The sequence below is a fragment of the Hippopotamus amphibius genome, chromosome 13 (assembly GCF_030028045.1).
Source record: "Hippopotamus amphibius kiboko isolate mHipAmp2 chromosome 13, mHipAmp2.hap2, whole genome shotgun sequence".
NCBI lineage: Eukaryota > Metazoa > Chordata > Mammalia > Artiodactyla > Hippopotamidae > Hippopotamus > Hippopotamus amphibius.
In genome coordinates, this window is record NC_080198.1 from 94,769,634 (window position 1) to 94,841,722 (window position 72,089).

The following is a 72,089-nucleotide window of genomic DNA, read 5'->3' on the forward strand; positions in this document are numbered from 1 at the left end:
GGTTTTCTTTTACTTAATTTGATAATTATAAACAATGATATAACACCTTCAAAACATGTTTATGATATAATAATTCAAACCATTTGTATAATAAATGATGAAAGGCAAAATATAAAGTTGGTTATGCTTTAATTTCAAATGTGCAAAACTATCTATTCCCCCGCTAATGAAACTATTTACACAACATGTCAACAGTTATATATCAATCAATTCCAGCTAGATTCTGAAACCAGGTAAGCAAGAGAATTCCCTAAAAAGCTGCTAGTATTTGCAGTGGCAGAAGCAGTAATCAGAAATCCCTATCTAAGGGTATTACAAAAGTATATTTATAAGTGTGTAAACTAAATAACAAAGATGAGCTATGATTATTAATACTTAGAGTGAAAAGAACACATTATTTTAATGCATAATTTTCAGGAAGAACGGAAAAAAGAAAAAGCAAATCCTCTGGACTGATTTACTTATAAGTTTACATCTTTGCCATTCAAATTAGACTGATTACATTACAACCCTGATGATTTAACAGCATGGAATAAAATGCATTATTGCATTCATCATGTCTCTCTCTGTAAATAACACTCTAAAACATATAGACACAAATTAATCACACTTGATATTGAAGGCAATTTGTATTCAGATATGCCTGAGTACACCACAAAGAATTTATCTTTCATCCACTGACATGGATCAAACTGCAGCCCTGGTCCACAACCTTGAAGGTCCAAAAGTCATCATTCAGTTTCTCACTAGGATATGCAGAAGTCACAGAAGCATTTTACTGAACTTGTCTCAGTAAGAAATCACTTCTCACCACTTGTATCCCTGCTACCTTGGTCCAGATTATTGCCTACATTATTTTAAAAAGATTCTGCTTTCTTCTTGCTCTCAACCTTATACAGATTTGAAAATGATCTTATAGAAATATAGTCCAAAAGTCTGTGGGTGAGGCTGTGCATATAACCCCATTGACTCTTCTGCTAAATACAATCAAACACGTCAGATAAAACATTTGTTAATCACCATAAAGGCTTGGAAGAGCTGAAAAAGTAGTGCAAAAAATTCCAGGCAGAATTTTGGAGAATTGATTGAACCCACGGAGCTAATCAGACTATTATTGTAACATCAAACATACATAATGGGTGTTTACACATATCACATGCTTGAACTGAAGGTTATATGATTTACTGGAGTGATGAGGACAGAATTTCAAGCACAATGACTATTCAGCAAAGACAACCTTGGAGCCACTCTTCCCATATTAAACTGAGAACAGGCCCATCAGGTACAACTGCACAGGCTGTATGCTGCAAAACTCCAAGACGGTAGGGAGCATTCCAATACACTACAGTGTAAATCGTGCCCCCTGAAGTTGTGCAGTATACAATGTGCAGAAAACATAAGAAACAGCTTTATTGGGATTCCAAAACTCTTCACCCATAGGATAAAGATAAACCTGAAATAAACAATCCTATTGTAAATTCAGGCTACTATAGATATGGCTGCCAAGATGCTAAACAAAGGGAAAAAAGAGGCAATGAAGACAAAAATTATTGTTTCTAAGAAATTGAGTCCAAAGACTCACCTTTATGTGTATTGCATCAGTACCCCATGTGCATCACCTGAGTGGGTCCAGAAACATATCATGAACTCAGTTTGTGGTGGTCTCCAAATGGTGGTGTCCCCAGGCACCTAACAGAGTAAACACAGAGCCTCTGGAGGAGGGCAAGTTTATCCCAGCTTCATGAAAACTGCAAACATATTTTTCAAGAGCAATGCTCAGTACTTAGTCAGTGGTAGCCAGGCATATGAAGAACAAAACAACACTTAGGCAAGAGACAGTGGGCTGGAACAGAACACTCAGACTTCAGATACTAGAATTTATAGATATGCACAATAAAGAATAATGATGTGGTAGATTAATTGGATCAATGACCCAATCTTCCTCTATCTGTTTTTTTTTTTTTTTCCCCTTTGCAGTTCCTGTCATAAAAGGCAGAGTCTATTTCTTTATTCCCTGAATCTAGGTTGGTCTTGTGAACTTGCTTTGGCTAATAGAATGCATTAGAAATAACAGTATGCCAATTTCAAATCTAAACTCAAAACTCAGTGTTTATCTGCTTTCTTTCTTGTTGTCTGTGATCACCTCTAGCATAGATATTTGTGAGTCTACTCGAAAATGAGTCACATGGAGAAAACCTAACGACTATAGCCAAGGCCATCTTAGGTCATCCAAAAACTAGTCAAACTTGAAAGTGGGGGTGGGGTGGGGAGGTGACAAGAAAGAAAGCAGATAAACACTGAGTTTCAACATAAAGAAGAAATGCTTAAGATGCTTAACAGAATTTCATGCAGTTTTGGAAGCATACATTCAGATCTGAGAGACAAGAAATATGTAACTGGAATAGTATTTATTTAGCTCCCATGTCTGCGTGTTGGTGTTTTAGGCTGGTCTCAGTTTCACGGTTTTTCTGGTCAAATGTGGGCCTGCTCCCATATTTGTGGTTTTGCTAGTTTTTTTTCAAGAACTTTTATTGAGATATAACTGAACACAGCACCTGTGCACCCATGCAGCCCTCCCAAGCCCTGAGGTTGGCCCTCCCAGCCAGGACATTGGATACTCCTGGCCTTCTGCACTGGGCAGTGCCCCTGCTCTCTGTCTTAAGAAGTCCTTCCCTTTTCTGTTATCTTAGAGATGTTCTATAATTTTTCTTACATGTGTAGAGAGAGGGGTGTGTGTGTGTGTGTGAGTGTGTGTGTAATCCATATATAATTTATTTTAGCGTGTAACATGAGCTGATTATGTTATTATTCCATATGGAAAAGAACATTTATCAAAATACTATATATTAAATGTTTGTCCTTTCCCCACAGATATTTCTAGAAGATTTCAAATTACCATAAATGTTTGAGTTCCCATTTTTAGGCTCTGTATCTCTCCATGTATCTCACTTTGCAAATATCACAATAAATACAGCTTTAAATCTCTGTTTGGTAATGCAAGTCTGCTTCTCCTATATGCTCTCCTATCCTCTAGAAATATCATAGATAATTCGAACCTTGATTTTTAAGGTACATTTTAAACTCACTTGATAAATCGGGCATCAAATCATATTGAAACTTTTATTGAAACTGCTTAAATGCATTGGTTAATAGAGGGAGATGTCATATCTCGGTAAAATTGAGTATTTCAACAACATTCTGTGTCACTTCTTTCAAGAGTTAGGTTCCCACAAGTGTGTGTGTTTGGCGGGATTTAGATGCTGTGCCCATCTCTAGGGTACAGCAGGCAAAACGTGGTTGGTGTAGTCCCACATGAATCCAATTGCTGGTGGATGGACAGCACTTCTTCAAGAATTTGTTGTAGGAAAAGCAAAAAGAGTTGTTTCTAAAAATCCTTATCCATCATCCCCTCATGGGTTCTTCTCTATACTCTAAAGCTTTTATTTCATTATAGTCTCCTTGGGGTGAATTATGAGAGCAGAATTTATTAAATGTACCAATACTACTATTATCATTTATCAAATTCTTACAAGGTACAAGCACAATGTAAAACATTTCAAATGTATTTGAATTGCTCAGGCGATTCTCTCACACACACACAGACACACACACACACACACACAGACACACAAAACATTATGAAATAGGACCAATGATCAGGCACTCACACAAGAGTAGACCTCCTGGTTGTTAAAATATTGAAATGCTTCCGTTACAAATCATAAATAGCTACTTCTCGAGAGCCTTGGTTCTTTCCTGGTCAGGTATCTCAGCACTCTTCTGAGCGCCCCACAATTCAGCAAATAAGAAGCTACGCCTGCCCAGCTGGGCTTCCAATTACCCACACCAGGGCTGTAACCAGCATCTTTTCTGGGTAGTCAGAGCATCTATGGTACCAATCATTAACATTTTGACGTCATCCTTGGAAACGGGTACTTCCCCCCTCTCATGTGCCAATCTCAGCCTCTCAGTAATCAATGTCATGGTTGTACTAGCCCTTGTGGTTCTTGTTGTGACTGCACAATACCCTCAGTAATAACATCATCAGGAAACTGTGGAAAAATAAACTTTATTACTCTCAAGACCTGGAAATTCCATAGCACACCTGGGGCCACACAGCAAGGTCACAGATAGAGAGGGCATGGCTCTGTGAATTTGGGGTTCTGCCTTTCAAGGGTGGGGGGCCAGGGTTTCGTGGGCTCACACTTTATTGGCAAATTTGAAACATAAGAGTAGGAATGTAAAGCAGGGGAAGAGAAAAAAAAAAGCAACATAAATGGTCAGTTATTAAAATTAACCAAGATCTCTAAAACAAAGGAGCCTCAGTGCAGGGAGGCTGGCAGTGTGTTTATTTGAGATAGCTTGAACTTAGAAGTGGATGTCTCTTTGAAATAGATGCCTGGACCATCAAAACTTAAATCAGGCACTTGCATTGCAAAAAAAATAATAAACAAAACAACACAAATCCTGTCGAGGTTTACACTACACTCCATTTTACAAATGAGAAAATTCAAGTTCAGAAAGATAAATGGTACACTCAGGATGATTCAACTTTTAGTTGTCAGACATAGAATTCAATCCAACTCTGTAGAACAAAATTCCACAGATCATTAGATTAAAAATTGCAATCAGTTTCTACAAGCAGAGTTGGCATTCTCACTGTCCTTTGAAAAAAATAAAATGCCTCCCATCCCTCACTTCAGGCCACAAACAACATTGGGAAAGATCTTAGATCATTAGCTCTGGAGTTTTAAGCACGTATTTCTTAGACCCTCCATTTTTCAATGTGTTTAGATACAGACATAAAATGTAATACACAGTCAAATTATTTATAAATTTCAGCAGTTTTCAGATTCATGTTTACTGATGTCCTTCAACTCTATAAATCATGTTGTCCAACCTAGGGAAAACAGGATTCATCAGCTCTGTGTCAAAATTTCTTTATGTTGCCATATTTTCTTCCCAGAATGAAATATATCACCTTTAAAGTCAAAGCTGGCTACATGGAGATGAGGAAACAAACACTGCCACAGCATCTCAGAACACCACTGTAGAATAATACCAAATTTTTGTTTATCAAAAAGGTCAAAGACAAATATCATATGATATCACTTTTATTTGGAATCTCAAAAACTGGTACAAATGGACTTCTTTACGAAACAGAAATAGAGTTACAGATGTAGAAAACACACGTATGGTTACCCGGGGGAGAAAAGGGGAGGGATAAATTGGGAGATTGGGACTGACATATACACACTATTATATATAAAATAGGTAACTAATAAGGACCTACTGTATATCACAGAGAACGCTACTCAATACTCTCTAATGGCCAATATGGGAAAAGAATCTTAAAAAGAGTGGATATATGTATATGCATAACTGATTTACTTTGCTGTACAGCAGAAACTAACGCTGCATTTTAAATCAACTATACTACAATAAAAATTAATAAAAAATTACCAGTTTAAAGCAAAAAAACAATTCAACATTGAAAAGTATTTGAAATAATTATTTCTGACTATATTTTACTGCAATGAATGCTTAATAAGCTTTTCTGTAATCTAATATGCACAGAAATGTTGATAGCAGAATAGCTTATATTTGTGTCCCAATGTCTTTTACATCTATAAATCATTCTGTATCAATTTTGGTAAAGGATTATATGTGTGGCATTTGGAAGCTGCAATTAGTGATGGTTCCTATCATATATGAGGATAGTTGGTGTACAGTGAGAAGAAATAGAGACAAGTGTAGAGAGAAATTGAGATTCTCTTGTGGTAGTTTTGTTCTATGCTCAAATCTGTCCCTAAGTCCTAAGTAAGTCTTTGTTCTTGTCAGAGTTTGCCTACTTAGATTCTATAAACTAAAATTGTGACCTTTATGATGGAAGGGCACTGCGGTCAGAGAAGACTAAATGAGGATATAAGTAATAGAAGATAGGGCCAGAGAGATAAAGGGCCATCACATTTGGAGAAGCCTTGAGGTCATGGTAATCAAATAAATACAAATTTGAACACATCCCTCTTTTTGTCATCATAGAGTACACTACATGACTGGCAATTGGGAAACAGTGTTTGTGCCCTTACACATTGGTGCTTCTAATTCAGAAAGCAACTAACAAAATATATTTAAAATTTAGAGACATATGTTTATACACTTGGAAACAGTATTTGCTATTTCTGCATAAAGCCTTTACATATGTCTGATTATTTTCTTCGGTAATAATGTATCCTAAGTAGAAAATTGCAGAGATCCAAGCCACAAAGGAAAGTAGTTCAGATCAAAAGGAGCAATGCGGGAGTGAGAAGCATTTAACTGTGGACATATCTGGTTGCTAGGGCTTCCAGAATGTGGGAAGTTGAATGTGGTATATAAGACAAAGACAAGAATCAAAAACGACACCAGGACGTTTGGCCTTAAAAACCAGAAGAATGCAATTGCCCTGGGCAGAGATGAAGAGACAGCAGAGGAGCTGGTTTGGAAGGAAATACAAGTAGTTTTATACTTGTTAGTTTCAGATGTCAACACACCTATATATCTGTCCTTATCTGCACTCACCCATTTATCTTTCTGTCCTGTCATAAAAAAGAGGTGACAAACCTCCTCCTTTTCCCCTACATTTATATCCTTACCCAAATCAACTTCATAGTTTGAGGAAGAAATTAAAAGTGAATGGAATAGCACCTTGACTCTTTTCAGGTAGAAGCTCCACCCCCACACCAAGAAAGGGTTGGAATCCCTTTTTCTACCATTAAAATATAAAATAGTAAGGAGGTGGATCATAGCTTCTATGTTTGTCTCAGCCAAACCTACATCATACAGACTTGGTGTTGGACATCACGGATCACTCTGAAATTATATTCGCAAACTTCTATTCACAGCTGGAGTCAGGCTACGTATGAATAGACATTTTCAGGAAAAAAGGAAAGTGAGATCATTTGAGTACTTACTGCGTGTGCCCTGTCATTACAACTCATAGCGGTAATGTGAAATGAGAACTAGCATTCCCTTTTTATACATGAGGAAATAGAGGTGCCAAGTCATCAAGCAAACTGCCCCAAATCACACATTTGGAAAGTTATAAAATTAGGTTAAAATATGATTTCTCTAAATCTCTTAATTTCTGCTATATGTTTTGATATAATTATAGTTTCTGTTCATGAATCACTTTTTATTTCAAATTGGTAATGAGTAGGTTAATTTGATGCTATTGTATAAATTATTTAAGTAGAGAATGGTTAAGGGGGGGTGGCAATTGGTGAGCATTAAGTACTATACCCTGGGCTTCATATAAAGTATTTAATCTATTTATGCTTTCATCATGATAATTCTATTATTGCCATCACATTTTACAAACTCTGTTATAGACACAGAGATTGCCTGGAATCCTTGTTTAACAAATGGCAGAAACAAAGCTGAAATAATATAAATAAAACGAAAATTACCTGTTTTATGTAATTAAATAAAAAATAGATGACATAGGTAGATAAAGTAGCAAATAATGTAAGGAGTGGGCATTTGGTTAGGCTTGAGGAACAACAGGACGCACTAGAACTAATTTTCTCTCTCTCATTCCTATATATTGTTATACATAGGCTTTATTCTTTTAACCAAGCAGCAATTCCTTAACCTAACAACAAGTAGCTTTGCTAACAGAGAGACAAATTTTTTCCTCTAACTCGAGTTCAAAAATGTTTGGAAAGGAATTCTACTTGCTTGTCTTAGTCACATGCTCACCCCTCGGTGAATCAGCTGTTGGCAAGAGCCAGGTATGCACAGAGAGGGCCACTCCTATTCTAACCTCATGATTGGAGTGGGAAGTGGGGAGAGGAGGGGTAAAACAAGACCATTTCTTTGTAACTCTAGTAACTTGCAAAAGACTTTATAACAAATAAGTGGTGGACCTGAGATCTCAGATCTTTGTACTTTCTAAAATTGTGTCTCTTTAAACTTCAGCCTGCTGACTTTTAACAGCTTCTTGTTGGGAAAAACTATAAGGAAAAGGCCCTCAATTTTTCCATATTTCAAGTAAATTTATCTTTTCCATCCTTTTCAAAATATTTTAAATGAATAATGTGTTGAGTCTTTGTGGTTTCTTTTCACATAAACTTCCAAAACAGAAAAAAAAGAAGGAAAAGGAAAAGAAAACACAGATAACCACTTGGCAGAATATTCAAAAGATCATTATGAAGGTCTTTGATTAAAGGAATATTTAGAAACTGGATTGTACAACCACAATATCAGCACCATGTAACATATTTCATTCAGAATATTTCCTTACCGTAGATTTCCTAATACACTGAAGAACTGAACTATTTATTTGATCATTTAAGAAAGTGGACTTTACAAAAACTACCATGGTTAAAATACGTATGCCCCATATGCCCTAAAATAAACCTAATAAGGACTCTGTGATGTAAGATGTCATAATTCATAATTCATCATAAGCAAATAAATTTGGGATCTGCATGCTTGACTCAATAAGCCAATAATGTGACTGAAAAAGATGTTCAAGAGTCCTAGGAAGAGGATTTGTTTTAGTCTTTAAAGACAAACATTAATGGAAAACCTGGAGATGAGGAGGAAAAATAATCGCCTACAACTGAAGGAGGTAGGGTTTCACCACAGGGATTCACATCTGGTGTTGAGGCTATTCCTGAGAGCTTTTAATACCCTCACACCCTCCCCTCACAGTTCTGGACATGTTAGCTTTATGCTATCTGAGGACCACCTGCAGGTAACACTTTCCTGAGTATTTAGCATGAGCCTGGGCAAAGCAAAAGTCAAAGTCCCATGAACAAGCAAACATGCCCAGGATTTAGACTGGTCTGAAGCCCTGTCTGAGGCTCAGAAAAGCAACAGGATTTGATTTCCAACTCAAGGCATAAACGTATGAACTAGAGGTAAAGCTTGGAATTCCTGATTGCAAAATAATGCCATTTCACAATATCATTTTATCCTATTTTTTATGAGAAAAGATCTAACTTTGACAACATCATTCTACTATTATAATAACAGGAACTTAGAAGAACATATTTCTATCATAATTTCTCAGAGAATTAGTGGTATATTGATGTTACTTGCCCTTGAACAAGGTTGTTCTTTCCATAACTTGCTTTGTATTGTAGATCTCTCCCTATGTTCTTTCAACATAGAGTACTGTGCATGGCTTATCAGCAATAAGCCATGACCTTGTCTGTGTTCTCAGAACAATCCTGGTGCATCTTGGATTTTAGGCATCATTCTCCTGGAGGTGTCAAGAACAGAGTCTATACTGTTTTTGCCTTCGTGGACAGTGGCCATGTTTAGGAATACCAAGACAGATTATCTTGTGCCTGTGTTGCTTCTGTCCTTTAGATGCGTTCTCTATGTTTCTTTTCCCTGAGCTGGGATAGAAGAAAGATTTATTGAGATAAATAGGGAAAAGAATATAAAAGTAATGAAAATGGAACAAATTATTAGGAACAGCTGTCCAGACCTCATTTTTCATTCTCTCTGTCATCATTTTGCTTATAAAATAAAAGCGAGCATTACAACTAAACTTTTAAAAAAAGGCACTGTGAGCAAAGGAAAAGAATCAGCTTCTAAGTGGGCAAAAACTCATGGACTTTGGTGTTACCTCAACCTGTGTTTTAAATCTGTTTTGCTATTTACCAGCCATGTGATATTTAATAATTTACATGCTGTATGCCTTTGTTTTATCATCTTTAAGCTGTTGCGTTATCTTAAATGCAAAAAAGTAAGAAAGAATTAAGCAAGGTAAGGTGACTATAACAGTGAATGGCAAGTAACAAGGATACAATGTATCTTCCTCACTTCTACTTTTCATGAAAGACTCTCAAACACATCTTTTATTACATTATGGTACAGAAGATCAGTGCAATTCAGGAATGATAAAGAAGTAAACAATTGGGAGATTGGGACTGCCATATATACATTACTAATAAAAAATATCAAATCGTGCACTTTAAATATATGCAGTTTACTGTATGTCAATTATATCTCAATCAAAATTCTTAAAAAAATAACTATTGTAAAGAATTTTTAAAAAGTAAGTTAAACAAACAAACAAAAAACAAGAAGTAACCCAAACTTTTGTTTATTGTTGGTCTGGACATCTGATGGAACTTCCTTTTCAACAGTATTAAATCATTTAATGTGCTTATGAAACGTCACAAAAGTACTACCTTACCCAGCTTGGGTTGAAATAATTCATTCCTCTTCTGCAGTAGTATAAGCCACCCATTCCTGGGAGAGCAGTGGTGAGAACTGCAAATATCCCATATGCTTCTTCCCAGCCTGTTTTGGTTTTCACAAGGTCAAGTATATTCAGAAGGTATCACTGCTCTGTCAACTACTCTGATTCCTTTCTCTTATGAACCATAATGCTGCACTCCTTTTCTAAAGGGAAACGCTTATGATAAAATAAGATCTATGTTGACTCTATCTCTCAAACTAACAATGAGCTGAGCATATGTTAGTTATGCATTTGCTTGAATTCTAGCCTAAAGGAAAGAACAGGGAGCTTTCCCACACTCCATTCAGGCAAGTGAAAGTTTGTGAGAAGAGTCAAAAGCAAAGTGAATTTCTTAAGATTCTACAGGTCAAGGATCTTCTAGAAGATTTATTTTAAGAGAAAAGAGAGAAGGGAGTATAAATATGTCTGAGGAGAGAACAGTTTCTCTGTATCCTCTCCCTTTCATCTCTCATTTTCATGGTGAGCAGATAGACTGGAGCTTTGCTCATTTTGGAAAGCAGCTTCACTTCAATGCAATTAACAGGACTTAGCAAGTAGGTCCGAGTAGGGGTCCATGGGAAAGAGGACATGAGTCAGCTGTTCCAGCCAGGGTCAATACAAAGAAGATGCTAAAAAAGGTCTTACTTCTAAAGAACATAGTTCCACTGGATCTCCAAGGAAAAGACCAAAAAGAGATCTGGGCTAAAGGTGAGCTCATAATAAAGAGTTCAATATTTTTTCTTAAATTTCCCCATGCTCATGTCCTTACAAAACTAAGAAATTCATGGTACGTAGTTGATCAGGGATTTAGCTCTTGGCCATAGAAAAGAAACCATGAACCATGAACCATTAGTCCTTGTATTTCTCCTTCTACTAAAATTCTGTTCCCCATGTTATGAAGAGAGCTAAGTATGGATTTTTGAGACACTGTTTCGCTGTTTTGATCCCAATTCCTCTTAAAGCTTATAATAGAGGAACAAAAAGGCTATCAGCTATTCTTCATCAATTGGGACAGGTGTGGTGGATGAAACTTTTGTTTAACAATGGCAGATTCAATGCATGCATGATCCCTCCTAAAATCCCACTAAAATGCCAGGAAAAGGCTTCCAAAAGGGGTAAACCAAAAGGACAAAGAAGTGAGAATGGAGATGTGTTCTAAGTTCATGTTCCTTGGGAACAAAAGACTCTAAGATGGAGATTTGGGTGATAAAAAATTAGGGAGTGTCCTTGGGATCAAGACCCATGAAGAAGTAACTACTGGGCATAGGGAGAGATTGAACTGTGATTCTCATTGCAAATAAGGAATTCAGTTGATCCTGTGGGAACCTCTGGAGCTAAGAAGATCCCATAAATTGTCCCTAATGGAGGCATGGTTATAGGTTTCTGCAACCACATATTAACCAGTGATTGGATGCATGCTGCCACCAGAAAGAAACATGAACTTGGGTGAGAGCAGTCTCCTTTTCTTAGGCTGAGGACAACTACCAGAGAAGGGCTCAACTGCATGATAGGCAGCATTCCTGGGAGCTGGAATAAGAATGAGTGTCTAGGTCCCCATTATAATGATCAGCAGACAAGAGCTGTGAACAATATTGGAAAACGTGTGGATAGATAGAAGCTGACTTAGAAGACTAGAATGGGCAATGCTGAGCCTTAACTGCCTACTGACTTCAGGGCAACAGGCAAAGTGGAGGGCTAAAAATGAGGACTTGAAAATGTCTATAGATGAATAAGACCATAGTGCAAATTGGACACCTGTGAAAAGAAGAGGGGAGGGGAGTAGAGGTGGGTAAGAAGAACCTCATACCACAATGTAGATCTGACAAAGTCTCAAGGGACCCAAAGGGGAACTCCCCAGTAAAGACTGCCCATCCAAGGACTCCTTCTCTAGGGGTGCAATGGACAGTCTCTAACATTTCACCAAGCTCACTCATTGGCTGGAGCTACCCAGGGAAAATGTGCCCCTCCCCGATGTCACAGTGATCACAGTGTCACTGCAATCACAGGCAAATCCAAGTTTCTTCTTTCAGGAAGATCAGAGCTGTACAGCTCTGTGACACCACACCTCAGAAACTTGAATACAAGGGAGAAATGCTTTCACATTCTGAGTAGAAGGAGTTTCCAAACCAGAATCCTATTATTTTTTAACCTATCAATCAAGAATGAGGGTAAAATTAAGAAATTCTTAAGTCCTTGATATCTTAAAAACATAACAATTTGCTGAATATCCTAGGAAAGTAATCTGGGGAGAATATTCCCCAAACAAGGGAGTGAACCAAGATTTGGAAGTCATGTAATCCAGGAAACATGACAGTTCACATAAGACTATTCAGAAAGTAATTTCTGTTTAAAGTAGGGCTAAAGAGAAATCAATGAAAACTGGAATAAGAAGGCATATCACCTCCCCACCCCCCAAAAGAAAAATAAAATAACAAAAGATCTTATGTGTTTGTCCTTATTTAAAAGAGTTTCACACTTCCATTATCTATTTTTGGAGAGGATAATTAAGGATGAATACATAGAAACCCAAACTAAAGTAATCAAGGCAATTTGTAAGATGAGTGAATCAACAGTATCATACAAGGAAGGATATGATTCACCATACTACACAACAGTACACAGCAAGGCTCACCTCTGAACAATATGTATGTCATCATAAATTATATACAGTATATAATAACAAGAGATAATTGTCACGTAAGTACTTTTGATACATAGGGGTGGCAAAATGTAATGAGGAGTGATGGAGAAAGAGGGTTAAATTAGTATCTTTCATAACAAGAAGTTGATAGATAAGATCTCAAAGCAAAAAAAGAAACAAGCTCCGTCTAGATATATTATTTACAAATAACAAAGGGAATTGCTATACTTATTGGAAGCGATTTGGGAGGAATGGGGAGTTGAGAGTAGAGTGTTTTAAGACTTTTAGTGCTACTTGAATTTTTCAAATTAGGTACATATATTAACTTTCATAAGAAAAGAATTTAGCAGAACAACAGAAGAAGAGAAGTCATGACTACCAGGCCAGTAACTACGCCATGGGCATGGGAGGAAAGAGATGAGTTTTGTTCTGACACAACCTCACTGTGGCTTTGATAACAAAGCTACATTACACCGTATACCACTTGGCAGAACACTTGCATGCATGTCATGAAATGCACACATTTTCCCCACGTACCTCTCCTCTGTGCAGTTTCTTTATTGATCGTTCTTCAGTCTGAACAATGTCCTTCAACTCTTCTCTACCTGGCAAACTCCTACTCATTTCTCAAGATGATGCTAAAATCCATCCTTTCTGTAAAGACTTCCCTCATACTCCTCCGTCTCACAGCAGAATTAATTATTCCCTCATTTAAGCCTCCCATGGCATATATCCTTTAGCTTTATCATGGCATCCCCACCCTCTAGCACCATTAGTTACCTTTTTGTCTCTCCTGATGAACTGTGAGCTACTTCTCTTGGAGTAGGGACATGTTTTATTCATATTGTGTCCTTGCTTTCTTCTACTGAATCAGGCACACACAAAGCCAAACCTCGATTCATATCTGCTAAATTAATTACATAGAGCATCGCTGCATATCAGAGAAGGTAGGGCAGCTATCATTAGCTTCCTTTGGCAGGTGAGGAAACTGAGTCTCAGGTTGACTGAGCACCTTGCCCAAGGTCACCGAGTTAGCAGCTGTGAGGTACTTTTGGTGTTTTACAAAATTCATCTCTCATACCCACATAATACAGAAGAGGGTTGTTTATTACAAAGGTAACCATGATCTTCCCTTCAAGTCCCTTGGTACATGCATTAGGCAGAGAATCAAGGTTCAGTTAAGCAAAGGGACTGGCCCAGAGTGGCCTTCGGTCTATTCCTGGTTGTTAAGTTGCATAGTGCTCCACTGTAGAATTGGCCCCGAGGAGCCTTGGGGCTCTTCAAAGTTAGTGATTCTTAATTCCTCCTACCAGGTCCCGGGGGGCTCCCAGCCTAGAACAAACTCTGCTTACTTTGGAGGCCCCAGGCTCAGGGCTGACAAGTGGATGGTAATGTGATTCTCTGGCATTGAGTTTTCTTGGGAAGGGAAAACCGCAGGGGCATAGAGTAGAGAAATGCTAAGGAAAAAAAAAAAAAAAACACAGGTGTTAATATGAAACACATTATACATCATTACATGGCAACAAAACCTCCACTCACTATCTTGGTTTCGCATGCTCTCTAAGTGCATAAAGCTTATTTATAAAATGCAGAGCTTTAAGCAGAGCAAAATGCTTTGAAAAATAAAGTTTTCTAAGAGCAGGTGTGACTGCAGCTGCTCAAGTGCTGGCACTCAATAAATGTTAATGGAATGATTAGAGGCTTAATAAGAGTAGCAATAAAAAGATTTTTCCAAATACCCATTTAAGTCTTAAACTAGGTAAAATGTCCATGCCACATATTTCATACCAATTAATTCCAAATGGCTTTGATTTTTATCAATAGCGCTCTGTCTCTTCAACAGAAACTCAAGCAATGTATTCCCAGAACAATACTGTCCAAAGAAAACTTGCTTTTAAGGCATTTCTTCATTGTTTGCCATCCTGACAAGACTGCAAATTCTTGAGATACCATTCACGTTGTTTTCGCCCTTTCCATTAGCAGTAAAAGTGCTCAGGACCATTTTCTTCGTACATTAACCACCCAGGGGGTTCCCAGGATGGTTTAATTGGAGAATAGAGTACTAATGTAGTGAACAATATGCAGAAGGTGCCTTGTTAGGTTACTTGCAAAATAAACCTAATTTAAGAGATCTGTCCCTAGACTATTCTGCAAGGGGTGTATGTGCATGTGTGTGCGCATGTGTTTGTGTGCAGGCATTGTACGGCAATTTGTCTATAAATTATTTAAAATAATTTATGATTTAAATCTGAATAACAGTTACATCTTTTCATGAAGTGTGCAAACATCTGAATCTAATGGTCATGTGAAGACTACAGGTAGTAACGTGGAAGTCCTCAGCATACACAAAAGTATTAGCATATTATGGATGTTCTATACAAATACACTCATACTGTTAAGTAACTAAACTTTATATATATATATATATATATGTGTATTTATAGTGAAACATCAAAGTCCACCTTCAAATATCCTCTCCTATTCCTTCCAATGTTCAGTCCCCTCCCTTGATTTAAGAGCAACATGCATCTTTGTCATTTATCCTTCCAGTCCCATCCTTAAGTATTAATAGACCAAACTAACATTTTATAGTATACCATGTTTTCCTTTATTTTTCACTGCACATTTTTATACCACAAGTAAATATTCCATTTATATTTAGCCATGTTTTCCACTGACCATACCATTCCTCACATTATTCAATATTCTGCAAAAATATTATTTTAAGCATTTTGGTATATGTTATATACAATTTTGGACACTTATATTGTTATAAAATCCTTGCTCTTATGAAAATGCTGAAAAGATGTTGGAATCAATAGGTGTCTACATTTCAGATTAGGTTGTAGGCATTGCTTTGAAAAAAAATTAGGGCTCTGTATACATAGAGACAAATTGTTCTTCAAACAGAATGCAACAACTTATATGTTTATTGATAATTATGTGAGTGCCCATCTCCTTTATTTTTGTTACCTTGGAGTATTATTATTTTTAATCTTTGACCAATTGACTAATGATACACATTCCTTATGATAAAGCATTTCATTTTCACTTATTTTATTAGTGCCGAGGCTGAACATTTTGGTTAACTAAGCATTTGAATTTTTTTAATTTTCCAAATTAAAATTGCTCATGTAATTTATCCATTTTTCTCTGTGTACTTTACAGTCCCTCTGACCAGCTCCTTCCTACCACACATCCACCCCTTCCCAGGGAATCACTGCTCAGCTTTCTGTCACTCTAGATTGGTTTTAATTTTCTCTGAATCATATAAATGGAATCATACAGTATATTTTCTTTTTCAGTATGGAGTCTGCTACCCAGAATTATTTTGAGATTCCTTCATGTTATAGCATATTTCAATAAGTCATTCCTATTTATTACTGAATGTTTTTCCATTACATGGATACAAAGGAATATTGTTCTCATTCACCTCTTAATAGATGTTTTGGGTTGTTTCCAGTTTGGGGCTGTTATGGATAAAGTTGTTGTGAACACTTACATACAAGTCTCATTTGGCATGCTCAATCTTTTTTTTTTTTTTTTTAATTTTAACCATTCTGATATATGTGTAGTGGTATCCTATTGTAAGCCCAAATTTGCCTTTCCTAATGACTGGTGACACTGGGCATCTTTTCATATGCTTAATTGTCATCTATATATCTTTTTAGTGAAAAATAATGTTCAAATCTTTTGCCCATTTTTACTGGACTGTTTACAAAGTTTTGAGAATTAAGTCTTATGAATATAAGTCCTTTAACAGACATACAATTAACAAATATTTTCTTCCAATCTGTTGCTTGTCCTCTTACTCTCTCCAGGGTCTTTTGAAGAGCAGAACTTCATGTTTTTATTAAGTCTAACTTATTAATTTCCTCTCTTATGGATCATGCTTTTGATATTATAGCTAAGAAATGTTTGCCTAAATCAAGGTCACAATTGTTTTCTCCTAGAATATTTATAGCTCAAGGTTTTGCTTTTAGGCAAATGATACATTATATTTAATTTTTATACATGGTATAAAGTATGTATTGACATTCATTTTGTTGCATATGAATACACAACTATTCTAGCACTATTTGGTGAAAAGCTACCCTTTCTCCACTGAATTACTTTTTTAATTATATCAAAAATCAGTAGTCCATATATTCTATTTCTAGACTCTCTAATCTGCTCCACTGACAGTACCATGTTGACAATACCACATTATCTTGATTGCTATAATGCTATACTAATATGTGAAATAGTGTAGTTTTAAACTCCCAACTGTGATCTTTCTCAAAATTGTTTTGATCCTTCTAGGACTTTTGCATTTCCATGTATATTTTAGCATTGCCTCATCAATTCGTTGAAAAAAAAATTCTGATGGGTGCATTGAATCTGTAGGTCAATATAAAATTGGGGAAAATTGATATTTTAACAACACTGAGTCTATTGACCAATGAGCAGGGCATACCTTTGAATTTATTTAAATCTAATTTATCTTAGTAATGGTCTGCTGTCATTTTATGTTCTATAGGTACTAATTATGTCAAGTTGATCATACTCTTCGAATCTTTGATATAATTACTGATTTCCTGTCTAATTATTCCATCAATTATTGAGAAAGAGGTGTTGAAATCTTCAACTTTGTGAATTTAACTATTTCTCTTTTAATTTCATTGCTGTAAATTTCATGTGTATTGTGATTCTATTACTAGATACATAAACATTTAGGATTGTTACCTTCTCTTGCTGAACTAATCCCTTTATCCTTATGAAATGACTTTGTTTAGCTCAGCATTATTCTTTGCTCTGAAATCCCCCTCCAGCGCAAAAAAAATAATTTTTCATCTTTTACTTTTAACTTGTTTGATCCTTTATAATTAAAAAGTGTTTTCTTCTGCAGCATGTAGTTGGACTGTCTTTTTTTATCCAAACTGAGATAAATTGAGATAACTGTGTTATTTGGATTATTTATAGGTAATGTGATTATTGATCTGCTTAGTTTTCAATATATTTTGTTATTTGCTTTCTGTCTATCCCATCGTTTTTCTGTTCATTTTCTCCAGTGTTTCTACTTTATTTTTTATTAATTCAATAACTTGTATAATTCAATTTTACCTATGCTGATTTATTAACTATAACCCTTTTAAAAATTTTAGTGCTTTATTTAGTTTTGCATCTTTTACTTATTGCTGTCTACTTCAGGTGATACTATACTACTTCACAAATAGTATAAGAACATTGTAATATAATACTTTAATTCTCCCCAATGTTTGTGTCATTGCTGCTATATAGTTTACTTTTACATATGGTGTAAATCCTGTATTATAGGATTATTTAAAAGGTTATTTTTAAACTGATTTAAATAAAAATAGCACTATATTATGTATTTATCTATGGAGTTATTATTTTCTTTGCTCTCTACTCTCTTATGTACCTCCAAAGTTCCTTCTGGTGTCATTTTCTTTCCTCTTGAAGAAGTTTAAAATGTTTCTTTCAGTGGTTCTGCTGGTGATTTTTTTCAGCCATCGTTTGTCTAAAACTACCTTTAATTTATTTTTATGTTTAATGATAACTTATCTGGATATAGAATTCTAAGTTGACAAATATTTTTTTCTTTAAGGATTTAGAAGACTGCTCCACTGTCTTCTGATGTGCATTGTTTACAGCAAGAAATATTCTGTCACCTTTATCAACGTTCATCTGTAAGTTCCTTGTTTACTTTCCTTTGATGGTTTTGAGATTTGTTTATTACTGATTTTGAGCCATGTGATTATGTTGTACCTGCTGCAGTTTTATTCATATTGTGTGTCTGTGTACTTGCATGGAGCATGCGTACTTGGATTCACTGAACTCCTTGGATCTTTGAGTTTAGCGATGTCATCAAATTTACAAATTTTCTATCATTATTTTTTCAAAAATTTTTTTTCTCTTTCTTTTTCTTTTGAGACTCCAATAACGTAATTTTAGGTTGTTTTCATTTTTCTCACAGTTCAGTAATGCTCAGTTGATTCTTTTACTGTTGTGTTCACTTTTATCTCTGCATTTTATTTTAATTTCTACTGTTTTATCTTCATTTCCACTAATCTTTTCTTCTGCAATGTTTATTCTACCAATAATCTCATCTAATATATGGTTTGTCTGAAATTTTTACTTCTAGAAGTTCAATTTGGTTCTTTAATATGTCTTTTTCTACCTGTACTTATATTTTTAAATGCATAGAATGCATCTATAATAATTATTTTCATGTCCTTGTCTGTTGATAACTGATTTCCATCTATGTCACAACGGGACCAGTTTTTGATGGATTTTTTTTCTCATTATGGTTTGTATTTTCCTACTTATTTTTATGTCTGGTAATCTCTGAATAGATGCCAAATATTGTGAATTTTACCTTGTGTGATTCTATCTCTGATAAAAAACATTTGAGCATTCTTGTTGGACAAGTAGTTTCTTGGAAACAGTTGGATCCTTTCCAATTATTTTAAACTTTGTTAGATATGGTCAGAACAGTTGTTAGTCTATGGCTAATTATTACTAACTACTGAGGCAAGACCTTTTTGTGTAAAATCCTTCTTGGAGATAAGACCCAATGCCCCAAGAATCATGAGAATTTTCTGGTTTGGCTGGTGGGAATAGGCACTATTTCTGGCCTTTAAATCCTGTCTGATGTTCTTCTTTCCCCCAACCTCAGATAGTTTCTTCACCTGCATGTGCTGGTCTGCTGAATACGCAACGCTAACTATGTTCAGATGTTCAGAGATTTCTCTCTGAGCAGCTCTCTCCTCTAGGTATTACAGAAATTGAGCTCTAGCTGTCTATGTCTCTGAAGCTCTCAACTTTGTCTCCTCAATTCACAGATACTATAAGATTTCTTGGGGTCCTGCGTCCCTGCACTGTATCCGGGAAACACTCAAGGCAATGAGATTGGGACATAGTAGGACTCACTTCCCTTGTTTCCCAGCTCTCAGGATCACTGTCCCTTGTTGCCTGATATTCAGGATCCTGTAAACCATACTTGAATAGAATTTAGAAAACACACACATACATACATAAAAATCATTATGAATGTTGATAGGTCAGTATATTAGGAAGTTGTAAAAAAATGGCCCCATTTTCCTCAAGTTATTTATGATAGTCACTCACTACATAGTAATTTGGAGGTAAAAGTATACCTAGACATCATTCAACTTAATGACATTCTATCAAAATTGAGCTCAATGAATCCCAGAAGGTAATTTGTTTTGCCTTAAGTCACATCATTTATGGAACTGCTGAAAACAAACTCTGTGATTTTGTATTTGACTCTAGGGCCTCAGTGTTCTTTGCAAGGAATAAATATTCTGTAACACTTTGACTAACCTTCAGTACCTTCTAAACTGAATCCAACAGAAGGACAGGAAATTGTGTGTGTGTCAAGACATAGGTTATGGCTTTTCCCTCCTTCTGAGAGATTTTTCTCTCAAGTACTTCTTTTATTTCTATGTCCTTTCTTTTTGCTTAAGTGCAGACATTCAACAACCAGAGGTTAATTCAACAGAAAAAAAAAATACAGGACAAGTGCCAAATGTTATTTTATTATACTGCCTATTTCTGTGATTATTTCTGTTTTGACTTATTCCTTGGCAAGTTTGAATTGAAAACAAAGAGATATTCTTTCTGAATGAGGATCACCATCCTCCCAGGAGATTAAGTGAGATGAAGGTTTTTATGTATTGTATGCACGGCTTTATGACTTACAGTGATGTTTTCAGATTGGAAACTCTTTTCCCAAAATAAAGTGAGATTTCAGCACTTCACTGCAGTGAATAGATAGTATAACCTGAAGATCTGTATGCCTTTAACACTGATTTGGAAATTCTTGGTCTTAAAATGAATGGAAGAAGACTGAAAGAACGGCCTCAATGGTAAGTTTTGTCGAACATAAAAATTTGGTAAAGGTAAAAGAATAACTGAAGAAGTAAGTAATCAGTGAAATGATAATAGCACTAAGAGCAACAATAATAGCATGCCTGTATCAATGGATGTTTCACAAAACATCTATGTACACAATATTTAATTTGATTCTCATGTCAACTCTAAAATTAAATATCATTCTCACCTACATTTTGTGGACAAGGAATGTGGGTGGGGTTGAGGGAAATGTATGAAACTTCCTGTTGAATTACCACACATATCCTAGCTAAGTTACTTTCGCTACTTTTAGAAGTCTCAATTTCTTCACTGAAAAATGACAATAACATGTCATTTACAAATTTGTTTTCAGAACAGTTGATGCTACATGTATGAAAGTTCCAAGCAAGATATTTTATGCATAATATATTACCAAAACACGGTTGAAAGGTGATTTTCCTATTGTCATTGACCTAGTAAACACTATTAATCGAACATTCATGATTTAAGAAATTATGCAATTTTTATTTAGCCACATTTTCTCTTTTACAAAATAATATCATTATAATCAATTTCAACTTCCATTATATTTGCATGGTAATTTTCAGTTAGCAAATAAATAAATAACAGAAGGCAGAAAATAAAGTGAAAAGGTATACACGAGGTCTAGCAAGGAAGAAGCATTGCTCCATAAATTCCAGAAAGCAAATATCTTAGTATGGTCCACCATATAGAGGATAGATGCTCACCTTCCTTAAGACCATGAGTTAATAAAACAAACATCAACATTTGTCGAGTGCCTTTTATAACCAGATACTAATTTAAGCCTTTGGCTTGCTTTGTGCTATTTATTGTTTACTATAAATTTATGCAGTTAAATATTATTATTACTATTTGCAGATGAGATTATTGAGACTTGGTGTACTGGGTAGGTGATTTATGACTTGAACCCAAATTTGGAGGGCTGCAACAAGCGTTGAACATTATTATTGTCATGTTGAGTGCACACTAAACATTTTATGTTTTCTGTAAATATTTTATATCTGCATGGACACAAAGCCTCAGAATCATCAGAGTTATGGACCATGTTTCCCTGGTGTGCTTTGAGATCAACTTTCAGATTGAACAATAACTGAAAATAATGTATTCATTCTTCCAGTAGGGAAAATTGAACTCAATGATATGCTGAATTGTGCTCACGTCATGAATCAAAGAGCTTCCTTAGTGTATTTCTGTTAAATCTTTTTCCAGTGTCTCCCCTTCCTCTATGAGGATGAACACAAAGATTCACAGGAGTAAAAACAGAGGAGTGGTTTATACTTTTAAGATGAATCATGGAAAGCCTCACAGAAGAACTTACAGTTGAAATGGGCCTGAAAATAAGACTAATATTTTCCAAATAGAGGGCAGGAAATACCATATTCATTGCTATGTTCTAAGGCCTGGGACAATGCAGGGTTGAGTGATCAGCTGTTTGCACAAAGGATGAAATGAAAGGAGACAGTAAATATATTACATAATGTATGTGAAAGAGCTTACTGTAGACGATAACAGATTCTTGAACAGTTTTGGTAACATTTGAATCTGAATGATATAAATTACATTAAGGTATGGTATTAAATTTTGGGCATTATTTGCAATTTGAGTGTCACAATAAGTTGTGATGGAATCAAATTATTTTTTTTTACACCAGACCAAAGATTTTATCTAGGAATTTAAGTTATTATATCTACCTAGAGCCAGCATTCATAAAGGATCTCTTCTATCAAGTGGGTTTTGGTTTTTGCATCTGTTAATTTCAAGGCATTTAGCCATGTGAGTCTCTTGGGAGCAAAGATCCTGCTTTAGTTAACACAGTATACTCAGTGTCTAGCAGGTTTCTGGCATAAAGTAGGAACTCAGTATTTGTTCCATGAATAAATGAATGTATCTGAGCTTGCATCCCACAATGCATTAAAAGATTTGCTTTCAAGTCATTAATCTAGTCCTAGGAACAAAAATCAATAGAAGTTCTATGGGAAAGGTGCTATGCTAGGTATTGGAATCCACCAAAAAATACTTAACTGTTGTTCATTTTTGTTTCCTCTTTTGGAAATTTTATATTTGATTACTCTACTGATATGTCTATTTCAATTTGTCTGTTTTACTGGTTGTATATATTAAGAATATTTATATACTATACATACATCTAGTCTATTATTATATAACAGAATCTTAATATATATAACATGACATATGAGTAAATATTCTTTATATATATGTTATATGATATATTAAGAATACTCACTTTTTATTATTTTTTAATGTTTTTAATATTAAAAAATATTAACAAAATTAACACGTGTTCTTTTTCCCACCTCCAGTTTGGCCTCTGACTTTTAATTTTGTTTGTTTTTTAAAAAAAGAAATTGTCAAAAAAAAAAAAAAAAAGAAATTGTCCTTATTAATGTTTAGAAAGTAAATGTATTAACCTTTTCTTTTACAGTTTCTTTCCTTGATGTCAGTATTTTAGGAAGTCAAGTTATCAAGTCATAGATTTCATTTTAATAATATTGCAACTAATTGTATTGATAAATTTGGACAATACATAGTGATAAGAAAGTCTTCACATTCCTAAAACCTTTAAACCATCACTGGACATATTTTAGCGTATTTATGCCCCAGGTTTATACCATGTATTTTTTTTCTGCATGTTTGAAATAATATCAAGGGTCCAATTTTCTCTTTCACTTTTTTCTCTTAGCATTTTCTCATGGCATTACTACTGGCTGTGTACGACCCAAATCAGGATGCTCATCATGACTGCTGCTGGAAAGTTAGCTTGCTTTTATTTTTCCCTATTATAAATAATACTACAATCAACATCTTGGTATATAGCCTTCCATTTCCCCAAACAATGAGTTATTTCCACAGGACAGATTCAGACAAAATGGAATTCTGATTCAAAGGACATGCAGTACTTAAGAAACATAATGCATATTGCCAAATTTTTCTAGTAGTGTGTCCTCCCTCTGCAGTTGTAAATCCTCACACAGTTCCCAATGGAAGAATCTACTGCTTTTGGTGGTCATGGTTTGTCCTTTAGACCATACACACACATATGCACACACACAATCAACTCTTTCCCATGTTTTAAGTGGAAATTATAGTGATGTTTGCCACCTTCTGGTTATAGTTCAAGGTAAAGAAAAAGTAAATTGTGGCTTATGAGTTATTGATTGGAAGCAGGGTATCATTTGTCAAAGCAGTCATTGGCCTGAAATATCAGCAACTGTACAAATACATATGCCCCCATCACAAATTTTCTGTTCATGTTCTGTTATGGAAACACAAAGCCTTATTGATTGCATTCTGGAATTAAAGCTCCGCTCGACGGTTGCAAACATACCATTGCCTATAATACATTTATTTTTGAGACTTGTTTAACTGTAGCAGCTCAGAAAATCAATCTGTGGGGCCCAGTTAGACTGACCTTTAAGAAACAAAATAACCTTTTATTTTTTTTTTTCTCCTCTCTGGTCCTCATGTAATTTTAGTCCTACTCTTCTATGGCCTGATGACCTCATGGTACTTAGAAAATTCCATAAAACCAGTACTAGATAGTTTGTGGTGAAGATGACTTGATTGAGACAGAGAGAGAAAGGGGCATTTGTATAGGTCTTGACTGGCTCAGTTTCTTCTTTTTCAACAGTTTCGTTGATGCCACCTTATGGCAGTAATAGTATAATGAGTGTTTGCGTATGCTAAACTCCTCAGTTTACACAGGTCATAATCAACGGTTCAGTGCAGAGAACCTTTGTGAGCTCTCAGCTGATGCATCTTTCTGCATCTTTATTTTCTTCATTTTACTCTGCTCCCTTACTCTGGAGGTTGTGTTGATGGAGTTAAGCATGGTACCTCAGGATCTAAGGTCAAATAAAAAAGTGAAAAGACTCTCAGGTGACATAAAAATAGATGTACATACTGCTCATCAATGATGCTCATATTGCTTCAAAAGAAAAACATTCTGTATTGGTAATGTAAATGGCTTTTTCGAATTTAATGTCAGTAACAATTATCTCATTGGCTGAGTCTCCCTAGTTCAGGATGTTTAGAAGGAAGGTAGGTGAGAAAAAGGAGAGGGATCCTGAAGAAGCATGCCATGTTGGGGTTTAAGAACATCAGTATCATGGGGATAGGGAACATGATGGCTGAAAATACTGCAACACCTCTCAGAGTTTCCTATGTTCTTCTGTTTTTTCATTTGTGTGTATTTGTGTGTGTGTGTGTGTGTGTGTGTGTGTGTGTGTGTTAATAACACTTAACATGAGATCTACCTTCTTAAATTTTGACATGCACAATACCATATTGGTAATTATAGAACCACGTCATACAACAGATTTCTAGAACCTACTCATCTGTTCTTTCTTTTAATTATTTAGTCATTTATTTACCAATTTAGGCAATGCTCCGTGTATGATTTAGGCAATGCTCCGTGTATGTGCAGTAAAGCTGGGGACTGGTTGACTACATGCTCAGAGTCCAGCTGCATAAGCAGACACATGAATGGGTAAGAATAATTCACTGAGCCAAGCCTTGGGTTGAGGCATGCCCACGATGCTGCCGGATCCCTAGAGAAAAGGGACCAAGCTAACACAATTGAAAAAGGTATTCTAGCAGAAGAGTCAAAATTCATTGGGTTGGATCTTGAAAACAGCATAGATTTTTTTTTTTTTTTTTGCTGAGAAGATGAAGAAATAAGATCAGACAGAAGGAGCACCAGATTGAAAGCAGGATCTTGGAGAAGTTTGAAGGTAATCTAACTGGAGGAAAGGTCACATGGAGAGAGTGTATCAGTAGAACGAGATTATGGGAAGTCTTTTATGCCAGGTAGGAACTTTGAACTTTTTTTCTTTTCCTGTAGCAGAACAACATGTTTTGTATTTTTTCTCTTTACATCTATTCTTGCACAGCAGCCAATTTGAGTCACACGACTTAACACTTCTGCAAACCTTTAATGACTTCCATTTCACTCAAAATTAAGTCCAACTAAAAATGGGTTGTAGAACACTGCAGCCTTCCCCATTCATTCCTCTCATCTTTTCTTGGGTTACCCTCTCACTCAGAATCCAGCCACCAGGCCCTCTCTCTGATGCTCCTCTAGCCTGGACATCTGATTCCCCAAAAGCCACACCAGCTGCTCACTCCCTCCCCCTAGTCCTTTGCTGAAGCATCTCCCAGCTTTAGTGGACCCCTCTGCTTAGTGGTGACTGATATCTTTAACCAAGCAGCCCACTCCCCCTTCTCAGCTTTACTTATTGTCATAGAACTTCAGAGTACTGGACATCTTATTCATTTACAGTCCGCCCTCGGTATCAATGGGAGATTGTTTCCAGGAGCTGCTGTGGAAATCTGCAGGCACTCAAGTCCCATAGTTGACCCTCCTCAACAGTGGGTTCCACATCTGCACATTCGACCAACCTAAGACGGTAAACATTATATATCCGCAGTGTGTAACCCACGGATATGGAAGACCAACTGTCTAATTTTCTGGTTCCTCTCTTTAAAATATAAGTTCCATAAGACAGATACTCTCATCTGCTTTATTTTTTTATAAATTTATTTATTTATTTATTTTTGGATGTGGTGGGTCTTCGCTGCTACCTGCAGGCTTTCTCTAGTTGCAGAGAGCAGGGGCTACTCTGCCATGGTGCGTGGGCTTCTCACTGCGGTGGGTTCTCTTGTTGTGGAGCACAGGTTCTAGGCGCATGGGCTTCAGTAGTTGTGGCTCATGGGCCCTAGAGCACAGGCTCAGTAGTTGTGGTACATGGACTTAGTTGCTCTGTGGCATGTGGGATCTTCTCAGATCAGGGCTCAAACCCATGTCCCTTGCATTGGCAGGTGAATTCTTAACCACTGCGCCAGCAGGGAAGTCCCTCTCATTTGCGTTATTTATTCGTGTATCTCTGGCACCTAGTTATCAGTCAATAAATATCTCTGGAATGAATAAACATCATTCTTCCCTAGACACTGGTGCATAAAAATAATTTTAAGGCTTTATTAGATACTATTTTATTCATAAAAAATTTCCCCAAATGCAGCTTACTGATTAACTTTTATATAAAACATAGTATGGTGATATATTTTCTAATCATTTATAAAGAATGCAACTGGAGAACTGTAAGGTACCTGACACCTCTGCATTCCCTATCATATGGCTTAAGGTAGGCTGGTGACTCATTGTACATCAGCTTCCACATCTTTGGCATGAGGGGGTTAGATTTCCAAATCTTGAGGCTTTTCTCATCTCTTGTTTGCTGTGTACTTCCTCAGCGTTAGCTCTCGGGTAGATCAAGTTCACCCTATCTCAGAATTCCATCATTGGGTAGGAGAAAGTATGGGCCAAGAACATACTAGAGTCTTTGAGAATACTCAGTGGTGTCTTCAGGTAAATGATTGGCAATTTTGATTCATAATGCCAAAGTAATGGAAGGGTGTGGAAGAGATAAAACATTATGAAAATTGTCAAACATTTCTTCCTTTTTGTGCTTCTCACTTACTACTTTCCTATCCTGATACAGTCAAGCTGCTAATATTTGAAGAGGAAAAACTTCTATGTGGCAAGAAGATCTGGACATAAAGCTTCCTCTTAAGTTTTACTCATTCTAAGACATTGGGAAGAATTACGCCCACTTTTGGCTTCCCCATATAGCAGGCATAGTACCATATTGCCTGGGTGTGCTTCCTTTTGGAGAGATGCTTGGAGTTTGGGAAGGCTGAGCAGAACCAGATTGACACCCTAGAAAAATGAGGTATAGAGTGTATGATTCTTGCTCTAGCTGAAGGGAAAAGAAATCCCAATGCTTCCTTTTCCTTTGAACACAGTCGGAGAGAAAAGTTCCAAAGAACAAGGTAAGAAATAGAAAAAAAGGCTTTTTTCAAACTGCCCTCAAATCTAGACCTTGTGCTGAAGGAAGAAATGCTTTTCTTAATGACAACACATAGTTTAGACCTGCTCCTCATGGTGGGAAACTAATAAACATTAGCTGTTGCATGTTAGATTCTAATAAAGAGCATTATTATTCCCTGTGCTTAGATTGTGCCCCAATTAAGCATAAGGGTAGAAAGCGAGTCAAGTTTTCTGAGACTGTGGATTTAGTGTTTAAGTCATAGTTAACACAATTACACTTGCTTTCATCATCTGGACAAAGTCTTCATTCATAGGTAATAACATAATTAACACTTGTTGCCCAAGAGTAATTACGACTTCTGTGCCCAGATAATGGATATTTTATTTAGTTTAGTTTTATTTACATAGTTTAGTTCAAGTGCAAGGAATTTTTTTTTCTATAAAGAGTCAGATAGTACATGTTTTAATATTTGTAGGCAAAAAGTCTGTGTCCAATACAACCACCCAATTCTGCAGTTGTAGCCATGTAAAAAAGTGGGCATGGCTGTTTTCCAATTAAACTTTATTTATAAAAGAAGGCAGTGGCAAGATTTGGCCACAGGTTGCAATACAAGACCTCTGGTGTAGTTCATTTAGCTATAACATCTCTAAGGTATTATTCTTAGCACCAAATTATTGGTTAGAAAAATGGTGCTCAACTAGGACCAATAAGTTACCTGGGATGTGGAAGGAGTAGTGTTCTAATATTTGTCAATTTGATCCCAATGTCAAAGCCCTTTTTCCTTCATTGCATTTTTTCCTCACCTGTGACAGATAAAGGTATGCTTCCTGCCTTCAACGTACCCCTCCATTCCAGGAACCACTGCACTTAGAAAACATGTTGGTTCCATCAGTTCTTGTTCAGCCCCAAACTTCAGTGGGGAGTCTGTGTCCTCTATTTCTCAAATACAGGTGCTATTCCCCAAAGATGTTTGCTGACTCTGACTCTTCATCCTGTCTCTCTTGTTCTGCCTACACTGAAAACCTGGTATATGAGCCTTATATTAGTGTCAGACTCAATTTGTCAATGCTACCATCTTTCCTTGTGTATTTCTGAAAAACAAGTGAGTGGGTTTGAAACCAAGAGCTTACACATCAAACGCCACTCAACTTTAATGAAATCCCTTCTTCTTGAGAAGAAACAAACCATGCTGGAAAGTTGAACTCTGACAAAGTGGAGCAAAGGAAATAATAGGAAAGGCAATATTTTTTCGAGGGAATAGTGCTGAGCCAAGAAATCAAGATTCACTGATTCAGTAGTTTTCACCTAAGCTACGTGGGCTTGGATTTGTCACTCAGTGTCATTATGATGGGATATAAATGACATAATTTAAAAGAATGACCTTTTCAAGTTTCCAGACTTAACTTGTACACATTGATAGAGATATCACAGGCATCATGAACCCTGATCAGCATACATATTGAAGGGCTGATTCTTGATCCCCCTGCCTTTCTACATCATTAGTTTTATCCTAACACCTATCTTTATTGTCTTTCTCCTGGTCATCAAGATGCTTGCTCTTCAAGACCAAGAATGTTACCCCCACCTAGAGTTCTTTCTTCGTTCTGGTTTCCAATATGAGAAGGAAAAGTCTCCTCAACAGGAGATTAGGATGGTGAGAAGGATGACCTACCTTCTTGGATAATCGGTTTCTAAGCTAAAGGAAAAGAGCATTCTCCATCCTGTAAGCCCATGGGCATATTTTATAATATAGTATTCATAACATCTTATAGCCATAATCACATATAAGTAACAACTGTTTCCTCAGAGAATATCAGGGTCTCTTGCCAACTTACACATAAAACAACATTCTGAAAAACAACAAGAAACACTCACATCAGGTACTGCCTTAAATAGAAGAGCAATTTTCTAACGTTAATCCCAAAGAATTACATTAACATGCAAGCTTCACCTCACCCAATTTTAACATCCTGTTTTCTTTAAAACTAGGCAATCAGAGAACATTCTCAGGTTGGCACTAATACAAAATAAGCAAATCCATAGCTCCTTTGAGATTAATGTGTTTATTTGTACAAGTAAAGGTGTGTGGCCTAATGTCAACCTTCAGCTTGGAATGCCATGGTTTTTAAAATAAAATAGAAATTTCATTTTTAACAGCAGCAGTTAAGAAAGCAAACATTTTGCTTCCCTCACCACCAAGGATTCTTTTGTAAATTTGGGGAATGAATTTTTCCACTGTCTCTTTCCGTTTTGCTGTTTTAGTTTCCTGGAACTGCCTTGAGCCTGTTTTTCCACTGGTAGTCAGAACTACTCAGGCTTGGTGCTTCCTGAAGTATGTAAGTTTCAGCTTTGCAGGAGGCTTAGAGTGTTGGCTCAGGTAATGTGACCGCATACACAAGAGCTTGATTTTTAAGGCTGGTTAATGTGAAATGTTTTATAAAGAACATCATTAACTGCCTCTCATGAAGGAACTTTCCTTCACCATCTGGAGAAACTGTCCTCCAGAGCACTCAAGAGATTTTTTAAAATGGTTCGTGTTTCACATTCCTCTCATGTATATATCATCAGGTCCTTCAGATGTAGAGGGAAGAAGAAAGAAGCATGAGGCTATCCTAATTGAAATTTCAAATTACATAATATTGGAAGCTATACTGGGTAACAGCATGCTTTTTTCAATTACAAAGAGTTAATTTATGCTTTTTAATGAGGAAACTGACATTTGTACTGTACCTACCATGTGTTCAGTGCTTTACATTTTACATTTGTTCTTTCACAATCCCTGTAAGATACATACTGCTATCCTGTCCCTCATGATGAAAAATCAGAGAAGCTAAGTGAGTTGCCTAGAATCCCATAGTATTATAACATGGGGAATAAGAGTAAAAATTCCAGAATCAGAACACCTGGGTTCATATTTCACCTCCATCATTTGCTGATAGGACTTAAGTCTGCCTTAGAGGCAGAACATTATGAAAGACTGCATACTGAATTCAGTAGTAAAAGATACACTACCCCCTTACCAGTGAAAGATGGCTGAGCCCTGTGTGCCAGATAGTATACTAAGTAACATAAGTGCATAGTCTTAACTGGTAATTAAAATATCTCTGTAAGATTTTATTATTCTTCATATGCAAATGAGAAAATAAGCATCGATATTTAAGTGATTTATGAAACCTCTCTCACCTAGTATGTGGCACAAGACAGATTTGAACCCAATACTATCTGATTTCACAGAAGCAATTGAAACCACTGGGATCTAACTTTTAAAAATTGTATGCCCACTAGGTACATGTATGTGAGTAATATACAAATACACAAATTGCATACAGATTCATAATCATTAGTTAACTCAGTGTGATTTATGCTATGAACAGAATTCTTTGTTAGGGAATACTGATAAAAACCATATTTCAAAGATTTTTTGTTTTACTCTTTCAAAATTCTCGTGGTTAACTTTGAATATCCAATTATATCATGATTTTAAACATATATATTGTAATGAAATACAAACTTGTATTACAAGGAAGAGAAACATTCGTTCTACTAGTTTCTTTGCTGGAATTTCTAAGCTGTTTTTTCATAATAATTAGTTCACATAAACTAAACAATATAAAGTGAAAATCCATCTAAGTCGGCATAAACTACTGAATAATATGATAGTATAATGCTTCCCATAATAAGCAGGATAAAAGTGAACAAGGGAGGAGACACATTCAAACTCTACGCTTGGAAAAGTTTTTACTATTTCACTACCAAACCTTTTGTATTACATGGACATTTAACTCGGTCAGATTTAAGGAAATTTAATAAATGGAATCTCCTATGTCAGGCTGAATTACAAGGATAAGTAAGACAAAGAGATAAAAAGTCTGTTTTACTCCTTATGTTTGTTTCTCTATATGGAATATGTCTTTTTTTCCTCTGGGTGTTTAAAGATTTATTTACCACTCATTCTGACCATTATTTCTTCAAAAAGGTTTTCTTTCTTCTCTTTTTCTTATTCCATGTACACTGAATCACTTTATATTGTGCTACAGGTCACAGTGATGTACATACACACACACACACACACACACGCACACTGGAGTATATTTTAAATCACCTCAATGTGCATATAGTATTAGTGTATTAGTTTTTTCAGGGTTTGCCAGAGATCTAGATATATATACGAGGGGAGGGGAAGAGAGGGAGAGAGAGAGAGAGAGATTAAATTTAAGGAAATGGCTCAAGTAACTCCAGAGGCTAAGAAGTCCCAAGATCTGGAGTCAGCAAACTGAGACTCATAAGAACCAATGACGTAAGTTCCAAACTGAAAGCTGGCAGGCTGGGGCCCCAAGAAAAGCTGACGTTTCAGTTTGCATACAAAGCCAGAAAAAACTGATATTCCAGGTCAAGCAGTCAGGCAGAAGCAGTTGCCTCAAGGGATGATCAGCTGTTTTGTTCTACTCAGGCTTTCAATTGATTGGATGGAGGCCACTTACATTAGGGAGGATAATCTGCTTTACACAGTCTACTGATTCAAGTGCTAACTCATCCAAAAACACCCTCACAGAAGCACCTGGAAAAATGTGTGACTAAATATCTGGGCACCCATGGACCATTTAAGTGGACTAATAAAATTAACAATCTTACGTATAGTGTACAGGCTAAGCTAATTTCACTATACGTAGTGTTTATTTTCTGTTTTATATGGATAATGCTTTATTGCTCTGTCTTCAAGTTTGTTATGCTTTTTTTTTTAATGTGTGTCCAAATTGCTATTAATCCTATACAGTGTATTTTTCATTCAAGTGTTGTATTTTTCATTTCTACAGTTTCCTTTGGGTCTTTGTATATATTCCATTTTAAAATTTTAATCATGTTGTTCCAATACTCATTTAAATATCTGGGGTGTATTATAATATCTGTTTTAATGTCCTTTTCTATTAATTTTATCATCTCTGTTATTTCAAGCTCTCTTTCTACTGAAAATGTTTTCTCTAATAGGTCACATTTCTCTGCTTTTTATTATAATCTAGTGATTTTTATTTGAATAATGAAGTTTGTGAATGTTATGTTCTTTTTTTTTTTAATTTTATTTATTTATTTATTAGTTTTGGGGGGTACACCAAGTTCAATCATCTGTTTTTATACACATATCCCCGTATTCCCTCCCTCCCTTGACTCCCCCCCACCCTCCCTCAAGTCCCCCCCACCCTCCCCGTCTCAGTCCTCTAAGGCATCTTCCATGCTCGAGTTGAACTCCCTTTGTTATACAACAACTTCCCACCGGCTATCTATTTTACAGTTGGTAGTATATATATGTCTAGATTATATGTCTTAATTGCTAGATTTTACTTGACTATTTCAAGAACATTGTCTTTATCTGGCAAGTAGTTTAGTTACTTTTGTGTTTGTTTAATAATTTTGAGGATTTTTTTAAGTGAAAGGCAAGTGACTGCTCTTTATTTTATGGAAAGATTTCCAAGTTTTAAAAAATTACAAAGTTGTTTGTCTGATTCTTCTGTGTTTTTAAATCAAGATTTGATTTATTGCATTTATTTTTCTAAAGTAAGGTATAATCTGATTTACTGAAAAATGGCTTATTATTACATTGAATTGAAGATATTTTTATCATAGTCCTTGCCGAAGTTTTATAGAATAACGTAAATGAAGATTGAATTTAATACTTAGTAAACTGTCTTGTTACACAAACAGACCCTTTAATATGTCCTACTGTTCCTAGAAAATGAAAATTACTGTTATGCCTCTCCCATGCAGGGTGATTCGATGATAAAATTAATGTTGAACATAATACTAAGTCAAAATAAGTATTGGGTTTTAAAAATCATAAAGATTGTTTTTTTAAGGTTTATTTTAGAGGGGGAGTGAATTTATACCAATATTTAGTATGCAAAAACATTTTTCTTTTATAGGATAGCTCCTGTCTTATCTCTACTGATTGTCCTGTGTATTCAGCAAGATGTCTCCCATAGGGGTTGGATATAATAATATCCAACTCTGTGTGATCTCTGAGAATTACTTGGCTAACAGTTCCCCGGTAATGCTTTTTTCCTTGAGTTTTTATTATCTGCTTTGTGGGATTTCCCTCTATACATAAACAGGTTGGTATTCAGCTAAAGACTCAAGAAGGTCCCTTGTAAAAATGCATATTTCAGAGTCCCTTTCTAGACATCCCCTTTCTCTTGGGCACTCAGGTCCACACATTATAGCTGCCTTGGCCTTCCTTACTCTTATCCCTGCCTTTTCTACTCAGCAAGATTGCTGGTCCTTCTGGCATCCCCTGACTGACCATCATTCTGTAATTCCCTCTACTCAGAAAGCTGAGACAGTCATAAGGCTCACCTTGTTTGCTTTGTTTTTTCACGTATCAGTCCTTGCTGCATGTTGTCCAACATGTTAAAATAATTACTTTGTATATATTGTCCATTTCTTTTTAGTTTATATTACAGGAGGGTAATTCTGCACTATTTTGTTTAATCATGGTCAGAAGCTAAAGTTTAAAATGCATTCTATATTACTTTTCATCTCAAATTATGTCTAGCCATGTTGTACAATGTATCTTATTAGTGATGTTACAATAAGATTAAATTCTGTTAAGACATTCAAAATGTCAACAGTGTGAAAATGGTCCCAGATTTAATTTAAACTGTGTCCCATAATTTCAGGAAGTATTTAAATCCAAAAATTAAAAACTGAATAATTTTACAAGTTAAAGTCTAAATGAATTAATGCTTAAAATGAAATTCTTCTTTCTTGTGAATTAAAGTTCAAGAAAATTCAAATTTAAAATTCATCCTTCCCACTGGACTGCTACATGTAAAAGTATGAAATTAGCACACTCCTTAACACCATACACAAAAATAAACTCAAAATGGATTAAAATGTAAGGCCCGACACTATAAAACTCCTATAGGAAAACATAGGAAGAACACTCTTTGACATAAATCACAGCAAGTTCTTTTTTGATCCACCCCCTAGAGTAATGGAAATAAAAACAAAAATAAATAAGTGGGACCTAATGAAACTTCAAAGCTTCTGCACAGCAAAGGAAACTATAAGCAGGACGAAAAGACAACCCTCACAATGGGAGAAAATATTTGTAAACGCATCAACAGACAAAGGATTAATCTCCAAAATATATAAACAGTTCATCCAGCTCAATATCAAAAAAACAAGCAACCCAACCAAAAAATGGACAGAAGACCTAAATAGGCATTTCTCCAAAGAAGGCATATGGATGGCCAAGAGGCACATGAAAAGCTGCTCAACATCACTAATTATTAGAGAAATGCAAATCAAAACTACAATGAGGTATCTCCTCACATGGGTTAGAATGGGCATCATCAGAAAATCTACACACACTAAATGCTGGAGAGAGTGTGGAGAAAAGGGAACGCTTCTGCACTGTTGGTGGGAATGTAAGTTGATACAGCCACTATGGAGAACAGTATGGAGGTTCCTTGCAAAACTAAAAATAGAGTTACCATATGACCTAGCAATCCCACTCCTGGGTATATACCCAGAGAAAATAATTCAAAAAGACACATGCACTCCAATGTTCCTTGCAGCACTATCTACAATAGCCAGGAAATGGAAGCAACATAAATGTCCATCAACAGATGAATGGATAAAAAAGATGTGGTACATACATACAATGGAATACTACTCAGATATAAAAAGCAATGAAACCGGGACATTTGTAGAGACAGGATGGACCTAGAGCCTGTCATACAGAGTGAAGTGAGTCAGAAAGAGAAAAACAAATATCATATATTAACACATATATGCGGACTATAGAAAAATGGTACAAATCAACTGGTTTGCAAGGCAGAAATAGAGACACAGGTGTAGAGAACAAACACATGGACACCAAGTGGGGAAAGCGGGGAGGGTTGGGGGGGATGAACTGGGAGATTGGGATACCAAATTGTACACTCTAAATATATGCAGTTTATTGTCTGTTAACTGTATCTCAATAAAAGTTCTTTAAAAAAAAAAGAAAAATAAAATAAAATTCATCCTTCCCAATTTCTTATTTGGCTCGGTTTCAGCAAGACACTCTTGATGCTTGTTTGGGTCAAAATTCCTTTTGTAGTAGCCAGAAGCGTCTCATTCTGTCTCTGTCTCTGTCTATCTTTGTCTCTCTCTTTTTCTCCAGCTCTGTCTCTTTCCTTCTCTCTCTGTTTTAGTTCCATGGTAAATTCTGTCTCTCTCTTATCTCTCAAGGAGTCTAAATAGAATTCACATTACAAGTACTGACCATCAGAGAATGTCATACTTGTTATTACTAACTTCTTGCAAGTTTTAGAAATGTTTGATAGTGGGAACCCAGGTCACTAGGTATTATAAATAACCTTTTCTCCTATCTAGTATATCTTTATAAATAGATCTATATCCATATTTACAACTGTGTCAATATATATCTCTCTTATTTCCCATTTCTCCTATTATCCTTGAAAACAATTGCTAATGCTTGAATTCTTTCTAGTTACATAATGTTCACTTTACCCTGTTTAGCCCTTTGGCCCAATGCCTGCTTCTACTACCTCTTGCTGTGAAATTTGCCCGAGCTATTCTTTTTGCCTCACAGGGAATTATTTAATCTAGAGCTAACCTGAGACCATCTGGAAGGGATGAACCTGTGGACAAGGTTAGATTCAGATTTTGTGGGGTCTGAAGTTTATACAATTTGCAGCATCCTCTTATTAACACAAAATAACATGGAATTTCAATTAGTAAAGCAGCTATGACCTCTGATACTGTTCCTGTGTGTAATGCCTTCGGGTGGGTTAGCACAGATAGTCCTGGAATCATGGCCCGTACCTGGATGGCTAACAATACTATGACCCTTCATGAAAGAGATTGTGAGTCACATACATAATCCCACTCAGTCCAAACTACATGTCCCCATTTTTTTTCTTTTTTTTTTTTTTTTTGTTTTTGCACTCACGGGCTTAGTTGCTCCATGGCATGTGGGATCTTCCTGGAGCAGGGATCGAACCTGTGTCCTCTGCCTTGGCAGGCGGATTCTTAACCACTGCGCCACCTAGGAAGCCCTACATGTCCCCATTTTAACTTCCTTTTAGTCGGATCCCCAAAAACATCCATGGCAACTCCCATCCCAACCACCAATGGGGGAAGAGAGATGAGGGAAATCCAGAGTCAAAATAACTAATGGTCATCACTGATTATGGCTCAAATAGCCTACTTTTGTCAATTTTATAAGACATATGGCCTTAGGAGCACACTGCTAGGAAATTTCAGAGAGCTTTGGAGGGAAACTGTGCATAAGAGGGACCCCGAAGCTTATGCTTCATCAGTCTCACCATAAAGCAACTTATGCAGAAGTGTTTTTGTGGATCCAAGGTTAGCATCTGGTCCTAAAAGAAGAATACAATTTGGAGCCTCTAGTCTACAACTACCTCACTATTCCTGGGACTAAAATTTAGAAGTTGGGGCCCTACCACATTTGTCTAGTTCATGGGCAACTCCTGTGCTTAACATGGGAAAGGGAAAAAAAATGCTGTTCTCTCCTTTATGATCTAAAAAGCTAAGAAGATTCTTTCTCTTATAGATGCATTTTCATAGCTCAAGGTCAAGGCTGGCCCCATGCTGGGCTGCGGCAAGTTGTAGCCTCACCTGAGTCTGTGGCTAGGATCCACAGAGCAAGCGTACACTGTGGCCACCATGTAGGGCAGTGCCTGACTTGAGCTTCCGCAGCACCCTGCTATGTGCTAAGGCCAAAGCTTTCGCAAGTGTAAGGTCAAGGTTTAACAGCTAGCCCATGCCATCTATCATTGAACTGGCAGTCCAGAACTTTACTTAAATCTTCACCTTGCAGAAACTAATGTGCCCAATATTTGCTTGCCAGACCAGTCTCCATGATTTTGCTGAAGGGTCAGAACTTCTATGCTACTACTATATCCAATGACTGTCATGCCAAACGCCATGGTCCACATCTTTCCTGAGGTTCACTTTTGCATAAAACAAACAAAGCCTAAGCCCTATTGCATGGGGATGTCTATAGCTGGTAGTGCTTCTATAAAGCATACAGCTCACCTTTACAAAAAAATTGTCCAAAATGGTTAAGATCAATTAAGATCAAAAGCCCATGTGCTCTAAGGCCTAAACCAGGTTGTCAGGTGACAGTGGTTAAATTCCAACTAAAAAAATGGCCTTGTATCCCAGCATATGCCTACATAACTCATGGAGATTAAAATGTCATATCCACATAATAGGCTCGACACTAGGTTGCTTGAACACAACAGAACATTTCTAAGTATTGCTTTTGAACCTTAATATCTGTTGTAAAGACAAAGTTTAGTGCTAAGAATATTAATATTAGGGACATAATGCCAGGAATAGAATCCTTGCTCTGCTGTTTACTAAGTATGTAACTTTGGGAAATTTACTTCTCTTCTCTGTGCCTCAAGTTCCTCATCATTAAAACTAGGATAACACTATGACACAGTAACACTATATGATAACGTGTGAGAATGCTATGATATAGTATTGTCACAAAGATTAAATGACTTCCTGTTTATAAAGTACAAAACAAGCACTGTAGGAGTATTCATCAAGCATACTTACATACACACATGCACTTATTAATTAATTAATCAATCACATCCTGTTTCTCAAAGTCCACAGGCCTAATGCACCCAAATGAAATAAACTCGACCAAACTCCAGCTCCTTCACTGCCATCACCACCACCCTGAAGGAAGAGCCTTTTCCACCAAGCTTACTGCATGAACATCTATCCCAATCCTTCAGGCCCAAGCATCATCTCTTGGGGTTTGAAGAGGGTCAAAGACTGGCATTCTTCTTTCTTTCCTTAGTTCTGAAAAAAATTGAGAAATAAGATAAAGTAAGGCAGATGAAGCTAAAACATCAGCTTTATTACTGATAAAGCTAATGTTAATGACTATGGCTTATATCTGTGGTCCTGTAAGCTTTCTGAAACTCAGAATTAAGCAATTTACCCACTCAGCCTGACTGTGCCAAATGGAACAGGTCTCTGTACCTGTGTCATATGTATTTGTGTGTGTGTTTGTGTGTGTTTGTATTCTACACTGTAAAACTTAGACAAGAAGTAGAGTAAAATACATATCCCTGCAGGCACCATGTACAGTAGTTAGTTCATAACCTCAGGAACCTCCTGGTGTAATCTGAAACCAGCCCCTATATGTGGAGGGTTGGAAGAGACCAAAGAAAGAGGCAGACCATTCCAGATTGATAAATGGCAGTCTTAATAAAAAAGGGAACTTACTTACAAGTCTTGCCTTGGGTGGCCAATAGATTTCCAAACTTGCCCTACCAAAATCTTAAAGTTTACACACAGGCATTAAGTGGGCTCAGTCATGTATATCATCCAGATGGTTCCAACACCACATTAATCTCAAGGCTTTGTCCTGGGTTGCTTTTAGTGAGGGGAAGTCAAGCAGATCACACATTCTGAGGTCAGGGGAGAGGGTAGGGAGCTTCCCTTTGGCCAGGTCCAGCTTGGGGGTCAACTGGAGGTCACATTCTCTCAATGACTTCCTCCAACATGTGCATAATATTGGAAGAATGGAGGAAGAAATGACTTTATATGTCTCCAAATTCTTTTTCCAAACTCACCAGTCAGGAAATTCCTCACTAGTGGAGACATGAGGGGATGGGAAGAGGTCAGAAGAATTAAGCTTACAGATGGGGAATCAGCCATTGCTATTAAAACATTTGATCACAAAATACATCCAAATGCAGCGGCTAAAAGCAACAATCATTTGCTCTTATCAGTCTAAAGTTCAGATGAGTATTGGATGATATAGGCTGGGCTCAGCTGGGCAGCTCTATCTCAGCCTAGAGGTTTGCTTGCCAACTAGGGGGACTCTATGTGCATTTATTCTGGGGGCCCAGGCTGAAGGGGTAGCAGAGACAAAATTATTTTCAAAGTGATGGCAAAAGCACAAATGAGAAAGAGAGTAGAAACACACAAGGCATCTTAAGACCTAGACTCAGATCTGACACACTGTCACCTCCAGCCACATGCCATTTGACAAAGCATGTCACATGGTTAAGCCCAGAATCAAAAGGTGCGAACACATTCCACCCACAATGAGGCCACAGAACTGGAAAGAAGCAGAGAAAAGTGAAGAATTGCGGTCTGTGATTCAATCCACCTCAAGTCCCTAATCTAACTGTCAGGAATGCTAAACCAGATTCCTAGTCAATCTCTATACTAAATACTGCTTATGGCATACACACTCATCTGGAGTGTATGCTCTAAAAAAGCAAAAGAAGAAAAAGTAAACACCACATCCTTGCCTGAATTAATGATGCATAGCATTTGGTACATGCTCAAAAAATGTTTTAATGAATGAAGAATGAATGAATAATGAATAATTGTATGCCTTGAATGTTACCTACACTCACTGAGTCCCAGATTTATAACACAATTATGAATCCTTTAGCTATTAAAATGGTCATGAATAAATAATCTTTTGTTACTATTATTTCAAGGATTTGTGCATTGATTTTCATAGGTGTTTTTCAGTTTTTGTTTTTGGGGGATTTTTTTAGTTTTTATTTCTCTAGTATCTCAAATTTTGCCTTTGTTTTCAAGGTTTTTTTAATGCTAAATTTATCCAATCCATCAATTTTAAAAATACTTTCCAGCCTTCTATAACTTTAAGGCTTTCTCCTTACTCCTTAATCTTTTGTTCAGGACTCTGACGTTTAATGATGGCTTCAAAATGAGAATAAATGGCAAAAAACAGAAGGCTTTAGAGCTTTAGGGTCTGCTTTCAAATAGATGGAGATTATATCTTGATTTCCTGTTATTGCAGTTTATTTTTAAAATATAAAAAACATGAAAAATCTATTGTAACCTAAAAGGATAAGATAAATATTGTGACAACATAAACATCAACTGTAACTGAAGATTGACTTGGAAGCCCCACATTTTTAATAAATTTGCATATATGTAGTAAGACTACAAAGCAATTTTGAGCAAACCTCAGAATATATGAAAGCATATGAATGTAAATGTAAATGACATTGAAATACGTTGGAGGATCAGCGTAGTTTAGCTGGATTTCCTAAGCTTTTATTGAGCACATACTACACTCAAAACATAGGGTGAATCCTTGTGTGTATATAAAGATCAAAATGTCACACTGCAAAGGATTATGTAGAGCTCTACCAATTACTCACTGGCCTGTATCACTCAGTTCAGTTTGCTGAGCTTCAGTTACCTCATCTGTATAAGTGGAGGCTTTAGTTTTGTTTGCTTTCTTCGATTTAGAGCCAAGTCACTCACAAGCTTCTTTAATTTGCATACAATTTTTCATTTCCCCAGTTTACATTTGAGGAAACTGAGAAGATAAGTATAAAACATACCAGGTCAACATAAAAGTAAAACTCTGGAGGAAGGAAACCAAATATGCAAACAAAAGCTCTCGAGTCAGCCCAGGTTTAAATCAAGCCTCTTTCACTTATCAGAGCTGAAAAATAAGCATTTATTGTGCTTCTGTATCTTCTCAGGAAAATGGTGCAACAACATTTTTCTATCTCATGGAAATAATGTGAGGAATGAGAAGGAAACTCAAGTAAAGTGCTAAGGGTGGTGACCGGCACACATTAGGTGCTCAGTACATTTCATCAGATTAAGGATGAAATTTCCACTTGGCTTCTGAGATCCCATAGTCTGTGCTTTCTCCAGACATGACCAAGGCTTGTAGGATGATTAAATAAAATTACCCTTGGCATTTACTTTCGGTGCCTGACAAGCAGTTAGTGCTCAACAAATGTATTTATGAAATAAATAGATGCAGCTCTTACTCTGCGAACTTAGTGGAAAAGTACAAACACCTATTTACATCCATTCTTTAAATTTTAATTCCTTCAAGTCACAATGACATTCAGATTCAGCTTGTGAGTAAAACAGGAAATGCTGCCCTACTGTTTTAGTTCATCCCTATCTAATTCCAATCAGTATCTATTAACCAAATCACAACTTTTGTTCACCAGCCTTGGCTCCAACTTTAACCATTTTTGAACTGACTGAAAGAAAGATCAGGAAGTTTTCTCCGAAAACAAAATCTAATAACAAGTAGGAAATGACTGACAACAAATTGGATGGCCCAAATTGGTTTAAAGCAATAACTCTTATCAGAACTTACTTTGCACTAGGCAGTATGATAGGTGTTGGGCTATTGTAAAATTAAGGCAGACTGTTGTCTTTTTTCTTTTTCTTTTTTTTTTTTTGAGACAGACTGGGGTGGTAGGTTGGGCGAGAAAGACACATGGGAAAAAAAAGTGTGATAAAACTCAAAATGAAAAACTCGAGGTGTTCATAACTCAAGAGTTTGTCAGTACTGATGAAGACAGGCCTTCTTAATCTGATAAGAACCAGTATTTGGTAAATTCATCAAAATGTTTTATTAATGTATAAAATATTAATTTTTATTAATGATATAAATGATACACACATAACTTGTACACAAATTTTATTTTAACTTGAAGCTACTGATGTACTTAGATTCATTAGTCTTATGTCATAAACCAAACACTTTTCCCTAGATTCCAGATTCCTGCTGGAGTTATGCTTCCTGTTTCCTGTAAAAGCCACGCCCACAGTGAATCATCTATAATTTCCAGCCTAGGTTTCTTTAAAGCAGATCAGAATGTAAAGATACTTTCAAAACAATGTGTGATTAGAATCTAATTAAACTTTTAAAATATTTTTCTGTAGTTTACTGTTGTCTCATTAATACATAATTTGACATTTATATTTTAATCAACTCTCCTTTTATGAGTTATTCTAAGATATTCAGATTAATTTTCCCAAAAATGATGACTCTGAAGTGTCTGTTGTTATAGTTCTCTGTTTGTTTTCTCTTTTGTTGGTTAGCAGGTTGATTAGTTGGTTGATTGTTTAGTTCATTCATTTTCTAGAATTCTGTACGATAAACCCAAAGACCAAGACCTCATTAGCTTGACTTTTAGAAGCTCTGGGGAATCTAACAGGAAAGCTTCAGAGAACCTGACCCAAAGAATGTAAAGGTGCTCCTGGTCCAAATGATAGAATCCTGGATGCACGTCTAGCCCCTACCATATGCACAATTGCTATCAGTTTATATGCATAAGACTGGGTCAAGGAGAAGGTCACTGTTCTTCTCACATAACCTGCTTATCTATTCTTAAGCTATCATTAGCAGTTATCCGTCTCCTCGTGGGAATCTTGAAGGCCCAAATCTTGAGACTCCGCCTGTCATCTGTTGATCTATTCTTTACTGTTCTACTCTTCTCCTGATTACACTGGCCTCCTTTTATCCCTTCAGAAAACCCAGTGTGATTTGCCCACATGATGTTTTTGTATGAGTTTTAAGTCTATTTGTAGCTCTACTCATCCTCTATGCAAGTAGTATGCATATTTATATCTCATTAATTTATATAATGCTGAGTTACATCATTAAATAACTGTAAAAACAAGTAAAACTGGTGTAAAGAGGTTGGAGATAAACACAACTGCCCCTTGGTATGCATCCATTTCAAATGCTCTTGGGAGCCCAAGCTGCTTGAAGGCAACAAAGAGAAGCCAGTGGTTAAAACAAAGTTAAGGTTAATCTTCAGAGTGAGCCATGTGAAGGTTTCATGAGGTTGTATTAGCTTCCTGAGGCTGCTATAACAGATTACCCCAAACTGGGTGGCATGAAATACGGGAAATTCTCTTCCAGTACTGGAGGCTGGAAGTCTGAAATCAAGGTTTCAGTAGAGTCGATTCCCCTGGAGGACATTGAGAAGGCTCACTCCGTCCTTGCTTCTTCCAGCTTCCAGCAGCTGTGGGCAGTCCTTGGCCTCCATGGCTTGTGGCACATCATTCTAATCTCTGCTCCTAGCTGTACATCCTCCTTCTCCTCTATATGTCTCAGATCCCCCTCTGCCTTTCTCTTACAAAGACAACTTGTAGTTGGATTTAGGGCACACCTGGATAATCCAGGAAAAGCTCATCTCAAGATCTTTAATGTAATTACGTCTGCAAAGACTCTTTTTGCCAAATTGCCAAAAAGTAATATTCACAAATTCAGGGAATCAACATGGACATATTTTGGGGAGGTCCTCACTCAGCCCACTACAGAGGTCCTCTACTACAAAAAGAATCACTTGCATGAGCGAATCATTCACTCTACGCCTCTTTTTGAAACACTTCAGAGGCTTTAACCTTGTTTACTTCAGCCGATGTACATGCCACAACCTACTACCCTGATCTCCACCCACATTTTTTTTGTCACTCAACACACCAGCCACATTGGCCTTCTTCCTATCTTCAGACATCATGTTTGTCTCTGTCTCCAGGACCTCTGCTCTTGCTATTCTTTCTACCTGGAATATTCTTTCTACCTGGAATATTCTTCCAAATATTTTCACACAGCTAGTTCCTTCTCAGCATGTTGGCCTCAGCTTAAGATCATCCCTCATGAGACCTTCTGTGGTGGTTTTGTATCAGTCAGATACCAACACTGATGAACTCAAAACAGGATAATTTGAGAAAATTTTAAGGAGACTTTTTATAAACATATGAGTATAGCGGAACCCTAGTGACAGTTACCAGAAATAGTAATAGCTACCAGAAGCAGGAATGAATAACAGCTGTGTAGAGTCCTAGGAACAGTAAACTATAGACAAAGGACAAAGCCAGTCCAAGGTCACCTTTCAGGAAGGGAGCAAAAAATATTCAGATTTCACTTTCTTCATCTCTTTAGGAAGCCAAATCATCAAGAAGCCTTGGGACACCAATCAATGTAGTCTTCCTGAGTCAGTCTCCTTCCAAAGCAGAGAGGAGAGTAGAGACAGGGAGAGAATGGATGTGGAGGGGCAGACAAAATATATCAGTTGCATTCTGCTTTAGTGTTCCATCACTAGGCACTCTTGGTCATTCCACCCTGCTTCCTTTCTTTCATAACACTTATTACTACAAGAATGATTCTGTCTTGCTGTTTGTCTACCTATCCCGCATCAACATGTAAACTCCATGAGGTCAAGAATTTCTCTATATCATTCATCACTCTATGCCTATTGTTTAGAATTGTGAATGGTATACATTAAACATTTGATAAATATTTTATGGGAGTTTAAATAAATCAACCCATATATGTATTAGTCAGTATTCTCCAGAGAAGCAGAACCAATAGCATGTGCATATAGAGAGATTTATTTTAAGGAATTGGTTCACATGATTATGGAAGCTAGCAAGTCCAAAATCTGTAGTTCAAGTTCAAGGTCCTCGGCTAGCAGAATTCTCTCTTGCTGGGGGGTGGGGAAAAGGGAGGTCAGTCTTTTCTTCTGTTTAAGCTCTCAGCTGATTGGATGAGGACCACACACATTACAGAGAGCAATCAGTTTTACTCAAAGTCCGCTGATTAAAAAGTTAATCTCATTAAAAAACATTCTCACCAGAACATCCTGAATAATGTTTGACCACATATCTGAGCACTGTGCCCAGCCAAGTTGGCATATAAAATTAACCATCAGAATATCACATGACATTAACAAACAGCGAGGTTACTTTATTTTCAGATCCCTGAGGAATGCTTACATCATATCTTCTAACCCCAATTTTACAAATACTGACTGAAACTCAGATAAATAAATGGCATATCCAGTGGTAACATTTTAGTAATTTCAGAACCAGAACTGTTTGTATATTATCAGTATTAATAGGAATATTTTTGACTATTATTATGTGCTTATTACATGTATTATCTCATATATTGCTTCATTTCTTCCTAAGGTATTATAAGTATCTTTGCTTTCCAGATGCAGAAAATTAGGCTTACTGAGATTAAGTAACCTGTGTAGGACATACTGGTTATATCTCTTCTGTCTAAAAATCTATGTTCTATCTACCAGTTATGGAGTGAGTTATCTCAAGAAGTAGAGCTCCTAAATTTTTTTAAAAAATTTAAATTTAAAATGCATTGAAGTAACAATAGACCAAATTTACGGAAAGTTACTTTTTCCTCTGTTACCATATCTCTGGCTGAACTTGTTACTGAACTGAACTTGAGTCTGCTCATCAACCTGATTCCAACCAGTCTGGGGTCTCTGTGCTTGTGTTCAGCATGTGGTCACCCTTCTTCACCTGGGGAAGGAAGGGTCTTAGTTCCTGAAGAACAACTCAGATATCCATCAGATTGCTACGTACATCTCTTCAGGAAGAACTAGGACTGTTTCATTGCTGAACTATTGTCATCACTTTTCTTATTTGACTGCTTTTCCTTTGTTTCTGCATCCCCTAATTAGTAAGTGCTCAAGTCTGCTCTTTGGAACTCAGCGAAGGCCTAGGACACAAAAGACGTTCTCTATAAACAAGAAACAGGGAACACAGAGGGTCTTTAGTACCTGGGAAGGCCCTCCCTTCTTTGTTTCAATCCACCCTTTTCTTTGATACCCCTGGATTTTGAGGGCAGCAGGTGTGGGACAAGAAAGAGAGTAAAGTTTTGGAAAGAGAAATTAATCATAAACTCAGCTGAGGAACTCAGGGGGACTTGGTTTCAAACTGAATTTCTGATCAGGTGAGACATTTTCAGCTTTCCCTATGTAAGTGATTTTTATAAGAAAAAATTCTCAATACAGTGATATTTTTGAAGCACACATGGAAGAATATTGCCCTTTTACCTGCTGTTTATACCACTAAAAAGGAGACTTCTCAACTCTCACTTGAGAAGTCTGCCACTATCTGATAAACTTCTGAGTGTTCATGAACAATGATTTAGATTTATAAGCCAAACAATGCCGATTGTAATTGTTAAGCAGACATAAAGAATTAGGTATTCTAAATGCCCATCAGCAGATGAATGGATAAAGAAGATGTGGCACATAGATACAATGGACTATTACTCAGCCATAAAAAGGAATGAAATTGAATTACATGTAATGAGGTAGATAGATCTAGAGATTGTCATACAGAGTGAAGTAAGCCAGAAAAAGAAAAACAAATACCATATGCTAACTCATATATATGGAATCTAAAAAAATGGTACTGATGAACCCAGTGACAGGGCAGGAATAAAGATGCAGATGCAGAGAATGGACTTGAGGACACAGGGCTGGGGGGGTGGGGTGGTGAAGGGGATGCTGAACGAAGTGAGAGAGTAGCATAGACATATTTACACTACCAAATGTAAAATTGATAGCTAGTGGGAAGCTGCTGCATAACACGGGGAGATCAACTTGATGATGGGTGATGACTTAGAGGGCTGGGGTAGGGAGAGTGGGAAAGAGTCATGGCAGGGAGGGGCTATGGGGATATATGTATAAATACAGCTGATTCACTTTGGTGTACAGCAAAAACTGGCACAATAGCATAAAACAATTATATTCCAATAAAGAGCTTAAAAGAAAAAAAGGAATTAGGTGTTCTACAAAGGGGTAAATTAGTCACAACCCCAGCCACCCTGTTGTCACAATTAAAATGAATTTACATTATGGCATGTCTAGAGATATAGGTTTAATATTGCCAGATGCATGAAGAAAGCCAAAAACAAAAAAAAGCAGCAATCAATGAATAGTCTTTTCCTTTGACTCAGAATGCTTACAAAAAAAAAAAAAAAAAAAAAAAAAAAGGATAAATTGCTGACTGTTAGTGTTATGGTGAGGAAAACTTTATTATTATTTACTTATTGATAAATCACCTAATTGTTTCCCGATGACATTTGAGGCAAGTTATAGTGCAAAGATATTGGGGAAAGATGATTAAAATATCAGGAGCAAGGAATAAAAAGAGAAAAAGTTAAAAGAAGTGCATGAAAAGGAATTTTGTTCAGGCTCAGCACAGATTAAGAAATTTTAATGAAGAAATTTTAATGAAGAAATCTCTCCTCTATACATGTACTAGTCAGCTTGGACTGCCATATCAAAATGTCACAGGCTGGGTGGCTTAGACAACAGAAATTTAGTTCTCATAGTTCTGGAAGCTGGAAGTCCCCAATCAAGGTCTGAGAGGGTTGGTTGATGGTGAGAGGTCTCTTCCTGATTTGCAGACAGTGCCTTGTCTTCACATGGCCATTCCTCTGAGTTAGCAGAGAGAGATCTTGCTCTTCCTTTTCTGATAGGGTCACCAATTCTATAGGATTAAGACCCCACCTGTATAATCTCATTTAACCTTAATTACCTCCTCAAAGCTTTCATTCCAAATACTGTCACATTGGCAGTTATGGCTTTAACTTTTGAGGGGACACAATTCAGTATGTAGCAATACTCTCAACATTTAACTGCAAAGTATATCATTATCCCTTAGTCCTGTATTTCTTGAAAATTCAGGACTAGCCTTTTCAGGTCAGCTTTACACTCTTAGCCCTAACTTCCCAGTGCTGAGTTCTGGGACCCTCCACTGGGCATCCAGGAGTCTCTGACTTATACCTTATACCTTATCTCATTGTGTCTCCTTCTCCAATAACTTAGTCTACAATAAATTTTAAGATTCTGATGGCAGGGACTGACTTATGTGTCTTGAATTCATTCACTCAAGCAGTCATTTTGTTATCAAATATGCACTGACTTCCCCTACATGCCAGAGACTACCCTCAAATAAACTTCTCACCAAGTCTTGTATCCCTGCCCTCATGGTGCTTACATTTGGGGGAGTAGGGATGGTGTGAGTGCAAGACAGTCAAAACTATCAAAACTGACAGATAAGATAAATGCTTTTCCTCAGTGAGTTCAAAGAAATCATTAAATTAGTGACTGTGATAAAGAGTAATGGGTATTGACAATATTCATGGAAGACCTCTTTGACATGAAATTACATTTTAGCTGAAATCAAAAATGACAAAGCAACTACCCCTGCTGTTTGTTTATGTTGCAAGAGAAAGAAACAACATGTACATCTTAACATGGGCAATAATTTGGTCCATTGGAAAAAGTGACCAAGGCTCTGGGTGGCCAATTAAGTTTAGGCAAAAAATGACAGAGTAAAGGTGGAGAAGTAATCAAGGACCAGGTCACAAAAGACATGTGACACAGTTTGGTATACAACAGGAGCTTATAAACATAGAGTACATTAATATATATAAAACTGACTAAAAGAAAAAAAATCAAATTGTACACTTTAAATATATGCAGTTTGTTGTCTGTCAAAAAAAAATAAATGAACAAAAATGTCCAAAGTGAGGGGTCAATGTGGCTATAAAAAGGGTTATTTGGGGATGTAAAAAAACAATAGGCCCCTACCAAATATCCTCGAGCAGATCTCAATGTCTACACAAGGAAGGATGGAGATATAGTACGAAGCCCAACAACATCCAGGACCCATGACATAGGAGGCACTCAGCAATGTCAATCATCCTTCCTTCTTCCCTGACTTCAGCCACAGAAACTCTTCTCTGCTCATTCTTACCCTTCAGAGTTAGATGGTATATTTCTCTATCGACATACTTCTTGGTAGAAGATAAAAAGCAATTATTATTTTCCTACGAAAGCATACTATCCTTTAAAAACACAAGACTAAACTAACACTTAAACCTTATCAGAACCTCCCTGTTAATTTAAACTAGTAAGCACTGAATCCCTATTAGGTGCAAAAGATGTTGCTGCCTGCTACAGGAGTTATAAAGATGCACAAGCCACTGTCTCTATTTTCAAGAAATTGATCATACAACCCACCTCTCCCCTCCCCAGGGCCAAAATTCTACTTCCAATAAATATACAAATGCATGGGGTCCAATAAAACTTGTCAAATGGCAACTGAATGGATGGGTGTATAAGGCAATTTGGAGATATGATGAAACAACAGGCCCCTGCCAAATACCTCAGAACAGATCTCAGTATCTGACCCAAGGAAGGTTTCTACTAAATGTTAGATGAGAGAATAATATATAACCTATGCCCCCTCTCCCCATACCACAGGCCATTCATAAGCCCACGTCAGTATGATATATGTGCTCATAACTTCTGAAAATTTAATTTTTAAATTATGTCTGAGTCAATCTTTTTCAAAAATTTCATATAAGAGAAATTTAGATGGCGTCGTGGTGCTAATTATTGAATGATAGCTCTATGAGGCTAATAACAATTGATGTCATTTAATTTATCAAACAAGCAGTAAATCAAAACACACTGACCAGAAGCACAGTGTATTTGATTTCTTCACTGAGACTCAATAATTCTACTTATGTGAAAAATAATACATAAAGAAAATTGGGATTTTAGGATTTCCCTCTACAAGGTCTTTTTAATAGACAATTCTGTTCACATAGCTGTAATTCTGCCAATATCAACAGTTCCAACAGCATTTTTTTGAAGGCTGATTTTGGCACAGCTTGGTTTAGACTAAGTAAGTACTCTATTATGTTTATACATTACAAAATAGGCATGTTTCTCAGGGACATAAACCTGGGCTGCAAGATGTCATTTTGTATTTGCTGATAGAGAAATCAACACTGTAATTAATTAGATCTGGTAGTGCCATCAGCTTGTTCACCTGCCCCCACAAAACCGGTTCCAAGAATCTCTCTGCTAGTTAAATCCTGTTCTTGTTCATTATTTCCCTTCAGCTGAGCAGAGCTAGAAGTCAGAAGCCCTTAACCTTCAACCAGTTTGCATATCAATAGGCTGGCTATGCTTTGGGGGGATAGTTTAGAACTGAAAAGATCTATCCTCTTCCTTTTGAAGTCTGCAAGTGATTGCAACTCTGTATTAAATACTTTATCTTCTTCCATCCTCACAACAGAGTTAGACTGAACACAAAATCATATGCTATTTTACAGATAAGGATGAAGGTCTGAGTGGTCTGGTAACTAGCAACTGGCAGATTGGTCCAGAGGGTTTACAGGGTGGATTTTGCGAATCTTTGTTTTCACACACTTCACTCTTGGCGGCATCAATTCTTTATTTCCCCAACTGCACAGCTTCAAGCAGAGATGTGTTTTTATTCCTTCTGAGGGAGAACCTTTCTGCCATCACCTAATTATAAATCCTGCACGTGATTCCATTTCAAAAGTCTGGCAAACTGCAGTCATTTTTCAATCCAGCGGCAGACATTCTCAGAAACCTTCATGAGTGTTGAGGAAAGAAACTATTAAAATGAGAAAATGGAGAGAAAAATTAAAGTGAAAAAAGGCTCTTATATCAGCAGCCCCCAGAAAAATGCTTCAGTTATTACATAAAAGAAGCAGTCTGCTGTTGGCACAAAAGAATATGGGAGGTATACTAAGGCAATTGGTGAAAAGAAATATTAGAATTTCCAGGACAGGTGGCGACACACACCTTTAAAATATTAAGCAAAAAATTTCTATTTCACTTCTGTAAGAGGTAACATCACTGAAATAACTTTATAGCATGTATATATGTTTTAATTTTTTTAAATTTTTCAGTTTTAAAAACAGTATCCCAAAATGATTTAAATTACTTGAAAAGGGGGAAGAAAGTAATCACTTATATTTTCATCTCCCAAACATAGTTTTTTTTCATGTCCATATGTCTTTCTTGTCTTTCTATATAAACACAGAGTGTTTAATACAACACTTCAAAATGGTCATAGAATACTTGTACATCTATGCTTCAGAAAATTCAGTTAAATAATGAAATAAGTTGTTCATCTTGTCTGAGGTAGATTCACTTACTTAACAATTCACCCAGTATTTTACCCATGGTGGAAAAAAAATGAAGTCCCTTATATTGAATAGGAGGAAGCAGGGAGTGAGTACCAAGTAGCATCCTATCAGGGTGGTTGTTAGGTGATTGTCCCTGGGGGGAAGCTAGCCAGTTCTGAGTTCTTACCATGAGTTAGGAATTGAGCTAAGAAAAATATTCAAGTAGGTATACATGTATGCATAAGTTCACATACTTCTGGACAGATATGTACCATTAACCCGATTTGGTCATAGTAAACTATATTTTTGAATGATACATAATAAAGATAAAAATTTCCTTTATGGAAATATGGTCTCAAAATTAACTAGGATGAAGAATGTGATTGGAGGGAACATGAGACTCTGTCTTGGGAGGATATCTCTTCTACTAAAACAAACCCAATTCAAAAACAAAAATAAAAAAACAAACACCAGTAATAGCCTCATCAGTGATGTCCTGTCTTGTATATGATTCTTAACCTCTCTATAGCTCTATGCTTAACAGAACAAGTCCTGCATCTTAAGGCATTATCTGCCCCACACAGTGCCAAGGGCTTTCTCAAAATTTTCTGAGTCCCCTTTGACCTTCTAGAGATGGCAGTGCCTTGCCTGCTATGGGCCTGGACCAGACCTTTGTGGTTTCTCCCACTTGGGAGCTCTCTGACATACTATCCTTCCTGAGGATATGACCAGTGCACCTGAGAACACCAGCACTTGTGCATCCAGGGTTGCTTGAGGCTGGGATTCTGGTTCTAAGAGAAGGGCTGGTGAGGGTCCTTTAAGGTACCAATGCTGCATTTGTCTTATGGAATCACAAGACACTGGACCATCATAAGAGTAGTGACCTGCTGATAATCTTCTCACAATATATCTGAAAATAAATCCCAAAGAATTCAATGAAAGGAAAAAGTCACACACAAATTACCTGAAAGATTAAGTAACTTAAGATTTATCAAATGTTTGGATCTGAATACAAGTTAAGAATAAATATGATGAAATAAGCAAAATTTTCCTAAAAAAGTCAGTACAAAAAAAAAAAAAAGAAAAATGCTTTTAAAAAGCTAAATGAATAAAATTCAAAGAAAGAATAGCAAATAAGTGCAATAACTATGTTAGAGTTATTAATTCTTAACGAATAAATAGCTATGTAGATCAAATGTTAAGGGGGAAAACAGCAAATTCAGTAGTCAAATGGTAAGGATCACAGAGGCTTCGTAAAATAGGAAACATCGATGATAATAATATTGAGCACTACACATTCATTTAAGGATGCCAAGGTAAAAGTAATAGAAGTTTGTCTCTCAAATTGCATCTACTGGAAAAATGGCAATACTCAGTGCTAGCAAGTATGAAGTAGCAGGGACATTTTAATACACTGTAAGTAGGCTAAGAATCAGCAGAGTTGATAAATAGAGTTTAATGTGGGAAATATTTATGTTTTGAAAAGATTCGCACCAATATTATTTATAGAACAAAAACCTGAACGTAATCTAAATGTTGAAAAAATATGAAAATAATTAAGCAGAATACTTCCACATATTATTATTATTCAGCCTTTAAAATGGTGTTTACAGTGACCTGTCAGTCATGTGATTTTATTTTTTTATGCAATGGTAGGTGATAGACACAGAATATAGTCATGAAAAGCATACATAAAATTTAGACAGAAAAGCCTTAGAATATATTTCAAAATGAATGTTTTTACATCATGTGTTCTTAAACTTGAGTGCAGCTAGGAAACTTGTCTAAAGTGCAGATTCCTTGTCTACAGTCCTAAAATTTCTGATTCAATGAATCTGAAGAGAAGGCACAGAAAGAATTTGCATTTTTTTTGGCACCCAGATATCATTTTCTTCCAGTTTTATTGACATACAATTGACATACAACACTGTGTAAGTTTAAGGGGTACAGTGTAATGATCTGACTTACATATATTGTGAAATGATTACCAAAACAACTTTAGTTTACATTCATCGTCTCATGTAGACACACAAAAAATTTAAAAAAAAAATTCCTTATGATGAGAACTCTTAGGATCTACTCTCAACAATTTCCAAATATTTCATTCAGCAGTGCTAATTATATTTCATCATGTTGTACATTGAATCCCTAGTACTTATCTATCATATAACTGGAAGTTTGTACCTTTTGACCACATTCATGCAATTTCCCCACCTCCCATCCCCTGCCTATCATAACCACAAATCTAACTGCTTTTTCTATGAATTTTGTTTGTTTGGTTTTTAGTCTTCAAATATCCCATGACACTATACAATATATACCTTTCTCTACCTGATTCATTTCACTTAGCATAATGCCCTCGAGGTTCACCCATGTTGTTGCAAATAGCAGGATTTCCTCTTTTTTTATGGTTTAATAATATTCTACTCTCTTTATATTCACTAGAACTTCTTTATCCTTTTGTCTGTTAATGGACATTTATGTTGTTTTCATGTCTCCGCTTCTGTAAATAATGCTGCTAATGAACATAGTGGTGCAGATAGCTCTTTGATATGATGTTTATGTCTCCTTTGGGTATAATCTCTGAAGTAGAATTGTTAGATCATATGGCAGTTCTTTTTTTTTTTCTTTTTTTTTTTTTTAATTTTTTGAGGAACCACTATACTGTTTTCCATAGTGGCTATACCAATGAACAATTCCAGCAACAGTTCTTCAGAGTTTCCTTTTTTCCATATCCCCACTAGCATTTGTATCTCTTACCTTTTTGCTGATGGGCATTTTAATAAGTGTGAGGTGATGTCTTATGGTTTAAATTTGCATTTCCCTAATGATTTGCCCTGTTGAGCACTTTTTCATGTACCTTTTGGCCATTCCTATATCTTCTTTGGAAAAAAAAAGTCTATTCAGGTTCTTTGTCCATTTTTAATTTTATTACTATTATTATTATTAATTTAATTTTACTTTTTGGCTATTGAGCTGTATGAGTTCTTTATATATTTTGGATATTAACTCCTTATCAGATATAGGGTTTGCAAAGATTTTTTTTCTCATTTGGTAGGTTGTCTTTTCATTTTATTGATTGCTTCTTTTGCAGTGAAGAATCTTTCGATTTGATGCAGTCCCACTTGTTTATTTTTAATTTTGTTGCTTGTGCTTTATGTGTCATATCCAAAAAACCATTGCCAAGATCCATGCCAAATTTTTTCTATATTTTCTTCTAAGCATTCTATGGTTTCTGGTCTTATATTTAAGTATTTAATCCATTTTGTGTTAATTTTTGTGAGTGATGTAAAATAGGGCTCTGGTTTCATCTTTAATATGTGAATATCCAATTTTTCAACACCATTTACTATCTTTTCTCCATGGAATATTCTTGGCTCCCATGTTAAGTATTAGTTCTTTGTATATGCATGGGTTTATTTCTGGGCTCTCAATTCTGTTCCATTGGTTTACAGTGATTTGTCAGTCATGTGATAATGTTTTTATGCAATGTTAGGTGATAGACACAAGACTTAGTTATGAAAAAGCATGCCTAAAATGTTCCAAAATATATTTTTAACTGGATAATTTTATATCATATGTTCTTAAACTTGAGTTCAGCTAAGGAACTGGTCTCAAGCATAGATTCCTGGTCCGTAGTCCTAAAATTTCTGAATCACTAGATTTGAAGAGGGACCCAGGATCAATCTACATTTTTAAACAAGACCCCAGTTGCCTTGGATGCGGGTGATCTGCAGACTATATGTGGAGAACACGTGTTAGATTGGATTGTTGTTGGACTGATATGATGCGGAGAATTGCATCAGTCTCTCTGGTGCTAATTATATCTAAATTTTACTAAATTTTTCAGAGGCAAAATCAAGTCTTACACCAAAATAGGAATTAAAGAAGCTAACAAAAGGTGGCCCAAACAAGTTTTCTGAGTTATCACATTCCCCAAAACACCTAAAGGTGAGGAGACCTAACATTTTATACAAGTGAGATTACTTGGAGTAATATTTGGGAAAGTACCCAAAAATGAAGCCTTTCATCTCTCAACATATGATTGTGTCTTTTCAGAAGGTCACATAAGACATACAGATTATGAAAGAAGAAGGTCATATAAGGCATACAGGTTATGAACTTTGGTCTTTAGGAATTAATAGAGGAGACTTTTCCAAATGTACATTGAAGTAGAAAATTTGTGACCTGAAAACCTCTTGTTTAATGTTCATGTTTTGCAATCTAGTTTATTCTTTTATATGTGCATGAATTATGGAATAATGCATTATTTGATATCCCAGGTAAGGTAAAATAAATGTATGCATTCATCAAAGGCCCAAAGTTTCTGTACAAGTAAAATCTTTAAAAGGGTAGGGACATCCCCTCTTCTTACTGAAATAGTGGAATAGTATCCCAAGAGTCTGTCTACAGACCTGGTATGAGTTTTAAGAAAGACTTTCATTTATTCTGTCTCCCAGACACTGCTGATCAATGACATTTTGGGCTCCAGAACCTATAAAGGATTTCTACTTTCAGATGCCTGTTCAATTGAACCAAAATCTAGGGAAAGGATATTAAAGCATTATTTCTTGGCAGGTACCTAATTCCCAACAGTATTATGTAACAAATGGTACTAAAATGTTCAGTACACTTGAGGATCTAAATAATACTGATGGATGAGGCAATGGTCAAGTTTCGGTGCTCAGAGAATGTTTGAAGTTTTGGATAATTGTTTGAGGTCAAAGCAATAAGTAATCCGGAATACTGAGTATTTCAAAGAAGAAGAACCAAAACAAGTCAGTAGCATCCAAATGAGCTTTAATCTCATAGTTGGAACTGTCTACTGTCTATTCTATTTTCTATTTTCTGAACAGATGTTTTCCAATGCCTTGATTCTCTTCAGTGCATGGGTGTGGGAGACGAGAGATAGAAAGATAAGTGTACAAGTTACATATAAATGATTTAACAGAAATAATTGTACAAGGAATCAAAATAGGTTCTTTTGATTTAGATTCTGACAATATTTAATCTTTGACCATTTAATTAGGTCCTCCTGAGAAGAAATATTTTGCAGAAATACAGATGTGTTGCCTATTTAGAAATTGACATCAATTGGAATATGGGCTACTATAAATTAGATAGAGAGATCAAGTTTAATAAAAAGTTATTAATGTGAGTAGATATGTGCTTTCACTATCATGGTATTGGTTTATGTTAGAGATATACATTACAAACCATATCTAAGATCATAGGATATGATAATTCCTTAAAGGTCATTTAGGCCAATTCCTAAATTTAAAAAAAAAATAGGTAGAGGGAACAAGTTGCAGAATATAGTAGCTAAGGCTATGGCCTAAGACCATACAACTATTTGGTAGATACACTAAATTTCGAGCAGAGGGCTCCTGATCTCTAATAGAGTGATGTTTCCACAAGCCTAATATAGTGTGGTTCCAAAGTTTAACTCGTAAGTCAAATTTGTTGATCTTATAAACTTGGGTTGTTTATTTTATCTGTCTCCCCCCCCCAGCCTTTTCTTTTTTGTTCTAAGCTGCTCACTACATGTTGAATGGGTTATAAAATAAATAATTATCCCTGTATAAAACACAGGGCAACTTGAGCATGTGAGCATGTTCCGTATATGTTATGCTCAAACTCTTAATAAAAATTGTTATCCTATAAGATAGCCTCTCCCTCTCTGCTTCTGTCTTCAACCACTTACCCTTGTTGACCTTGCATTTACACCTGATTCCATTTTGCAGGGTCTAGATATTATTGTCTGACATTACCTCCCCTGCTCTAGTCTTTCCCCAGCTTCTGCAACAGGGCCATCTTACCTTCCCAAGGCCTTCTGCAAGGCACATCTGCTGGTGTCATCTCAGTGGCCACATCTCACAATGTTTGACCATGATCCATACCTGAGTTAACTTTGATATGATGGTGCTCTAGGCTGGTATAAATTCTTGTCCTCTCCTCCAATCTTACAGGAAAAAGTTTGGCTATTGCCTACAACTGGTTTGATAAGATTAATTCTGACATTAATATTAGCAAGTGTTAAGAAACCTAATTGCCTAACATGTAAGTTATGTCTTCAATCTAGCCTTTGAGAGCAATAAGGTAATAACTTGTCCCCATCTATTGAATTCGTTCCTTTACTTCTGAGTTGGATCAGAACCCAAGTAGAGAAGATGAATGGTCATTATGTGTCATCCCTCAACCAAAACAAAATATCAGGAATATTCTTAGGTATTTCATCTGTATTTCCAGAATATGATAATTTATTTTCCCATCTCCTATAGCAAAGGAAAACCTATATTACAACACTGTATCTATTCAGTTATCTCACTTTAAAAAATATTTACTAATTTAATAGGCAAAGTAATATGCACTGTGCTTGCAAATATTGTATTATTTGTCAATATTCTATCACACCTTGAATATTAAGGAGTCTTCTTATAATACAGTGAAAGTTCCAGTTATCTACATCTAGTGACAGGTCATGCTACCCATTTTATGTTTCAAACAGAGATTCCCCAAATGGTAACCTACACTATCTGGAACTCAAACATATTTTTGCATTACCTGTATTCATATTTCTTCCTTCCTAGTAGACACACTTTGTAAATAATTCATAAATCATGTTTATAATTTTCTGCCAATTAATAATACAATACCTAAAGCACAGAAATATTGCCAGTAAGTGATTTACTAGTGATGGATCATTGTAGGATAATTTGGTGTGTGTAAAATGCATATAGGAATTTCAAACACATTAAAAAAAGAATGAAATAATGCCATTTGCAGAAACATGGATGAACCTAGAGATTATCATGCTAAGTGAAGTAAGTCAGACAGAGAAAGGCAAATATCATATGATATCACTCATATGTGGAATATATTTTTTAAAATGATACAAATGAACTTATTTACCAAACAGAAACAGACTTACAGATATCAAAAACAAAGTTATGGTTCCCAAAGGGGAAATGTGTCAGGAGGAGGGGAGGGAGAAATCAGGAGCTTGGAATGAGCATACACAAACTACTACATATAACATAGATAACCAGCAAGAGCCTACTGTATAGAACAGGGAACTCTACTCAGTATTCTGTGATAACCCATACGACAAAAGAATCTGAAAAGGAATGAGTATGTATACGTGTGCACAACTGAATCACTTTGCCGTACACCTGAAACTAGCACAACATTGTAAATCAACTAAACTCCTATCAAATTTAAAAATAAATGAGTAAATACATAAATAAATCTCAAACAAAAGTGAACCCTGGGGAATGTGAGTGTAAAATCATGTCTTTGAGTATTTTCTAGTCTAACATGTAAAGAAAAATAAAAAAAATAATTTACATACACATCACATTTCAATTGCTAAATTTCATAAATATGTTTATATCTGATATTTGATAGTTACACTATGTTGAACATTTTCTTAGAAGTGAAGGCAATCCTCATAATTTGAGAATTGTACCAAAATTACCCAAATTTAGAAAGAGAGATATGAAAATAGCCACATAATAACCATAAAACAAAATTCAAGATCTCATTGTTTCCAAACTGGACTCACAAAGAAATACAACCACAGAACATTAGACACTTTTAGATTTTTAGCCCTCCATTTGAGCCTTTACCTCTCTATTTCATTAAATGAACCCATAGAGGATCAGAGGTTTACATCTCATAGGTAAAACATTACCTGCCCGTTCATAATTTCCAGCCCATAGATTTCGTGACCAATAATAAAAGGATGTATGGCTATTGGGGCAGGGTAAAGAGAGATGCATGAGACTGTCTATAATAGATTGCTTACAAAATGGCTACAACGATTCCCCTTCCTGTATCCATTCCTTATCCAAAGGAGCATGTATTTCCACTCCTCTAAAACCCAGGTTAGCTTTGTGACTTGTTCTGGCAAGAGAATGCAGTGAAAGGGTCAATGTGCATCAAGGGGACTTGAGTACATCTACTCTCTTCCCACTTTCTCTTAGATCCTTGTCACTAGCATGTGAAGACATCTATCCTAACATGCCAGAGGATGCAGTGTCTTATGGAGCAGAGATGGTTATTCTACTGAGATGCCCCAGCAAAACTGGTAGCTGATCACAGCTGCATGAGTGAGCTTAACAGACTGGAAAAGTCACCCAGCCAAACCCAGTCCAAATTACCAATTTGTAGAATTGTGAGCCCATGGTTGTTTTGTTAAGCCATAACTTTTAGGAGAGTTTGTTATGCAGCAGATGCTAACAGATACTCAGTCTTTCTAGCACTAATAAAAATATATTGCTGTCTGCTATAGATTATTGGCCACCCTGTTAACACACAAGGCTCTGTCCAGCTAAAAGCCTAAAAAGAGGAATATTGCCCTTATAAGGTGTCAGCAGGAGGTCAGATTGAAATCTTACATTGGTGCCACTCAAAATACAAAATATGCTTGTTTCTGGTCACAAGCAAAGGATAATCTGTTTCAGCCAGGTCATTCTGTGGTAGTATTAAGGAGCAGAGCCAACGATAAGAAAACATCTCTTTGCAACAAAGGGCAAAAACAACAACTTATAATCGTGGAAAAATTTCTTTGAAATTAATATCCAGAGTGCCATGATCCATCAGCCAATACCAGTATGGAAGATCAGATGAGAAGTAGTCTAATTACTCAAGCAAAGTGACCATTTAGAAAGCTTGATGAATGTTGCTATGACAATGAGGGACAAAGCAAATGGCATTTGATACTTGCTTTTTTTAAAATTGGAGTATAGTTGTTTTACAATTTTGTGTTAATTTCTACTATACATTGGAGTTCCCAGTGCTACACAGCAGGTTCTGATTAGTTATCTATTTTATACGCATTAGTGTATGTATGTCAATCCCAATCTCCCAATTCATCCCACCCCCACTTTCCCCCCTTGGTATCCATTCATTTGTCCTCTCTATCTGTGTCTCTGTTTCTGCCTTGCAAATGGGTTTATCTGTACTATTTTTCTAGATTCCACATATATGCATTAACATACGATATTTGTTTTTCTCTTTATGACTTACTTCACTCTGTACAACAGTCTCTAGGTCCACCCACGCCTCTACAAATGACCAAATTTCATTCCTTTTTACAGGTGAGTGATATTCCATTGTATATATGTACCACATCTTCTTTACCCACTAGTCTGTCGATGGACATTTAGGTTGCTTCCATCACCTGGCTATTGTAAACAACTGACACTTGCTCTGATAAGTCTTTTCTGCCAGCAGCATAGAGGAGACATGGGGTACATTGAGAACAACATGTATCAAGAAAGTCTAGCTAGGCATTTCCAATTGGGACATAAATGGACCTTGTGGAAGGGAGGTATGCAGAGTTGTCTAGAGGAACCTATCCAAGGAAGCAGCCTGGAGGGGCAAGGTGATCCAAAAATGGAAAGTATGATGGGAAGTGAGGGTTAGAGAGTTAAGAAGTGAATGGCTGAAAGGAGGCATTACCTAGACCAAGAAAATTGGAATTGAGAGAAATTATATAGGCACTTCAAATAACTACTCCCTCTCAAATAAAATAGCATAAACGAAGGGATTTAGCTACGTGCAAAGAACCCCTAGGCCAAGTTAAAATTTTTAAAGACATAAAACATTGCTCTCTTCCTTAACTCTCCTACCTTTATTTATTCCTATCCAGAAAGAACCCAAAACAGCATTTAGGAATTGGAGGAGAAAATGAATGAAAAAGAGAGAAAAAAACCCTTAGTCCTTCCCCATTTCAATTTTTCTGATTTAGGTCAGGCTTACCTAAGCTTTTTAAAATTGAGTAATATATGGTTTGATAGTATATTGAGGAGACTTTCCTTTAGTGGACTATTTTTAATTACTTGGATGTAACCCAGGAACTTATTTTTAACATTAATATCATCAACAGTTGGGGAAAAACAATTCAAGTAAGGTGTTTTGGAAAGACATTGGTGAGAAAATAAAACGGTACAAGTCTAGCTCATGCAATAAATAAATTTTACATGTACATAAGTAGAGTTTAGTTCTAATTCCCTTTATAGTATCCATATTTAGTAATTAAAATGAAATTATTTTAAAGGAGGAAATGATTTTATATAACCAAAAATATGATGACCAATTATAAGTCCAAGTGTTAGAAATGAAAAAAATAAATGCCTGATGTTTCGTCCCATAATTTCTAGCTAGTTGGTATATTATTTTTTCCCATGCACTGAAAGGTATTTTGTGGCAAACTAACATTGCTGATTTTTCCATTCCTGTGATATTTGTACACCAAGAGTGCATCCCATTTGGACCACCCTTCTTGGTTAATTTTCACGCATTTTGTTTCCAACCATTTATTCATTGTCTATCATGTGATTGGTGCTAGAGATAAAAGGCAAAAGCCACAGTCCCAACCCCCACTAAAAGTGTATAACGTGGTACAGAAAACAAACAGACAAATGCATTCAGATCATTAAGATGTACGGAAACACAATGGAGGGGGCTTTTCTCAGATAAATATTTAAAGATGAACAGAAATGTTCTAGGCAGAGAACCAGTAAAAGGGAGTCCTCCTAAAGGAACCGAAAGTGGGGTCCGGCTGCTCACCATTCAAAAGCCAATAAAGAAGCAAGGTTGATGCAAAGGAAAGTTTGCTTTATTTTGGATGCTGGCAACTTGTGAGGAGGGCGGACTCCTGTCCAAATGCCAACTCCCCGCCACGGACAACCAGTGGGCTATAGACAACGGGAGGGGGCTACATGCAGAAACAGCACAGTCAGAGATGACATCTTGAAACTGGTTATGCAGTGGTCTGTCCAGCCGCATCTTGATTGTTTTAAGTACAATTAATCTTCAGTTCCAGGGTTGGTTTGTTTCCATTTCCTTGAGTCCTATTCTTGGAATTGTGGCAGCTTATGTCACAACTACAGTCTGTTCATCATGGAGTTGACTTCTTCCACCTGGTGGGGGTTTCAGTATCTACAAGACAGCTCACAAGATATGGCTCAGAATATTATCTACAGCCCTTGAGGAGAAACTAAAGGTCCTTAACTATGCTGATAACTAAACTATTATTATTTAGTCTTGGACTGTTTTCCTTTGTTTTTGCATTTTTATCACTTCTCTGATTAAACTTGTTCTTTGGCTAAAGTTTTCTCACAGACAAAAGGTGGGTGGAGGACATGGGGAGGAAGGACCATAGGGTCCTTGCTCCATTTCACTAATAGGAAGAATGTTGGGTGTAAAGACATAAGGACATGAAACCAGCATGGTGCATTCGGGGAACACCAGGTGTCTCAACGGGCTGCAGAGAAGAGCATTTGGGTCCAAGATATAAATAATGGAAATAAAGAGATAAGGGCCAAACCTTGAACAGCCTTATTCTGAAGGCAGTGAGGAACCAAGCAGTGGCAAGATGGACTTTCATGTTTACAGCTTCCTGAATAAATGTTCAATTGAATCTCGAAGGCATTTCCTACCCAGCAGCCTCACACTCTTACACTCCATGCCCTGAGGGGTCCCTGGTTTGTGTATGTCTCCCTTCTTCCCTAAGGTATAAGGCTGCCAGACTGTCACCATTGTCTATTCCTTGGAAATATGGTTTTACATAAAAGAATTAAAGAAAGTAGCTATGAGTTTCACAATCCTCTGCCTTTTTCCATTTCCCTGCTTTTTTCTAACACTCTGGGGACACATATTTTTTTTTACAGAGCAGAAAAGATTTAGTGGAAAAGAAGAGAAAAGAGACTAATTGAAGAGGAGATGAAGGAGACAGGGAAAAATACCAACCTAAGACTAAGATAAAAGAGAGCTAGGGCTGAGAAAAGAGAAGAAAAATAAGCTAAAGAGACTTGAGAGAGTAACTGAGATTTGGCAAGAAATTAGTACAACATTTGGGGCCAGGCAGAAAGAAAAGAATAAATAAAGCAAGCAAAGGCAGGATTAATAAAGCAGCATAAATATAATAGTGATAAAAAACATTTTATTACAATACATTATTAATTTATATTGCATTATTTAATACTTGGCCAATAACACGTGTAGCACTTAGATACTGACTCTGTGGATGCTATAGCCATAACATAAATGGGAAATTGGAGAATTTATATATATATATATATATATATATTTAAATCTGCAAAAGGCAAATGAACACTGAGGTGAATAGTGTCTGCACAAGTGGTCAGTGCTGATATAGAAAACCTCTGTTTCCTTAACGCTGCCTTTATAGCTACACACCTGGGCTTCTCAGTAAATGTTTGTCATTGGGAGTAAAGTGATGAATAGGAAGCCACAAAGTAAATCAATGGGAAATATGTAAATAGAACTCTTAACTCATGACTTGAATTTTTAATCATAGCTCTGCAAAGCTGTTCTCACATGTATAAAATGCAGTAAAATCACTTGAGAGAAGCTTCTTCCTGCTTCCTCATGATTTAGTATTTTAATCCAGGGTACGATTTCTCAACAATAGCCCTGTTGACATTTGGAGCCAGATCATTCTTTGTTTGTGGAGGTGTCCTGTGCATTGTAGGATGTTTATTTAACAGCATTCCTGATCTCTACTTACTAGATGCCAGTAGCATTACAACCAAAAAAATATCTCCAGATATCGCCACATGCCCCCCCTCCCCTACACACCCCACCCCCTGTTGAAAAGCAGTGGTCTGGCAGAAATGGACATAGATCAGGCTAAGGCAGAAAATAGATTTGGCCCCACAACTAACTTTGCAACTTGAGGCAAACCATTATTGTTTCACTTCATTCATTCATCTGTCTAGTGACAAAAGACTCTCTCATTGACCAAACTCTACTCATATTTCCCTGAACTCTTTTTTCAACTAAGCTTGACTTTTGGATTTCCGTGTTTCTCTCTGCATCACCCAATTTTAGCAAGAATCCTGATTAGTCAGTTTAACCAGAACTCCCACACTCAATATCTGATCACCCTCAGTATCTGAATGGGCTTCTCACCTCTACCATCCCTCAGGTGAAGTCTGATCACCCTGCATGCCTTCATCAAGAATCCTGTTAGATCCACTAAACCAGAATCTTCCTTACTCCTGAGGTTTCCTCTAAATAAGTTTCCATCCACTGATGTTCACCCTAATCCTTGGCTATAAATTCCCACTTGCTCTTGCTGTATTCAGAATTGAGTCCAAACTGTCTCCCTCATAGTAAAATTCCAACACAATGGTCCCTGTTCCTACCATGATGGTTCTCCCTTGAATAGTCTTTTAAACTAAGCTTTAACAAGTGCATTGAATAATTTTTTTGACACTATTTCCTTTTTATTTTAGCAAGATGCCCTAGGTATGAGTCTAACAAAAGAGGAAGCAATGATAAAAAGATTGCCAAAGCAACTCAAGTCTGGAAGGATGTTTGTCTATAGCAATCATTGATGCAGAGAGTTTGGTGAAGATGGGAATAGTGGATAGGAATAAAAGTTATAGCTGGAGGAATGGTGGTCATTATCAAGAGCAAAGAGCCTACTATGGAAGTTGAAGAAAGAGGAGTAATGCTGATGGCAGTAGGTGTGGGAAAACATTCAGAAGTCTTTCTGAAACCTTGAAAATGTTACTAAAAGAAATTAAAGTATGTGGGCCAAGCGACTGGATGCAGGATGTCCTGCTTGAGCAGCGGAGGAACTAAGGGTGCTGGGCGTGGAGACCATGGGGGCATAGGCTACCATGGAAACAGAAAATTGACCCTCTCTGGGGGGGCAGCCCCTTTCTCACTTGCACACCTCATATTACCCTGTTTGGCCCCGGAGGATGGCTCCTTAGCCAGCGACAGGTAGGATTCCTCAGGGGAGGAACAACCTAAGACAGGCACAGTGGCAGAGGGGCCAACAGGGGTGGGGCACAGACCCTAATCCTTTTGAGAGAGGTCTCCCGCCCCCAGGGCTGCTTTGCTCTCCATGCCCAGCTCAAATCCACCCCCAGCTCAGATCCACACCCTGCTCAAATCAGACCCAGGAGGTGAACAAAGATCATTGCCCCCAGTCATGTGAGGCCTTTGTTTGTTTACTTCAAAGATAACCTTGTTTGTGGGACTAAACTGGGAGTGTTAGACCCTTAGGCTATGCCAAGAACTCAATAAAAGCAACCTGGGATCAATCAGCGAGGCTCTTGATCCTAGAGGTCTTGAGTCCCCCGGTCCCATCTTTCTCTTAAATCTGTGTCTGTGTTTCTTTAAGCTTGCGGCACCCGTCACTCACCTGGAGTCGCAGAGCTGGTCTCGGCAAGTAGGGTCAGTAGCAGAGTGCAATTGATTCAAGGAAGGAAGAGTGGAGAGTGGGTATGAACCAAGTAGAACTAAGGCTGAAGGACTACACATGTGGCCAGAGCTGCCTGAGTATGCAGGACCTTGGGCCTGTTCTGAAGCCCAGCATGGCACCCTGAGTGAGATACAGATTAGAGAATGCTCACCACACTGTCTCATCATACTAGCATTTCATGTTTCATTTCAGAAAGCATTTATTAAATGCAAAGCACTGTCCCAGGCACTTTTTAAATCATTTATTTAATATTCCCAACATCTACTTTCCTTATTTGCAAAAATTGAGGTAATATCTTTTGAATAATCTAATGTATATGAAATGAGCTACAACAGAACGTGAGTTATGATAGGTTCTTAATAAAAGCTGCATTACCTCATTTCTTTCTCTTTTCTTGGGAAACACAAATATAAATAAAACATAATGCTTTCTTCCAGTAAAGAAGGGGTGAGAATAGTGGAATAAAAATAGTTGAGTGATTTCATAGCATACCATGCATACAAGTCTCTTTCAGTCTTCAGAAACGTCTAGGAAGTAAATATTATTATCCACTTTTAGTTGACAAGAAAAATGAGACTCAGAGAGAGAAAATATGTTACCTAATACTCATATGAAAAATTAAGTGAGCTAACAGTCACATGTCGATAGGTGACCCCAGAGTCTGTGATCTTTCACACATACCATATATCTACTCTCTATCTATAGATGTTAGATGATATACCTAACATCTATCCTGGTAGAATCAAGTGGTTTAATGTTATTTGTAAGGGATAAATGCACTGTAAATTATAAGATGTTTGTTATTATATAAATTATAAGATGTTATTATAACTTCAAAGTCAGGAGGATAAAAACACACCTGGCAGTTGGGAAAAAAATGGTATTCCGAATATATCATATTTCAGAATTTTAGAGGAAGTATTTGCTATTTTGTTAGCCTGTGGGAGTAGCCAAACAATTCCAAAAACATGAAATGAAGCAGGTATCAAATACTTGGGAAGCCTCCAAATTTTGCAAGGTGGTTGGCAAGCATTTTTAAATGGAGAATCTCATTTGAACATTGCTAACTGAAGAATGTGGACAAGATTTCAATGGATGAAAATATACTCAATGTTGATATTCTTTAAAGTGTGCAGAATAATTTCTGAATCCATAATATTTCTCATAAGTATTCAAGCCAACCATTCCTTCTAACAGACGAAGCAATTACTTATTTCCTATGAATGAGAGAAACGCACTTGCATGGACAGGATAGGTTATCCTATCAGATCATGATAAGAAAACAGAAATCTTTCTTCATCATAGTTACTGTAATACAACATTTTCTAAAATTTTCTCTTAACTCAGAACAATAAAAAACAAACAACGGATAAACAGTAAGTCTTTCTTCATTGAAATATTTGAGGAAGCTCACATATCATAAACTGCGTGATCTTCTATTGTCTTCCTTGGGAAAAAAGGAAAGCTGGATGAATCTGAACAGTTGCTTATAATTGTGCTACTTCAAATTGCCATATCTTAGTCTTTGACATTTTATCAGTGCCAAGCATTGGAGAAAAATGGTCCTTAATAGGATAGTATTTAAAATAAGAAGCCACAACCTTGTCATTATTACCAGCACAATGGAAAGGCTCACTGGAATCAGCCAACCAAGCTATGAGAGGCTTGAAGTTAATTACATCAACTTAGACAATAAGTTAGTCTTTGTGAATCCAGTTATCTCTGCGCACAGTTGGCTCTATTTTTTTGTTGTCGTGTAATGTCCCATTAATCACAGTTACATTTGTTCCCTGCCATGTGATTCATCATCCTTTCCCCCTGAAAGGACTTGCATTCTCCAGGACTCAAGATAAACCACTAATTTAAAGTGGCAGTGGCCAACCTTGCCTATCACAATGGCGTAGTGTGAATGAAGAGGGTCGATGGCTCACTTGAGGTATTTCAGTCGATTCAAATCATTTCCAGTGATTGGGTTCAGGCACTAGGACAGAAATCAGGTGTGACAATTACAGGATGAACTCTTGAAATGGAGCTGAAGGTGCATTTGCCTCTGGAACTGATCCAAGCACCATTCATTAAAAAAAAAAAAAAATGACAAAGTGAAGTATGTGGAAAGGGAGCAAAGTATAGTAGAAAAAACACTGGGAAGTGTGGAGGTAAATATGTTCTAACTTTTGCTTTAAAAGAAAAGAAGTGTGTGCCTATGAAAAAGTCATTTCATCACTCTGGGTCTCATTTTCTTAATTAAAAAAAAAAACTGACGACCTTAAAGCGGATGCTGTATTTACTTTTTCTTTTTTTCCTTTTTCTTTTCCTGAAGTCTGATTTCTTGGATTTGTGAATTGGCATGGGAAGGCCTACTTTTGATCAAATATCAACAAAAGAATCATGCAAAGCATTTTGAATCTTTTCTAAAAATTAAAAACGATTATTTGTTGAATAAATTGATTCCTACTATAAATGATAACTCTTTCCCCTTATCAAGTCTGGGGCTTCAAGAAGAGGTGGTAACTCTAAATAAACAGTCAGCTGACGTTTATTTTCTTTTCATGACCTGCTAATCCTAACTTTGCCAAACGACTGCAAATCCCTCTTAACTCTCTGGTTAATAATTTTATGCTGTTTATCAGACTAAGGAAGAAACAGCTTGTATGAGTCCTACTTTTTTGAGTTTGGATGGAAGGGTTTATTTCTTGACACAAATAGCTAACCCCAAAAGGAAATTTCCAGCAAAGGAGTATTGATGGAAATTTTGGAATTGTAGACCAATTATTATTTTACCAAATTAATATTGTACATAAGTATAATCATTTTTATCACACCAATTCTTACTCTTGTGTTGAGGCATCACAGAACCATCATCCCTCTGAAGTTGTTCCCTGTACTGGTATAATTCATTTACTTATTATGTGCAGGCCACCTTATATTGTCACTGTTTCTTTTTACTTGTCAGTGAACTTCTTAAAGCCAGGGTCTAGATATCACACATTAGAAAATTCAGTTTTCCATACTCTCTAGAGAGAGCAGCCAATAAAGTGGTAAATATATTGCATTGCCCAGTGTACTGCTGATCAAGGAATATTTATTTTCCACCCCTGCAATCCTACCCTTAGGCCTTATGAAGAGCTCCCAGTTGCCACGTATATCGTCTAAAATGTGCTCTGGACCACACATGTATCATTACTAAACTTCAAAACATGTGTGTAAAGCAGCTGCTTCCACCTCCCATTTACAAATGAAAAAATGGAGACTTTAAAAAGCTAAATTATGTCCGGGAAATTGTATACCCACTAGACATTGGAGTTAAGAACCACACCCAGGTTAGAGGTCCCCAGTGCCCTTGCACTTTCCATTACTTAGTGTTTGCTAAAGCACACAAACTGGTGGACTTATGATTACCAGGAATCATGGACTTCATGTATGTGAGGCTCTGAGGAAATCACTTAGCATGTCTATCTCTTATAGTCAATACGTTAGGTACCATAAGTTTTCAAATTAAGAACCAATTAGGATGAAAGGGAACATGGGAAACTTTTAGACCAAATGAGAATGAGCTGCCTGTGGCATGTAAGAACCAATCTGTACCTTCATAAAGATCAGTGCTTCTCAACCAAGGGAAATTCTGTGCCTCACAAGACATCTGGAGATATTTTTTAGTTATCACAATTGGGGCAATGCTACTGACCATCTATTGCATAAAAGCCAATGATTCTGCTAGATACCCTACGACGCACAGAACAGCCTGCCTCAACAATGAATTATCAGACCAAAATATCAAATTGTACCAAGAATGAAAAAACCTGATATAGTCAGATAATAACTAATCAGAAAATGTAGTTGTAAAAAAATTGAGTACCCATTAAGTATAATAACAAAAGCTAGAGATGTAACAAATATAACAAATATAACAAAATATAGAAAGAAATATAAGAAATGTACAGACTCATTTGTGCAAAGAACTATACAACTTTTCTATAGGGCATATTTAGAAAAGAAAAACAGGAAAATACATATAGCTCATTCTAGGATAGAAAAATGTAGTCATGTAAATGTGCTAATTTTCCATAAAGTAATCTCTGCAGCCAATGAGATTCCGTAAAATTGTGCTCTGAAATGCTGGAGCAGCCTGGGGCAGAAGCATACGTGATAGCAAGGTTACTATAGTAAACTAGGAACACTGGCACCTTGTAGAACACTGTAAAAATTTAAATTTTCCTCTACAAGAAAGGCTAGCACTGGAAGATTCCAACAGTTGTGATATTTAAAAGTCTCAATCATGCAGCAATGTGGAAAAGTTTGTGTTGTGTATATTATGAAATTGATGACCAGGGCTGAAGTAAAAAGACAACCAGGACATTATTGTAGTGGGGTAGGTGAGCAATGGTGGTGTTCTTGGTTGGTGACAAGCAGTATTATAGAAATCACTTAGTGAAGAGAAGTTAAAGCTAAGAGCATTTGCTTTGTAGTGGATATCTATAAATGTATGAGGAGGAAGTGTTCAAAAATGACTTAAGTTTTTGACCCACACGCCTTCTAAACTTTAGATTTGATATTTACTGGGATGGTAATTACTGAGACAGAGCAGATTTGAGCGTAGGTGGAAAAGAAGAGCTGGGTTTTATTTTGAAATCTTAAGTTTGAGATGTATATTAGACATTAGATCTCATAGACAGATAATTGAGTGTGATGTTCACTGGGAGAAATCAGGACTTGAGATATACATTTAGGAATCATCAAGGTTAAGGCATATAAAAATCATTCAATTGATGAGATAATCTAAAGTAAAAGCTGACAACGAAGAACAGGTCTAAGAACTAAATACTAAAAAATTTTAAACTTTAAAGACCTGAGAAAAGAGTAAAAGATACTGAAAATGAATTGCCAGTGAGATTAGAGGACAAATGACAAAGACGTAAAATCAAAGTGTAAATAGGATATTTTATAACTTCCAGTGTAATTGATGAAACTATTTTGCTAGCTGACTGTTTCTCAAGAGTGATAAAGTGCGTTAAATAACTTTCAAAAGATAAATACCACTTGAAAGAATTTATCATTAAAATAATCCATGATATAAGCAAAACTCACCCTAAAATTCTAAATATCTCAGTTTTCATGTATTGGCAAATTTTTTTTAAAAAGGAAACAATCCATAAAAAAAGGAAATGATTGAAAGAATTATTAAGGTAATAAGTATGAAATAATATTTTTCCAGAATATTAAGTGATCTAGACAAAACTAAGTAATGTGATAGGTGGAGAATAAAATAATGCACATATAACAAATTTTGTTAAAATAAGTTACAAATGTGAAATATAAATGTATATAAAATTTACATATATACAAAGTGTCTGGTTATAAAGAGAGGAAAAATTGAGATAAAAGAAAAAAGTGACAGCATATGCACAGTGGAATTATTGGTATTGAATTTTTTTCATATTTATATTTCTAGTATTTTACAAACAGATAATCTGAGTAAATTTTTATAAGTACTTTGATATAACATTATAAGAATATGATAATAGCTAATTATGATCACACAATGTATTACTCATTGTTTTATTTTAAGTCTACAAAGATATTCATGTCATAGGCTTTAGATAATTCAAACTGCTCCACTTCATGGCCCATCTTTGAATAATCTTCTTATATTTCTAGCATAGAACTCTGCCTACTGCCACAGCAGTTATAAAAGTTTCATGCATCTTACACATTTTATGAAGAAATGTTTTCTTAAGGGAGTTATTGCTCACACTTTGAGAAATGCCTTTCAATGATAAACTTACACTTAGGGAATAAATATATACTGAAAGAGTAGAAATCAATCTGTATGCTGGCCACCAATGCTTGACTACATTAACTGCTCTAATGTAAATGGCTATAAAATTATTTCAGTGAATGACAGTGGTCCTTTTTCCTATCCTTCCATCCCAAAATAGTTATTACATTATTGATACAGGACAAGCACCACTCCCTGTTGTTAATAAAACTGAATCAGACTTACTTTCTGCCTTCAAAAGAGAGACAAGCCCACAGACAATAACAATACTATACGGTAAGTGCTAGAATGCAGGTATGTACAAGATGTTTGTTATTAGAATATAGGTAAATTTGGGGGTTGAGGTGGGGAGATCAGGAACACTTCTCTGAGGATGTGATACCTTAGCAAAAACAAGAAAGACTAGTTGGACTTAGATAAAGAAAGATTATAATGAAGAGAAGAAGACATTGTGCAGAGATAAGGACAGGTAGAAAGGCTCAGGTGAGAGAAAACATGCCTGTACTGTGTTCAAAAGAGGAAAAGGTGAGCACATATCAGGATGGCACACCAGGCACCTGGAGGGGGAAGCAGTCCATTACACATTCAGGTAATAAAGGAGTACAGTCTGAAGAATGTTAGTGCAAAGGATCGCTGCAGCTATTATTGAGTTTTAATAGTGTGTGTGTGTATATATATATGAGATTCAAATTGGTACATGTTTGATATTTATTCTTTAAAATACATTATATTTCTCATAGAAGTTAATTTGTACAACTCCAATTAATACCATCAGCCCCTGACACACACAGACTTAGGTAAATGTGTTCTGTTTGAGAGTAAGAACACAATTAATTCA